Source organism: Melozone crissalis, unplaced genomic scaffold (genome assembly GCF_028551555.1).
Source record: "Melozone crissalis strain CALT ecotype California unplaced genomic scaffold, PUWL_Pcris_2 ptg000064l_1, whole genome shotgun sequence".
NCBI classification, from domain to species: domain Eukaryota; kingdom Metazoa; phylum Chordata; class Aves; order Passeriformes; family Passerellidae; genus Melozone; species Melozone crissalis.
The window spans coordinates 608,790-665,138 of NW_026535842.1; the positions used below are offsets into that span (position 1 = coordinate 608,790).

The 56,349-nt window shown below is 46.8% G+C and overlaps 4 protein-coding genes across 4 annotated transcripts; 2 read left to right on the forward strand and 2 right to left on the reverse strand.

The window, feature by feature from the left end:
- Positions 1-12,606: 12,606 nt before the first annotated feature.
- LOC128945406 (uncharacterized) lies at positions 12,607-24,835 on the reverse strand. Its single transcript, XM_054289156.1, has 25 exons — positions 24,713-24,835; positions 24,302-24,454; positions 23,980-24,090; positions 23,332-23,473; positions 23,062-23,153; positions 22,432-22,584; positions 22,101-22,211; positions 21,441-21,582; positions 21,165-21,267; positions 20,198-20,333; positions 19,877-19,987; positions 19,229-19,370; positions 18,959-19,050; positions 18,329-18,481; positions 17,998-18,108; positions 17,339-17,480; positions 17,063-17,165; positions 16,126-16,261; positions 15,804-15,914; positions 15,156-15,297; positions 14,886-14,977; positions 14,256-14,408; positions 13,925-14,035; positions 13,265-13,406; positions 12,607-13,082 (listed from the first exon to the last, which is right to left on the reverse strand). Exons 1-25 carry the CDS (start codon positions 24,833-24,835, stop codon positions 12,607-12,609), a joined length of 3,483 nt encoding a protein of 1,160 aa, XP_054145131.1.
- A 49-nt stretch (positions 24,836-24,884) lies between these two features.
- On the reverse strand, positions 24,885-32,080 carry LOC128945407 (protein PF3D7_1417600-like). Its single transcript, XM_054289157.1, has 10 exons — positions 32,018-32,080; positions 30,193-30,246; positions 29,654-29,818; positions 29,355-29,465; positions 28,783-28,924; positions 27,878-27,967; positions 27,112-27,248; positions 26,781-26,891; positions 25,523-25,664; positions 24,885-25,345 (listed from the first exon to the last, which is right to left on the reverse strand). Exons 1-10 carry the CDS (start codon positions 32,078-32,080, stop codon positions 24,885-24,887), a joined length of 1,476 nt encoding a protein of 491 aa, XP_054145132.1.
- Positions 32,081-32,226: 146 nt separating this feature from the next.
- GKN2 (gastrokine 2) lies at positions 32,227-41,485 on the forward strand. Its single transcript, XM_054289159.1, has 6 exons — positions 32,227-32,262; positions 38,880-38,933; positions 39,427-39,558; positions 40,079-40,189; positions 40,956-41,109; positions 41,394-41,485. Exons 1-6 carry the CDS (start codon positions 32,227-32,229, stop codon positions 41,483-41,485), a joined length of 579 nt encoding a protein of 192 aa, XP_054145134.1.
- A 9,957-nt stretch (positions 41,486-51,442) lies between these two features.
- Positions 51,443-56,008, forward strand: BMP10 (bone morphogenetic protein 10). Its single transcript, XM_054289137.1, has 2 exons — positions 51,443-51,776; positions 55,065-56,008. The coding sequence occupies exons 1-2, from the start codon at positions 51,443-51,445 to the stop codon at positions 56,006-56,008; spliced, it is 1,278 nt and encodes a 425-aa protein (XP_054145112.1).
- The last annotated feature ends 341 nt before the right edge of the window (positions 56,009-56,349 follow it).

A 56,349-nucleotide genomic window follows, 5' to 3' on the forward strand; every position in this document is an offset into this window, starting at 1 on the left:
TATTAGTCCTGCTGGTGGTGTGTCCAATTAGAATGTCTATTTTGTGTTAAAAAAAATCCCTCAGAAGCCAGGTTCTTTCAAAATCTCCAATTTGTCTTAAAATACATGAGGGAATTAAACCACATTTATTAGATTGTGTGGTGGCATTTTAATTATACTCAAGTCACTCTTGAGCATTTTTTGTTCACAGTTTTTCAGGTGTTAGCTTTATATTCTGTCTGCTGTAGGACGAGCAGAAAAACAGACTTAAGATTGGATAAAATCCTGACACTTTGTTACACTGAGTGGATTGCTTATGGGTTGTGCTCACAATTTAAATTCAAATGAAGCTCAGGCCTCACGCCTTGTTGAGAGAGATCTTTTCTGGCTCGAGTAAGCGACTCCAATCTTCTACACTCCTAATATTTCTAGACCTGTGTAGTTAAATAGACATTTTGGGAGTTGCAGTGTTGATGTCTCCTGAGCCTCACTGGAGTCTTTGCTGTCATGTCCATATTTAGAAATCTCTTTTTCACTCTTGTTCTTTTCTTGATCAGTCAAAACCTGAATCAGTTTAAATTCTCTACTTAATGGCATGACAATGCTTATTTCTAAAATAAACTATTGCAATTTGTTGGTATGTTGGTAAGATGTTAAAATAAAAACACCTTAGTTATGCTGATCTCTATAAAAACAGACTTTAGTTCACCTGATTTTAAATGGTTAATGTAGAAGATATAGCAAAGTAATAGGCAGGTAATTTATCTTAACTTTCAAGTGTGATTTATCTTGCTCTAAGAAGTTTGAGCCTGATAAGAACTTTGATCCTGAAAGAAAAAGAAAAGCTGATTAGACTGAGAAAATAAGAGAACGTTGTAGTGGAAATTTTTCCAACTTTGTGTTGGAAATTTACCAGGAAAAGTCACTTAAGAACAGAACTGCATCATTCTAAACGTATACAGCGAGCACTTGTTTATTTTGGAACTCCAGGGCTGTCAGTAGCAGACTCACCAGGAGCTGGGCTTGCATTTTCCATGAGCTCAAGCTTTGGAGTCTGTTCCTAGAGATAATGAAGTGATTCTCTCTGGCTGACAATTGGTAGGCCCAGGTCCCTGAGCATCAAAGAAACAAAGCCAGAAAACAGCATTTAGGAAAACCAGCACAGGAATTCAGAACATGTGCACACTTCTTTGTTATGGGGGAAGGGGTTATTCCTGGGAATGCAGCTTTTGAAGGAACTTTTAGAGCAACTCAGCCCTGCTGAGAAAGTTTCTTCAGTTCTTGGAGCCTTTTCTCCTGCTCCTGTGTGTAGGAACAAGTGTGTGTCACTGACCATCTTTTGCCCCACTTTCAACCATCCTACCTTGTCTCCTGGAGGTGGTGTAGGAAAGGGTTTGCCAAGCCAAAGCCTCTTGCTGGTTGTAGCAATGATGCAGGTGTTCTTTGAAAACACCTTGGTTGCAACGTAGCCCTGTTAAAGTTAAACAAAAACCCCTTTTTGTTGCAAACAATATATGGGGAAAGGGAAGTGCGTTGCTAGAGAGAGGCACTGGTTAGAAGAAAGGCTTCCTACAGTGCAAATAGTCATGGGGAAAGAAAAATATTGGTCCTTTCAATTATATTGTTTAGGCAAATGTGTCATGGAGGCCGACAAGAGACTTTGCTAAAAGTTAAATGCCACGTGTATGGTGTGTTCTGCTGCTGAGGGCAGGTGAAGGAATTTGCTGCTGAAAAGCTAATGCAGCACACAGTGTACCAGGAGGAGTTACAAGGCTGAAGGAGCATGTTTTAAAGCATCTCCTCTGAAATCTGTTGAAGTTTTACAGAATCAAAGAATCAACCAGGTTGGAAAAGACCTTTGAGGTCACCGAATCCAACCAATGACCTGACACCTCCTTGTCAACCAGACCGTGGCACTGAGTGCCACATCTGGTCTTTTCTTAAACCCTTCCAGGGACATTGACTCCACCACCTAGCTGGGCACCCATTCCTATGCCCATCATGCTTTCTGTGAGGAAATTCCTCCTAATGTCCAGCCTACGTTTCCCCTGGTGCTGAGGCCTCTCGTCCTATTGCAAGTTACCTGAGAGTAGAGATCAACCCCACCTGGCTGCATTCTCCTTTCAGGGAGTTGTAGGGGGTGGTAAGATCTCCCCTGAGCCTCCTCTTCTCCAGGCTAAACACCCCCAGGTCCCTCCACACAGGGCTTGTGTTCCAGACCCTCTGCCAGCCCTGTTGCCGTTCTCTGGACACACTCCAGCATCTCAACTTCCTTCCCTTTTATGGGAAATTATAGGTGTACTTACAGGGAACTTCATTTGGATGGCAGGCCCGGCCAGCTCTGCTGCTAATTGATGTGTACTCTTGCTTTTTATGCATAATATCCCAAAGTTAAATCTGAAAATGGGTTTGCCTTATTGGCAGGTGCCCTGTGTTCACAGAAGCATGACGAGTTTCCTGGGGAAGTGCTCTGATAAGAGGAGGCTTTGATACCTGCCTGATTGAATTCATGGCATACAGGGAGGTGAGAGAAAAGTGCTCATGGTAAGCTCAGTGTACTGAGCAGCCACCTGTAAAGGAACAACAATGATCATCAGAAGCAGAGCAGAGATTCCCAGTAAACTTGCAGTGATGCTTTGTGCCAGGGTGTCAAAGGACTCAGCCTGAAGTTGTGCCTCTGACCAAAAGCACCATTCAAAGCAAGGGGGTGGTAATCTTGCTGTGTTAAAAATGTTACGTGATTCCTTAGAGATCACAAGGTTGGTTCTAAATCATAGGAATTGCTGAGTTCTTTTGCTGCCCTTCCTTTCTGAGCTCATTCAGGATCTGATTTCTTTTTGTCAGACATGGCTTTAATCTTCACAGAGCCTCTTCAGGACAGTAGCACCTGATCATGGACTAAGGGCTGATTTGAGAAAGGGACCTGAAACTAGAGGTGGCAAATCATGTGTGAGGGAGGAGCAGTGACATGGGACATTTTATATCCCCTGTTATTGAGGAAGTAGATTTTAATTTTTTCTGAATTTGATATAGAGAGCCATGGCCCTGGAGCCTGTAGTAATTTGGATTTGCTTTTTTGCTGTGCCTTTTCCAGGTTCTGGAAGCAGCACTCCCAGCAGAGCTCACTTCCCAGCTCCCCAGTTGTTTATATTTGACAGCAGTTCTGCCAGTCCCCCTGTGCTGATTGTGCCCTTGGCTGCAGCTCAGGTGGGTTTGCACACTAAAGCTTCCTCTGCAGTGCCAGACTGGCCAGATGGGGACTCGGTGTCTCTCTGATCTGAGTCTCTGAACACTCTTCTCCTCTGCCATCCATTGCCAAGGATCATTATTGCAGCTGTTCCTGGAAAAGCCAGGGGATCTTGCTTAGTTTGGGAAGGGGAGGCCCAGCTGTCACTCGTGCTGCTCTGGGCCACGCTCTGTCCTTGTGCTCCTGCCCGGTGCCTTGCTGGAGCTCTGTGAGTGCCGAGGAGGTGCAGCAGTCTGCCAGCACTGTGAGCAGAGCACTCAGCTTTTCATGTTTCACATCCACCTCATACTTCACTCCAGGTGTCAAATACAGTGAATGAAAGTGATAAACTACCAAGGGGGAAGATTTATAGGTCTTCTAATCAGACTGATTTGTGGATGCCAAATGGAGACAGGTAATGTCCTTAGCTTCCAATATACCAAATACACATCAAAGTCTTATTTCCTATGTTATGTATGTTTTGTAAGAAAGTGCTCTTTTAGCCTCTGGAAATTCCATAAATTGAGCCCTCCTCAAGAAAGGCAAGACAAACCAAGCTGTACAATCCTCCTCCCTCCAGTGTCATTAGCCATGAGTTGGAAAGCAGTTTTGTCCCCAGCTTCCACCAATCCAAGCCAATTTGGCCGTTACAGAAATGCATCACCCTTGGAACCCTGACCCTCCACATCTTGCATCAGCTTCTGAGTGCTGGAGCAGTTTGTGTAGCAAATGCACAGCTCAGGCACTTGCCGTCAAGCACAGCTTATGTAACTAGTGACAGCAGTACCGGGGAAAAGGGCAGGTACTCTATGGGGCTTTGCATAAAAGCCCCTGTTTTCTTTCAGTACAGGTTCGTCTCTCTGTCCTTTTCAAAGCTCTGCTCAAGGCATTCTTTTTCTATGGTAAATTCTTGTCCCACTGTGCAGAAACCTCCCAAGGGTAAGAAAATTCCCCATTTCACCCTTTCCTCAAATTCTAGTTTCGTTCTGTGTCCACACATTTTCATATGTTTTTTCTGCTCCTTGCTGTCTAGCAAGAGTAAAACTGATGAAATTATTTCTGGTTTCGTCCTTGAAGCTGGAGGTTGAGGGTTTTCTTTTAACTATGGAATGTGATTAATTCTGTCCTTGAGCCACAGTTTTCTAGGCTATGTCACACTGCCTTTATCTAGAGCGTGGCCTGCCCACCTGAGTGCAAATGGGAGCGTGCAGAATTATGTTGGTTTTTAGAGGTGTTGCTTCACTCTTTACCTTTTCTCCCACTACCTGCTGATTCCCTGATAAAGTAAATATTTATGCAAAGTACCTGGAGAAAAGCCCCGTGTGTCACCCATGAGAGTTCATTGTGATCATATAACCTCAGCGTAACTTGATTGAATCGTCCTTTTACATGTTTAAATTTCTGTTTGTTAATCAGACTTGAACTGAAATGCTGCAATTTTACTTTTCACTTGATGCTCAGGGTTCTCCTGTTTACCTGGTTTTTAGTGGATGACTAGTGGTTTTTACTGTCAAATAATGGGTCAAGTTTTCTGGCATTTTTATAAGTTAAGAGGAATTCTGTAGCTTTATCATATAGAAGTAGATGGGGATTGACATTTTGTCAAGTGCTCATGTCAGCTCAGCAGAAACATGACTCTATTCCTAGTTTGATTTGTGTCCCCTTCATACTACTGAACACTGGGAGGATCTCATAGAGAGAATCTGGAATTTGCTATCAGGAAAGAGACATGTTTCTGGCAGCAAAAATGGAAGAAATTTTTCATTTTGAAGGTACCATTACTGCATTAAGGAAGAAATCTTTTTCTTTTTCTTTTTCTTTTTTTTTTTTTTTTTGCATGTCTATGTCTGAACTAAAGGCATTTGGGAGGAGATGAGCGGGAATCTTAACACTGTGCCAAGGGATCAACAGTTGTGTTTATACTGTGTATGAATCTTTGGAGCACATTTTCATCCACGTCAGTGTTCAAGGCAATGCCCTGGAGCCAGTTTTTGCTGTGCGCTGGAAAATGGAGGGCTCTATAAGAACAACATGGTAAGTTCCACAGAGACTCCCCTTCCCCTAAAAAAGGCAAATTCAATGTTTTGCCCTTCTTTTTTTCTGTCTTTTGTGCCACCTGAATCAAGATTCTTAATGGGAGGCATCTTTCTCTGAACAGGGAAGGAAGGTCCTAACTGTGAATGCCTTGTTTGTACCATCCACACCCTGGGGCTTGCCCAGCTCTTTGTGTCCTGTGTTAGGAGCTGGCAATGAAAAGAGCATTTGAAGGGCTCAAATGGGGCAGAAGGGAGACAATAAAAATATTTCCATGGAAGTTTCAAAGATGATTGAAGGGTAGAGTAATGAGAAACAAGCCAGAGGTCATCTATGCAAAAGGTTTTTAATTGAAAGCTCGAGTCAACAAATTATCTGTTTCAGCTTCTGAATCATGAAGAACAAAACTCTTGAAAGAAGAGATGTCAGGGAAGAACGGTATCAGGGTTGGCTTTGGGCAGCAGCTCTGAAGGCTGGATCTTGGTTCAAGAAATGTAAGATTTTCCGAGCTGTCCATTGCCATGGCAGTACTTCAGCTCCACAAGTCTCAAGACGTTGAGTGCAGTGCATGAGGGTTGATTGTATTGGGGTACTTTAAAAAAACAAAAAAAATATTACAGTTAGTTCAGGGGGAAGATATTCTTAGGTAATCAATAAGAGCTCATTTTTGTTGCTTGAAGGGAACTAGGTTGTCCGTAGCTGCTGTATAAGAAATCATTGAATAGACAAAGAATCTCTTTGAAGTCATGAAACAACACTGGGTCTATAATACAGAAATGAGAGAACAATGGTGCTTAGAGCTACCCTTTCTCTCAGTGTAGGCATTGCAGAGGATATCAGTGTGTAAAATCCTTCACAATAACTGAAGCCACCTTAAACTTCACAGAAAGAGGTAGTAGCGGTTTAGATCAGGTCATTCAAGGAGGCTGAGACTCTGCCCTTGTTTCAGTCCTGAGCTTTGGAAATGTCAAACCCTTTGTGCAAGTGCTGAAGCCCTTGGTTTCTGTGCAGCTCAAAGTGGAAGAGCAGCAATTGTGCATTATTCATTCCCCAGGGGAAAATAAGGCCAGGTCACTCAGGGACAGAATTCCTTTGTTTGCACTTACCATGAACTTCGTAAGTCATGTAGGTGGTGAGTCCACTGCACATAGCAAAGACATCTGCTCCGTAAGAACTGAGGTTACTGACCAATCCATTGGTGACAAAGGTGATCTCCTTGGTAGGTCTTCCAAAACCGCCAATCATGTTCTAAACATCAAACACCAGCATTCAGCAAGCTCTCAGGAGCTGGGTCCCTTCTAGGCCTAGCACTGCAGTGATGACTCAGGGCTGGGTGTTTGAGTCCAAACTGCCTTTAGGAACACCTTTTAATCCCCCTGGGGGCCTGTGGGACCACTGGCAAGCCTTGAAGGCAGCTGCAAAAGCAGAGCTTGTTCTAAGGGAGTCAAGCCTTGAGGCAAGCCATGATCTATAGCTAAAGCTGAATCTTTTTGCTTGCCTTTACTGATAACACTCTGCTGGTTTTCTTCTGCACCCTAGTTGTTCTTGTTCTTTAAAGCCTTGATTTTTTTAAGGACTCAGTTCTGAATCTTCAGTGGAAGCCAGTGCCTACCAAAGGTGAGTATGCTAAATGCTGATACCTTTTTTAAAATGTCTGTTAATTTAGTGGGTGGAGCTCATGCTAACATGGTAGTTATTTGCAAACATTTTGAGAAATTATTTAAATTTTCCAGCTTATTGGGATATTTGTTCTTAATCAACTACACGTAAACCAAAGAAATTAAGTTTTTTACCATGCAAGGAGTGGAAGATTATAAAGGGTATCTTACCACACATCTACATTCTTGGGTCATAAGAGAGTATTAAAAAGAGGTCTGTATAAAAACTCATTGCAAACTATGTGAAAATTACCCAGGATATCTACAACATTAATTAAAAATGAAAAATCTTCACCTAAAAGAGCTTATTCTTATTGTTGAACCTTTTAAAATAAAATGTAATTCAAAATAAATTGAACTACATAATTAAGTGTGATAGAAATCACTTCTAAACACCTAATGGTTTAAAAGGCTTCAAAAATAGTAGGCTTCCACATCTGTTAACTTTCAAATACTGAGCAACATTCCAAGTAACTCCTCCATTAAATTCTTACCCTCCTCTCTGCAGCCACTCTGACAAGTGCAGCAAAGGTAGGCATCTCACTCCTGTTCATGGTGGAAATGTAGCATGTTCTCTCTGGCATCACTTTTGTTACAATGATACCCTGTAAAATAAAATTGTTCAGCGCTCGCAATTCAGTTTTTTCCAACTGTTTAACATTTGAATTAAGTTTGTATTGAAACAATAGGAAATGCCGAGAGTTTCTACCCAATATCATGGACTCAGAAGTGTGACATAAAGGTGACAATCCCAGTCACTGGGCCAGCTGTATGAGCAGCCAGTCTCACTGTACACTTTTTGAACAAGCCCCCTCTGTGCCACTCACCGTGTTGTAGTTCCAGATGGTTTTCCAGGACAAATGGTTGCTCTTTTGCTCCATAATTGCCTTCTGTGTTTGGCTATTGATGCTTATGCTTTGTGAGACACCAGAGATGGAGATATGGGAGCCCCCACCAGAGATGGAGATGTGAGAACCTCCATCAGTGATGATTTGTTGGTTGTTATCTGACTGTTGAGATAAGAAAACCGCGTGAAATATTTTAAGACTGTGCAAGTAGCTAGGTCTCACAACATATATTTACAAAAAATCCCTGCAAGAAAAGAATTAGTGCTCTGGTATAGGGAGGGACGGCAGTAGAGATGTATTTAAAAATGAGGAAGAGATATTTAAAATAAAAAACAAAAAACAAGGCTGTGGCATTCGGCAGAGGCCAAAAGAATTCGTTTCATGGATTCAGTGGAGCATTGCTACATCTGACAGCTCTCATCTGCTGCCTTTAGAGTTTGATGCATGCTAGAGCACTGGCCAGAGGAAATTTACACTCAAGGGCTTGGATGGAAAGCTCTGCGCTCTCATTGATCTCTTTCAGCATCTGCGCCATCTCAAAAGAGGAGATGCCTGGCAAGAAGAGCATTAGGATTGACTTTGGGCAGTAGCTCAGGATCCACACATTTGGTTCAAGAAATCTAAGGGCTAAGGTTTTCTCACCGGGAAATTGCCGTTCCAATTGCCGTTCCAGCTGCCGTTGCCATTCCAAATGCCATTCCAGTTGCCGTTGCCATTCCAAATGCCATTCCAGCTGCCATTGCCGTTCCACTGGTTGTTCCACTGGTTGTTCCACTGGTTGTTCCAGTTGTTGTTGCCGATGCCATTCCAATTGTCGTTCCAGATGCCATTGCCATTCCAATTGTTGTTCCAGTTGTTGTTGCCGACGCCATTCCAATTGTCATTCCAGATGCCATTGCCATTCCAATTGTTGTTCCAGTTGTTGTTGCCGATGCCATTCCACTGGTTGTTCCAGTTGTTGTTCCAATTGCCATTCCACTGGTTGTTCCAGTTGCCATTCCACTGGTTGTTCCAGTTGTTGTTCCAGTTGCCATTCCACTGGTTGTTCCACTGGTTGTTCCAGTTGCCATTCCACTGGTTGTTCCAATGGTGGTTCCAGTTGCCATTCCACTGGTTGTTCCACTGGTTGTTCCACTGGTTGTTCCAGTTGCCATTGCTACTGCAGTACTGCAGTTCTACAACTCTCAGGACATCCAGGGTAATGCATGATCCCAGATTCACCTGGGGGCCTTGGAAAGCTGGAAAAGAGAAAACCCCATGAGCGGATGCCTAAAACCTTGACTGACGGTCTGCAAGGGGGTTTCTTTGGGTTTTGAGGTGGAAGAGCAGCATCTGTGCCTGAGTCACACCCCAAGGGAAAATAAGGCCAGGTCAGTAACACTCAGAATTGCCATGCTTGCACTCACTGTGAACTTCGGTAGCCATGTAGGTGGTGACTCCACTGCACATAGCCGCAATCTCAGTTCCGTAGGAGTAGAGGTTGTTGACCAGTCCATTGGTGACAAAGGTGATCTTCTTGGTGTGTTTTCCAAAAATGCCAATCAGGTTCTATACATAGAAAAACAGCAGTCAGCAAGCTCATTGCTGATGGCTGGTTCCTGCTAGGTGTATTCGTAGCTTGGGGAGGAGGACTCTGGGCTGGTGTTTGATTCCCAGCTGTTTGATTGCCAACTGGGACATCTTTTAATCCCCTGGGGGGGCTTGTGGGACCACTAGCAAGCCTTGAAGAGAGCTTCAAAGGCAGAGCTTGTTCTACAGGAGTCAAGGTCTAGGGCACTTGAGGGGAAGGGGCAGCACAACAAAAGCACTGAAGGGAGCTACAGAGAACAGGTATCCCCAGGAAACTGCACAGCTCATCATTCTCTCCAGGTAAGTGGGGGAGAGAATAATGTCAGCCCTTTCTTTTGGCAAAGCATTCCTACAATAAATTCCTAACCAGCATTACTGTCCAGTGAAAGGAAAGTCTGCCACTAGGGACTACTTGATCTTCTCCGGGAAGAAGAAACCCATGAAGAAATGGGTGAGTGATCTCTGGGGCCAGGAAGCTGCTCCTCCTCCTGAACCTTACCCTGCTCTCTTGTGCCAGGCGGGCCAGGTTATCAAAGCGGGGCATCTCGCTTCTGTTCATGATGGAAATGAAGCAGGCGTTCTGTTGCCTGACTTTGGTTGCAATGACACCCTGTAAAAGAAAAGGATTCAGCACCCACAGTTCTGTTTTTTCTGACTGTTAAGGATGGGATAAATTCATCATGGAAATCATAATGAATTCTGAGTGTTAGTGTCCCAAAATGTGGGCTCCTAACACTCAGAATGAAGGAACAATCGCCATCCCTGGGCCAGCTGTACCAGCAGCCAGGCTCCTTGGATGCTTTTGAAGGAGCCCCCTCCCTGCCACTCACCGTGTTGTAGTTCCAGATGGTTTTCCAGGACCCGCTGATGTTCCTTTGCTCAATGACGGCCACACGCCATTGCCTGTTGATGGTCACAATTTGGGAGTGGCCACCAATGATGACCTGAGTGTGATTGAAGATGCCGCTGGGAATCTGCTGAGTCTGAAAAGCCAAGGGAAAGCAGAGGGTTTGCCTTTGAAGGAAGACAGTGATGTCCCCACATTTGCTGAACAATCCCTGCTGCAATAGAAGAAGTGGTGCCTCCCTTGGGAGTGCCAGCCCTGCACTCAGTTTTATCCAAGGGACCCAGAATCAAGGCTGTGGCAGTGGGGAGAGACCAGAAGAATTCTTTTGATGGATTCAGTGAATCATTGCTGCACCTGAGAGCTGCCATCTGCTGCCTTTAGAGGTTGATGCATGCTAGAGCACTGGCCAGAGGAAATCCCCGCTCAAGGGCTTGCTTGGAAACTCCTGCTCACCCATTGCTCTTTAAAGGCATCTGAACCTTCAGGCAGGAAGCTCTCAATCAGGAGATGCCAGGCAAGAAGGGCATCAGGTCTGGCTTTGGGCAGCTGATCAGGTTTCCCCCATTTGGTTCAAGAAGGCTAAGGGCTAAGGTGTGCTCACCGGGAAATTGACACTGCCATTGCTATTGCAGTACTTCAGCTCGACAGCACTCAGGACATCCAGGGTAATGCATGATCCCAGAGTCACCTGGGGTCCTTGGAAAGCTGGAACAGAAAAGACAAAACCCCATGAGCTGATGCTTGGCTGAAAACCTTGCCTGACCTTCTACAGGAGGGATTCTTTGCGTTTTGAGGTGGACGAGCAGCATCTGTGCCTGAGTCTCGCTCCAAGGGAAAATAAGGCCAGGTCAGTAACACTCAGAATTGCCATGCTTGCACTCACTGGTAACTTCGTAAGCCATGTAGGTGGTGACTCCGCTGCACATAGCCGTGATGTCTATTCCATAGGAGTTGAGGTTGCTGACCAATCCATTGGTGACAAAGGTGATCCTCTTGTTCGGTCTTCCAAAACCACCAATCAGGTTCTAAACATCAGAAACCAGCATTCAGCAAGCTCAGGGCAGAGAGGTGGCTCCTGCTAGGCATGTTCCTCTGCAATGATGACTCAGGGCTGGGTCTTTGTCTCCCAACTGCATTTCAGGAGGCCTTTAAATACCCTGGGGGCCCTGTGGGACCACCAGCAAGCCTTGAAGGCAGCTCAACCGGTAGAGGTAATTCTAAGGGCATCAAGGTGAATGGAACTTGAGGGGAAATGGCAGTGCAAAGAATGCCTTTAAGGGCTCCACAAAGAACGGGTTTGCCCTGCAACCTGAATGCCTCAAAAACCTCTGGGAAAGTGGGGGAGGGAATAATGCAGCCCCTTTCATTTGGAAAAGCATTCCTACAACAAACTCCTAATCTGCATTACTTTTGAGAGATAGGAAACTCTGCCACAAGACACAACCTGATCCTGCCCACAAAGAAGCAGCACGTGAAGAAATGGCACAATGATTTCCCGGGCCAGGAACCTGCTGCTCCTTTGGAACCTTACCCTGCTCTCTTGTGCCAGGTGGGCCAGGTTATCAAAGCGAGGCATCTCATTTCTGTTCATGATGGAAATGTAGCAGGCGTTCTGTTGCCTGACTTTGGTTGCAATGACACCCTGTAAAAGAAAAGGATTCAGCACTCAAAATTCAGTTTCTTCCAAATATTCATGTTGGCATAATGTCGGGTTGGAAACCATAATGAACACTGAGTTCCACTGCCACACACTGTGGAGTCCAAACATTCAGAATAAAGGAAAAATCGCCATCTCTGGGCCTGCTGTACCAGCAGCCAGACTCCATGGATGCATTTTGCTCCGTGCCACTCACCGTGTTGTAGTTCCAGATGGTTTTCCAGGACCCACTGAAGCTCCTTTGCTCAATGACGGCCACACGCCATTGCCTGTTGATGGTCACAATTTGGGAGTGGCCACCAATGATGACTTGAGTGTTGTTGAAGATGCCGCTGGGAATCTGCTGAGACTAAAATGCCAAGAAACAAGAGATATTTTGTCTTTGAAAGAAGACAGTGTTGTCACCAAATCTTCCAAAAAAACCCTTGCTACAATGGAACAAGTGCTGGCCCTGAGGTCATTCCCATTGGTTCCCCCACTCTTTTCTAAAGGGCCCAGAATCAAAGGAGTGGCAGTGGGCAGAGGCCATAAGAATTCTTTTCATGGATTCAGTGAATCATTGCTGCATCTGAGAGCTGTCATCTGCTGCCTTTAGAGGTTGATTCCTACTAGAGCAGTGGCCTGAGGAAATGGATGCTCAAGGGCCTGGATGGAAAGCTCTGCTCTCTCACTGCTCTCTTTCAGCGTCTGCACCCTCTCAAAAGCGGAGGTGCCGGGCAAGAAGGGCATCATGTTTGGCTTTGGGCAGCAGCTCAGGATCCGCCCATTGGTTACAAAAAATCTAAGGGTTAAGGTGTTCTCACCGGGAAATTGTTGTTCCAATTGCCGTTCCAGTTGCCGTTCCAATTGCCATTCCAATTGTTGTTCCAGTTGTTGTTGCCAATGCCATTCCAATTGTTGTTCCACTGGTTGTTCCAGTTGCCATTCCACTGGTTGTTCCAGTTGTTGTTCCAGTTGCCATTCCACTGGTTGTTCCACTGGTTGTCCCACTGGTTGGTCCAGTTGCCATTCCACTGGTTGTTCCACTGGTTGTTCCAGTTGTTGTTCCAGTTGCCATTCCACTGGTTGTTCCAATGGTGATTCCAGTTGCCATTCCACTGGTTGTTCCACTGGTTGTTCCAATGGTGGTTCCAGTTGCCATTCCACTGGTTGTTCCACTGGTTGTTCCACTGGTTGTTCCAGTTGCCATTGCTACTGCAGTACTGCAGCTCGACAACTCTCAGGACATCCAGGGTTATGCATGATCCCAGATTCACCTGGGGGCCTTGGAAAGCTGGAAAAGAAGAGGCAAAACCCCATGAGCTGATGCCTAAGACCTTGACTGAAATTCTGCAGGAAGGTTTCTTTGGGTTTTGAGGTGGAAGAGCAGCATCTGTGCCTGAGTCACACCCCAAGGGAAAATAAGGCCGGGTCAGTAACACTCAGAATTGCCATGCTTGCACTCACTGTGAACTTCGGTAGCCATGTAGGTGGTGACTCCGCTGCACATAGCCGCAATCTCAGTTCCGTAGGAGTAGAGGTTGTTGACCAGTCCATTGGTGACAAAGGTGATCTTCTTGGTGTGTCTTCCAAAAATGCCAATCAGGTTCTATACATAGAAAAACAGCAGTCAGCAAGCTCATTGCTGATGGCTGGTTCCTGCTAGGCGTATTCGTAGCTTGGGGAGGAGGACTCTGGGCTGGTGTTTGATTCCCAGCTGTTTGATTGCCAACTGGGACATCTTTTAATCCCCTGGGGGGGCCTGAGGGATCACTAGCAAGCCTTGAAGAGAGCTTCAAAGGCAGAGCTTGTTCTACAGGAGTCAAGGTCTAGGGCACTTGAGGGGAAGGGGCAGCACAACAAAAGCACTGAAGGGAGCTACAGAGAACAGGTGTCCCCAGGAAATTGCACAGCTCATCATTCTCCAGGTAAGTGGGGGAGAGAATAATGCCAGCCCTTTCTTTTGGCAAAGCATTCCTACAATAAATTCCTAACCAGCATTACTGTCCAGTGAAAGGAAAGTCTGCCACTAGTGACTACTTGATCTTCTCCGTGAAGAAGAAACCCATGAAGAAATGGGTGAGTGATCTCTGGGGCCAGGAAGTTGCTCCTCCTCCTGAACCTTACCCTGCTCTCTTGTGCCAGGCGGGCCAGGTTATCAAAGCGGGGCATCTCGCTTCTGTTCATGATGGAAATGAAGCAGGCGTTCTGTTGCCTGACTTTGGTTGCAATGACACCCTGTAAAAGAAAAGGATTCAGCACCCACAGTTCTGTTTTTTCTGACTGTTAAGGATGGGATAAATTCATCATGGAAATCATAATGAATTCTGAGTGTTAGTGTCCCAAAATGTGGGCTCCTAACACTCAGAATGAAGGAACAATCGCCATCCCTGGGCCAGCTGTACCAGCAGCCAGGCTCCTTAGATGCTTTTGAAGGAGCCCCCTCCCTGCCACTCACCGTGTTGTAGTTCCAGATGGTTTTCCAGGACCCGCTGATGTTCCTTTGCTCAATGACGGCCACACGCCATTGCCTGTTGATGGTCACAATTTGGGAGTGGCCACCAATGATGACCTGAGTGTGATTGAAGATGCCGCTGGGAATCTGCTGAGTCTGAAAAGCCAAGGGAAAGCAGAGGGTTTGCCTTTGAAGGAAGACAGTGATGTCCCCACATTTTCTGAACAATCCCTGCTGCAATAGAAGAAGTGGTGCCTCCCTTGGGAGTGCCAGCCCTGCACTCAGTTTTATCCAAGGGACCCAGAATCAAGGCTGTGGCAGTGGGGAGAGACCAGAAGAATTCTTTTGATGGATTCAGTGAATCATTGCTGCACCTGAGAGCTGCCATCTGCTGCCTTTAGAGGTTGATGCATGCTAGAGCACTGGCCAGAGGAAATCCCCGCTCAAGGGCTTGCTTGGAAACTCCTGCTCACCCATTGCTCTTTAAAGGCATCTGAACCTTCAGGCAGGAAGCTCTCAATCAGGAGATGCCAGGCAAGAAGGGCATCAGGTCTGGCTTTGGGCAGCTGATCAGGTTTCCCCCATTTGGTTCAAGAAGGCTAAGGGCTAAGGTGTGCTCACCGGGAAATTGACACTGCCATTGCTATTGCAGTACTTCAGCTCGACAGCACTCAGGACATCCAGGGTAATGCATGATCCCAGAGTCACCTGGGGTCCTTGGAAAGCTGGAACAGAAAAGACAAAACCCCATGAGCTGATGCTTGGCTGAAAACCTTGCCTGACCTTCTACAGGAGGGATTCTTTGCGTTTTGAGGTGGACGAGCAGCATCTGTGCCTGAGTCACGCTCCAAGGGAAAATAAGGCCAGGTCAGTAACACTCAGAATTGCCATGCTTGCACTCACTGGTAACTTCGTAAGCCATGTAGGTGGTGACTCCGCTGCACATAGCCGTGATGTCTATTCCATAGGAGTTGAGGTTGCTGACCAGTCCATTGGTGACAAAGGTGATCCTCTTGTTCGGTCTTCCAAAACCACCAATCAGGTTCTAAACATCAGAAACCAGCATTCAGCAAGCTCAGGGCAGAGAGGTGGCTCCTGCTAGGCATGTTCCTCTGCAATGATGACTCAGGGCTGGGTCTTTGTCTCCCAACTGCATTTCAGGAGGCCTTTAAATACCCTGGGGGCCCTGTGGGACCACCAGCAAGCCTTGAAGGCAGCTCAACCGGTAGAGGTACTTCTAAGGCTGTCAAGGTGAATGGAACTTGAGGGGAAATGGCAGTGCAAAGAATGCCTTTAAGGGCTCCACAAAGAATGGGTTTGCCCTGCAACCTGCACAGCTCAACATCCTTTGGGAAAGTGGGGGAGGGAATAATGCAGCCCCTTTCATTTGGAAAAGCATTCCTACAACAAACTCCTAATCTGCATTACTTTTGAGAGATAGGAAACTCTGCCACAAGACACAACCTGATCCTGCCCACAAAGAAGCAGCACATGAAGAAATGGCACAATGATTTCCCGGGCCAGGAACCTGCTGCTCCTTTGGAACCTTACCCTGCTCTCTTGTGCCAGGTGGGCCAGGTTATCAAAGCGAGGCATCTCATTTCTGTTCATGATGGAAATGTAGCAGGCGTTCTGTTGCCTGACTTTGGTTGCAATGACACCCTGTAAAAGAAAAGGATTCAGCACTCAAAATTCAGTTTCTTCCAAATATTCATGTTGGCATAATGTCGGGTTGGAAACCATAATGAACACTGAGTTCCACTGCCACACACTGTGGAGTCCAAACATTCAGAATAAAGGAAAAATCGCCATCTCTGGGCCTGCTGTACCAGCAGCCAGACTCCATGGATGCATTTTGCTCCGTGCCACTCACCGTGTTGTAGTTCCAGATGGTTTTCCAGGACCCACTGAAGCTCCTTTGCTCAATGACGGCCACACGCCATTGCCTGTTGATGGTCACAATTTGGGAGTGGCCACCAATGATGACTTGAGTGTTGTTGAAGATGCCGCTGGGAATCTGCTGAGACTAAAATGCCAAGAAACAAGAGATATTTTGTCTTTGAAAGAAGACAGTGTTGTCACCAAATCTTCCAAAAAAACCTTGCTACAATGGAACAAGTGCTGGCCCTGAGGTCATTCCCATTGGTTCCCCCACTCTTTTCTAAAGGGCCCAGAATCAAAGGAGTGGCAGTGGGCAGAGGCCATAAGAATTCTTTTCATGGATTCAGTGAATCATTGCTGCATCTGAGAGCTGTCATCTGCTGCCTTTAGAGTTTGATTCCTACTAGAGCAGTGGCCTGAGGAAATGGATGCTCAAGGGCCTGGATGGAAAGCTCTGCTCTCTCACTGCTCTCTTTCAGCGTCTGCACCCTCTCAAAAGCGGAGGTGCCGGGCAAGAAGGGCATCATGTTTGGCTTTGGGCAGCAGCTCAGGATCCGCCCATTGGTTACAAAAAATCTAAGGGTTAAGGTGTTCTCACCGGGAAATTGTTGTTCCAATTGCCGTTCCAGTTGCCGTTCCAATTGCCATTCCAATTGTTGTTCCAGTTGTTGTTGCCAATGCCATTCCAATTGTTGTTCCACTGGTTGTTCCAGTTGCCATTCCACTGGTTGTTCCAGTTGTTGTTCCAGTTGCCATTCCACTGGTTGTTCCACTGGTTGTCCCACTGGTTGGTCCAGTTGCCATTCCACTGGTTGTTCCACTGGTTGTTCCACTGGTTGTTCCAGTTGCTATTCCACTGGTTGTTCCACTGGTTGTTCCAATGGTGATTCCAGTTGCCATTCCACTGGTTGTTCCACTGGTTGTTCCACTGGTTGTTCCAGTTGCCATTGCTACTGCAGTACTGCAGCTCGACAACTCTCAGGACATCCAGGGTAATGCATGATCCCAGATTCACCTGGGGGCCTTGGAAAGCTGGAAAAGAAGAGGCAAAACCCCATGAGCTTATGCCTAAGAACTTGGCTGACGTTCTGCAGGAAGGTTTCTTTGGGTTTTGAGGTGGAAGAGCAGCATCTGTGCCTGAGTCACACCCCAAGGGAAAATAAGGCCGGGTCAGTAACACTCAGAATTGCCATGCTTGCACTCACTGTGAACTTCGGTAGCCATGTAGGTGGTGACTCCGCTGCACATAGCCGCAATCTCAGTTCCGTAGGAGTAGAGGTTGTTGACCAGTCCATTGGTGACAAAGGTGATCTTCTTGGTGTGTCTTCCAAAAATGCCAATCAGGTTCTATACATAGAAAAACAGCAGTCAGCAAGCTCATTGCTGATGGCTGGTTCCTGCTAGGCGTATTCGTAGCTTGGGGAGGAGGACTCTGGGCTGGTGTTTGATTCCCAGCTGTTTGATTGCCAACTGGGACATCTTTTAATCCCCTGGGGAGGCCTGAGGGACCACTAGCAAGCCTTGAAGATAGCTTCAAAGGCAGAGCTTGTTCTACAGGAGTCAAGGTCTAGGGCACTTGAGGGGAAGGGGCAGCACAACAAAAGCACTGAAGGGAGCTACAGAGAACAGGTGTCCCCAGGAAATTGCACAGCTCATCATTCTCCAGGTAAGTGGGGGAGAGAATAATGCCAGCCCTTTCTTTTGAAAAAGCATTCCTACAATAATTCCTAACCAGCATTACTGTCCAGTGAAAGGAAAGTCTGCCACTAGGGACTACTTGATCTTCTCCAGAAAGAAGAAGCACATGAAGAAATGGGTGAGTGATCTCTGGGGCCAGGAAGCTGCTCCTCCTCCTGAACCTTACCCTGCTCTCTTGTGCCAGGCGGGCCAGGTTATCAAAGCGGGGCATCTCGCTTCTGTTCATGATGGAAATGAAGCAGGCGTTCTGTTGCCTGACTTTGGTTGCAATGACACCCTGTAAAAGAAAAGGATTCAGCACCCACAGTTCTGTTTTTTCTGACTGTTAAGGATGGGATAAATTCATCATGGAAATCATAATGAATTCTGAGTGTTAGTGTCCCAAAATGTGGGCTCCTAACACTCAGAATGAAGGAACAATCGCCATCCCTGGGCCAGCTGTACCAGCAGCCAGGCTCCTTAGATGCTTTTGAAGGAGCCCCCTCCCTGCCACTCACCGTGTTGTAGTTCCAGATGGTTTTCCAGGACCCGCTGATGTTCCTTTGCTCAATGACGGCCACACGCCATTGCCTGTTGATGGTCACAATTTGGGAGTGGCCACCAATGATGACCTGAGTGTGATTGAAGATGCCGCTGGGAATCTGCTGAGTCTGAAAAGCCAAGGGAAAGCAGAGGGTTTGCCTTTGAAGGAAGACAGTGATGTCCCCACATTTTCTGAACAATCCCTGCTGCAATAGAAGAAGTGGTGCCTCCCTTGGGAGTGCCAGCCCTGCACTCAGTTTTATCCAAGGGACCCAGAATCAAGGCTGTGGCAGTGGGGAGAGACCAGAAGAATTCTTTTGATGGATTCAGTGAATCATTGCTGCACCTGAGAGCTGCCATCTGCTGCCTTTAGAGGTTGATGCATGCTAGAGCACTGGCCAGAGGAAATCCCCGCTCAAGGGCTTGCTTGGAAACTCCTGCTCACCCATTGCTCTTTAAAGGCATCTGAACCTTCAGGCAGGAAGCTCTCAATCAGGAGATGCCAGGCAAGAAGGGCATCAGGTCTGGCTTTGGGCAGCTGATCAGGTTTCCCCCATTTGGTTCAAGAAGGCTAAGGGCTAAGGTGTGCTCACCGGGAAATTGACACTGCCATTGCTATTGCAGTACTTCAGCTCGACAGCACTCAGGACATCCAGGGTAATGCATGATCCCAGAGTCACCTGGGGTCCTTGGAAAGCTGGAACAGAAAAGACAAAACCCCATGAGCTGATGCTTGGCTGAAAACCTTGCCTGACCTTCTACAGGAGGGATTCTTTGCGTTTTGAGGTGGACGAGCAGCATCTGTGCCTGAGTCTCGCTCCAAGGGAAAATAAGGCCAGGTCAGTAACACTCAGAATTGCCATGCTTGCACTCACTGGTAACTTCGTAAGCCATGTAGGTGGTGACTCCGCTGCACATAGCCGTGATGTCTATTCCATAGGAGTTGAGGTTGCTGACCAATCCATTGGTGACAAAGGTGATCCTCTTGTTCGGTCTTCCAAAACCACCAATCAGGTTCTAAACATCAGAAACCAGCATTCAGCAAGCTCAGGGCAGAGAGGTGGCTCCTGCTAGGCATGTTCCTCTGCAATGATGACTCAGGGCTGGGTCTTTGTCTCCCAACTGCATTTCAGGAGGCCTTTAAATACCCTGGGGGCCCTGTGGGACCACCAGCAAGCCTTGAAGGCAGCTCAACCGGTAGAGGTACTTCTAAGGCTGTCAAGGTGAATGGAACTTGAGGGGAAATGGCAGTGCAAAGAATGCCTTTAAGGGCTCCACAAAGAATGGGTTTGCCCTGCAACCTGAATGCCTCAAAAACCTCTGGGAAAGTGGGGGAGGGAATAATGCAGCCCCTTTCATTTGGAAAAGCATTCCTACAACAAACTCCTAATCTGCATTACTTTTGAGAGATAGGAAACTCTGCCACAAGACACAACCTGATCCTGCCCACAAAGAAGCAGCACATGAAGAAATGGCACAATGATTTCCCGGGCCAGGAACCTGCTGCTCCTTTGGAACCTTACCCTGCTCTCTTGTGCCAGGTGGGCCAGGTTATCAAAGCGAGGCATCTCATTTCTGTTCATGATGGAAATGTAGCAGGCGTTCTGTTGCCTGACTTTGGTTGCAATGACACCCTGTAAAGGAAAGGATTTAGCACTCAGAATTCAGTTTCTTCCAAGTATTCATGTTGGCATAATGTCGGGGTGGAAACCATAATGAACACTGAGTTCCACTGCCACACACTGTGGAGTCCAAACATTCAGAATAAAGGAAAAATCGCCATCTCTGGGCCAGCAGTACCAGCAGCCAGACTCCATGGATGCATTTTGCTCCGTGCCACTCACCGTGTTGTAGTTCCAGATGGTTTTCCAGGACCCACTGAAGCTCCTTTGCTCAATGACGGCCACACGCCATTGCCTGTTGATGGTCACAATTTGGGAGTGGCCACCAATGATGACTTGAGTGTTGTTGAAGATGCCGCTGGGAATCTGCTGAGACTAAAATGCCAAGAAACAAGAGATATTTTGTCTTTGAAAGAAGACAGTGTTGTCACCAAATCTTCCAAAAATCCCTTGCTACAATGGAACAAGTGCTGGCCCTGAGGTCATTCCCATTGGTTCCCCCACTCTTTTCTAAAGGGCCCAGAATCAAAGGAGTGGCAGTGGGCAGAGGCCATAAGAATTCTTTTCATGGATTCAGTGAATCATTGCTGCATCTGAGAGCTGTCATCTGCTGCCTTTAGAGTTTGATTCCTACTAGAGCAGTGGCCTGAGGAAATGGATGCTCAAGGGCCTGGATGGAAAGCTCTGCTCTCTCACTGCTCTCTTTCAGCGTCTGCACCCTCTCAAAAGCGGAGGTGCCGGGCAAGAAGGGCATCATGTTTGGCTTTGGGCAGCAGCTCAGGATCCGCCCATTGGTTACAAAAAAACTAAGGGTTAGGGTTTTCTCACCGGGAAATTGTTGTTCCAATTGCCGTTCCAGTTGCCATTCCAATTGCCATTCCAATTGTTGTTCCACTGGCCATTGCCGTTCCACTGGTTGTTCCAGTTGTTGTTCCACTGGTTGTTCCAGTTGCCATTCCACTGGTTGTTCCAGTTGTTGTTCCAATGGTGATTCCAGTTGCCATTCCACTGGTTGTCCCACTGGTTGTTCCACTGGTTGTCCCACTGGTTGGTCCAGTTGCCATTCCACTGGTTGTTCCACTGGTTGTTCCACTGGTTGTTCCAGTTGCTATTCCACTGGTTGTTCCACTGGTTGTTCCAATGGTGATTCCAGTTGCCATTCCACTGGTTGTTCCACTGGTTGTTCCACTGGTTGTTCCAGTTGCCATTGCTACTGCAGTACTGCAGCTCGACAACTCTCAGGACATCCAGGGTAATGCATGATCCCAGATTCACCTGGGGGCCTTGGAAAGCTGGAAAAGAAGAGGCAAAACCCCATGAGCTGATGCCTAAGAACTTGGCTGACGTTCTGCAGGAAGGTTTCTTTGGGTTTTGAGGTGGAAGAGCAGCATCTGTGCCTGAGTCACACCCCAAGGGAAAATAAGGCCGGGTCAGTAACACTCAGAATTGCCATGCTTGCACTCACTGTGAACTTCGGTAGCCATGTAGGTGGTGACTCCGCTGCACATAGCCGCAATCTCAGTTCCGTAGGAGTAGAGGTTGTTGACCAGTCCATTGGTGACAAAGGTGATCTTCTTGGTGTGTCTTCCAAAAATGCCAATCAGGTTCTATACATAGAAAAACAGCAGTCAGCAAGCTCATTGCTGATGGCTGGTTCCTGCTAGGCGTATTCGTAGCTTGGGGAGGAGGACTCTGGGCTGGTGTTTGATTCCCAGCTGTTTGATTGCCAACTGGGACATCTTTTAATCCCCTGGGGAGGCCTGAGGGACCACTAGCAAGCCTTGAAGATAGCTTCAAAGGCAGAGCTTTTTCTACAGGAGTCAAGGTCTAGGGCACTTGAGGGGAAGGGGCAGCACAACAAAAGCACTGAAGGGCGCTACAGAGAACAGGTGTCCCCAGGAAATTGCACAGCTCATCATTCTCCAGGTAAGTGGGGGAGAGAATAATGCCAGCCCTTTCTTTTGAAAAAGCATTCCTACAATAAATTCCTAACCAGCATTACTGTCCAGTGAAAGGAAAGTCTGCCACTAGGGACTACTTGATCTTCTCCAGAAAGAAGAAGCACATGAAGAAATGGGTGAGTGATCTCTGGGGCCAGGAAGCTGCTCCTCCTCCTGAACCTTACCCTGCTCTCTTGTGCCAGGCGGGCCAGGTTATCAAAGCGGGGCATCTCGCTTCTGTTCATGATGGAAATGAAGCAGGCGTTCTGTTGCCTGACTTTGGTTGCAATGACACCCTGTAAAAGAAAAGGATTCAGCACCCACAGTTCTGTTTTTTCTGACTGTTAAGGATGGGATAAATTCATCATGGAAATCATAATGAATTCTGAGTGTTAGTGTCCCAAAATGTGGGCTCCTAACACTCAGAATGAAGGAACAATCGCCATCCCTGGGCCAGCTGTACCAGCAGCCAGGCTCCTTAGATGCTTTTGAAGGAGCCCCCTCCCTGCCACTCACCGTGTTGTAGTTCCAGATGGTTTTCCAGGACCCGCTGATGTTCCTTTGCTCAATGACGGCCACACGCCATTGCCTGTTGATGGTCACAATTTGGGAGTGGCCACCAATGATGACCTGAGTGTGATTGAAGATGCCGCTGGGAATCTGCTGAGTCTGAAAAGCCAAGGGAAAGCAGAGGGTTTGCCTTTGAAGGAAGACAGTGATGTCCCCACATTTTCTGAACAATCCCTGCTGCAATAGAAGAAGTGGTGCCTCCCTTGGGAGTGCCAGCCCTGCACTCAGTTTTATCCAAGGGACCCAGAATCAAGGCTGTGGCAGTGGGGAGAGACCAGAAGAATTCTTTTGATGGATTCAGTGAATCATTGCTGCACCTGAGAGCTGCCATCTGCTGCCTTTAGAGGTTGATGCATGCTAGAGCACTGGCCAGAGGAAATCCCCGCTCAAGGGCTTGCTTGGAAACTCCTGCTCACCCATTGCTCTTTAAAGGCATCTGAACCTTCAGGCAGGAAGCTCTCAATCAGGAGATGCCAGGCAAGAAGGGCATCAGGTCTGGCTTTGGGCAGCTGATCAGGTTTCCCCCATTTGGTTCAAGAAGGCTAAGGGCTAAGGTGTGCTCACCGGGAAATTGACACTGCCATTGCTATTGCAGTACTTCAGCTCGACAGCACTCAGGACATCCAGGGTAATGCATGATCCCAGAGTCACCTGGGGTCCTTGGAAAGCTGGAACAGAAAAGACAAAACCCCATGAGCTGATGCTTGGCTGAAAACCTTGCCTGACCTTCTACAGGAGGGATTCTTTGCGTTTTGAGGTGGACGAGCAGCATCTGTGCCTGAGTCTCGCTCCAAGGGAAAATAAGGCCAGGTCAGTAACACTCAGAATTGCCATGCTTGCACTCACTGGTAACTTCGTAAGCCATGTAGGTGGTGACTCCGCTGCACATAGCCGTGATGTCTATTCCATAGGAGTTGAGGTTGCTGACCAGTCCATTGGTGACAAAGGTGATCCTCTTGTTCGGTCTTCCAAAACCACCAATCAGGTTCTAAACATCAGAAACCAGCATTCAGCAAGCTCAGGGCAGAGAGGTGGCTCCTGCTAGGCATGTTCCTCTGCAATGATGACTCAGGGCTGGGTCTTTGTCTCCCAACTGCATTTCAGGAGGCCTTTAAATACCCTGGGGGCCCTGTGGGACCACCAGCAAGCCTTGAAGACAGCTCAACCGGTAGAGGTAATTCTAAGGGCATCAAGGTGAATGGAACTTGAGGGGAAATGGCAGTGCAAAGAATGCCTTTAAGGGCTCCACAAAGAATGGGTTTGCCCTGCAACCTGCACAGCTCAACATCCTTTGGGAAAGTGGGGGAGGGAATAATGCAGCCCCTTTCATTTGGAAAAGCATTCCTACAACAAACTCCTAATCTGCATTACTTTTGAGAGATAGGAAACTCTGCCACAAGACACAACCTGATCCTGCCCACAAAGAAGCAGCACATGAAGAAATGGCACAATGATTTCCCGGGCCAGGAACCTGCTGCTCCTTTGGAACCTTACCCTGCTCTCTTGTGCCAGGTGGGCCAGGTTATCAAAGCGAGGCATCTCATTTCTGTTCATGATGGAAATGTAGCAGGCGTTCTGTTGCCTGACTTTGGTTGCAATGACACCCTGTAAAAGAAAAGGATTCAGCACTCAAAATTCAGTTTCTTCCAAGTATTAATGTTGGCATCAAATCAAGGTGGAAACGATAATTAATGCTGAGTTCCTCTGCCACACATTGTGGACTCCAAACATTCAGAATAAAGGAACAATCACCATCCCTCAGCCAGCTGTACCAGCAGCCAGACGCCTTGGATGCATTTTGCTCCGTGCCACTCACCGTGTTGTAGTTCCAGATGGTTTTCCAGGACCCGCTGAAGCTCCTTTGCTCAATGACGGCCACACGCCATTGCCTGTTGATGGTCACAATTTGGGAGTGGCCACCAATGATGACTTGAGTGTGGTTGAAGATGCCGCTGGGAATCTGCTGAGTCTGAAAAGCCAAGGGAAAGCAGAGGTTTTGCCTTTGAAGGAAGACAGTGATGTCACCGAATTTTCCAAAAATCCCTTGCTACAATGGAAGGATTGCGGGCCCTCAGGTAATGCCAATCACTTTTCTCTGTGTTTTCCAAAATACCCAGAATCAAAGGAGTGGCAGTGGGCAGAGGCCATAAGAATTCTTTTCATGGATTCAGTGAATCATTGCTGCATCTGCGGCTGGCATCTGCTGCCTTTAGAGGTTGATTCCTACTAGAGCAGTGGCCTGAGGAAATTGATGCTCAAGGGCCTGGATGGAAAGCTCTGCTCTATCATCGATCTCTTTCAGCATCTGCGCCCTCTCAAAAGAGGAGATGCCTGGCAAGAAGGCCATCATGTTTGGCTTTGGGCAGCAGCTCAGGATCTGCCCATTTGGTTCAAGAAAGCTAAGGGTAATGGTTTCTCACCGGGAAATTGCCATTCCAGTTGCCATTCCAGTTGTTGTTCCACTGGTTGTTCCAGTTGTTGTTCCAGTTGCCATTCCACTGGTTGTTCCAGTTGCCATTCCAGCTGTTGTTCCACTGGTTGCCATTCCACTGGTTGTTCCAGTTGCCATTCCAGCTGTTGTTCCACTGGTTGCCATCCCACTGGTTGGTCCAGTTGTTCCAGTGGCCATTCCACTGGTTGTTCCAATGGTGGTTCCAGTTGCCATTCCACTGGTTGTTCCAGTTGCCATTCCAACTGTTGTTCCAGTTGCCATTCCACTGGTTGGTCCAGTTGTTGTTCCAGTTGCCATTCCACTGGTTGTTCCACTGGTTGTTCCAGTTGCCATTGCTGCTGCAGTACTGCAGCTCTACAACTCTCAGGACATCCAGGGTAATGCATGATCCCAGATTCACCTGGGGGCCTTGGAAAGCTGGAAAAGAGAAAACCCCATGAGCTGGTGTAGAAAACCTTGGCTGATGTTCTGCAGGAAGGTTTCTTTGGGTTTTGAGGTGGAAGAGCAGCCTCTGTGCCTGAGTCACACCCCAAGGGAAAATAAGACCAGGTGAGTAACACTCAGAATTGCCATGCTTGCACTCACTGTGAACTTCGGTAGCCATGTAGGTGGTGACTCCGCTGCACATAGCCATGATGTCTGCTCCATAGGAGTAGAGGTTGTTGACCAGTCCATTGGTGACAAAGGTGATCCTCTTGTTCGGTCTTCCAAAACCACCAATCAGGTTCTAAGGAACAATAACTATCTTTTAGCAAGCTCAATGCCAGGTGCTGGTTCTTGCTTGTGCTGTTCATAGCTGTGGAATGATGCCTCATGGCTGGGTGTTTGGGTCTAATTTTTTTTTTAGGGACATCTTTTAATTCCCTGGGGCGCCTGTGGGACCACTGGCAAGCCTTGACGGCAGCTCCAAAGGCAAATGCTTCCAAGGCAGTCAAAGTGCAGGTAGCCTGAGGGGAGTGGCAGCACAAGGAAATCACTGATGTGGAGAAGAGTTATGTGGCCGCTCTGTGGAGCCAGAGCTCCTTCCAAGGCATGTGCTCTGTTATTGCCCTTGCCCCTCTGGGGCACCCAGGCTGTCAAATGGAAGCCTGCCATGAGAAGTCTCATCCTGCAGCCCATTCTAACCTGGAACCACAGAGGGCAGCAGCAAGTTTGGGCAGATACATTTCCTGTCAGACTATTTTCAGATGGTGCTTAGGGCCCCTCAATGAGAACTCTGGGTGCTCGAGTAGGACACTTCTTTCTGAAAGCCCCCTGTGAGCTTCATTTCAAATCCTTTCTCCTTTCCTACTGGAGTACTTTGTTGCCTGGTCCAAGGCATTGCCTGCTTTCTGGCACTTTCCTCTGAGACCCTTGGTTCCCTCTGCCCTCTCAGCTAGGGCCAGAGGCCTCCTGTGTGGCTCATCCCATGAATGTGAGAGAAAAACTGAGGAATGGGGAGATGTTCTCTCGCGCCGCAGTTAAAAAGGGAGTCTGGCCATGAGCAGCTGCAAGGCTAAGTTCTGAGATGACCCATGGATATTGGTAGTGAAAAGTCCATGAAGGACTTTGAGATCCTGGCTTGCCAATAGGATTAACGCCCTTGAAGGGTTCCTCAGAGCAAGGGTTTTCCCAGCAAGCTGCACAGCTCAGTATCCTCAGAGAGAGTGGAGCTGGGTAAGGGAATAATACAGTCCCTTTCTTTTGGAAAAGCATTCCTAAAAATTCCTAATCAGCATTACTGTTGAGAGAAGGAAAACTCTACCCCTGGAGACAACCTGTTCATGTCCAGAAAGAAAGAGCTCATGAAGAAATGGACTGATGCTCTCTGGGGCCAGACCCTGCTACTCCTTTGGAACCTTACCCTGCTCTCTTCTGCCAGGCGGGCCAGATTATCAAAGCGAGGCATCTCATTTCTGTTCATGGTGGAAATGTAGCAGATGTTCTGTTGCGTGACTTTGGTTGCAATGACACCCTGTGAAATGAAAATAATTTAGTGCTCAAAATTCAGTATCTTCCTGCAGTTTACACTTGATAAAGTCAGGATGGAGAGCATAACAAATTCTGAGAGTTTCTACCCTGCATTGTGGACTCCAAACGTTGAGAATAAAGGAACAATTTCCATCCATGGGCAAGTTTAACAAGCAGGCAGTCTCCTTGGATGTATTTAAACAAGTCCCATCCCTGCCACTCACCGTGTTGTAGTTCCAGATGGTTTTCCAGGACCCACTGATGCTCGTTTGTTCAATGATTGCCACACGCCATTGCCTGTTGATGGTCACAATTTGGGAGTGGCCACCAATGATGACCTGAGTGTGATTGAAGATGCTGCCTTGAGTGTTGTTGAAGATGCCACCTGGAATCTGCTGAGACCAAAAAGCCAAGAGAAAGAAAGAAGACATTTCATTTTTGAAGGGAGACAGTGATGTCCCCAAAGCTTCTGAAAAATCCCTGCTACAGTGGAAGAAGTGCAACCCCTTGGGAAGTACCAGCCGTGGGCTCAGTCTTTTCTAATGGACCCAGAATCAAGGCTTTGGCAGTGGGCAGAGACCGTAAGAATTACTTTCATAGATTCAGTGAATCATTGCTGCATCTGAGAGCTGCCATCTGCTGCCTTTAGAGGTTGATGCATGCTAGAGCACTGGCCAGAGGAAATCCACACTCAAGGGCTTGCTTGGAAACCACTGCTCACCCATTGCTCTCTTTCAGCATCTGCACCCTCAAGCAGGAACCTCTCAAAAGAGGAAATTCCAGGCAAGAAGGGCATCAGGGTTGGCTTTGGGCTGCAGCTCAGGATCCCCCCCATTTTCTTAATGACAAATAAGGGCTAAGGTTTTCTCACCTGTCCATTGCCATTCCAATTGCCATTCCAATTGCCAGTGATATTCCAATTGCCATTCCAGTTGTCATTGCCATTCAAATTGCCATTCCAATTACCATTCCAATTGCCGTTGCCAATGCCATTCCAGTTGCCATTGCTATTGCAGTACCTCAGATCCACAGCTCTCAAGACATTGAGGGTAATGCAGGATCCCAGATTTGCTTGGAGTCCTTGGGATACAAGAAAGTATGAAAAACCCCATGAGCTCATTCTAATGACCTTGGCTGCCCTTCTACAGGAGGGTGGTGGTGTTGCTCAGAGCACACACAGGTATGAAGAATTTCTGCTCTGGGAATGTTTGATCTGTATGAGGGACAGATTCTCTTGGAGTCCCTAAATAGCACTGGCTCTGTGACTCAGCCAGGGATGCTCACCAAGACCTGCTCTTGAACACCCTTGGGATTTCCTATGCAGAAATTTGGGCTCTATTGCACTTTGTTCTGAGAGTCCCAATGGCTGGGCATTGCATGGTGAGGCTGCTGTTAGTTCATGGGCCCAGTCACATGGGCTGTGACATTCTGGAAGAATCCTACCTAGTGTAGGTTATTAAACTCTGGGGAATGGGATCGTTGCCCCAGAGGAAAACTTACAGGGGAGGAAACCACTTGGTTTAGTGTTGTGAAGCACAAGGGTTTGGCGGCTGCCTGGGTCAACTGATTAGCAAGCTCTGACCTGAAGGACAATGGTTACTAGAACAACCCTTCTTCCTGACTGCGTACTACAGGGAAGCTCAGGTGTGGGGCAAAACACTCATTAAGCTTCCCAGAAAGGCAATGTAAGGTTTTGGTTTGTGTCATTTATGGGGGCTGTGACCCTGCTCTCTTCCAGTCCCGATCTGCCAAGGTGCCAAACCCTTTGTACAACTGCTGAAACCCTTGGTCTCTGTCTGGCCCAAAGTGGAAGAGCAGCATCTGTGCCTGAGTCATGCCCCAGGAGACAAAAAGGCCGGGTCAGTAACACTCAGAATTGCCATGAATTCACTCACCATGAACTTCATAAGCCATGTAGGTGGTGACTCCGCTGCACATAGCCGCAATCTCTGTTCCATAGGAGTAGAGGTTGTTCACCAGTCCACTGGTGACAAAGGTGATCTCCTTGGTGTGTCTTCCAAGAACACCAATCAGGTTCTAAACATCAAAAACCAGCATTCAGCAAGCTCAGTGTCAGGAGCTGGTTCCTGCTTGAGATATTCCTAGCTCTGGGAGGATGACTTGGGGCTGGTTGATTCCCAACTGCTATTAGGGACAATTTTTAATCCCTTGTGGCTTGTGGGACCACTAGCAAGCCTTGAAGGCAGTAGCAAAAGCACATGGTTTGCCCAGCAAGCTGCAGAGCTCAACATCCTCAGAGAAAGTGGAGTTGGGTGAGGGAATAATGCAGCCCCTTTCTTCTTTTGGCAAAACATTCCTACAAGAAATTTCCAATCTACATTACTGTTGAGTGAAGGGAAATCCTGCCACTAGACATAACCTGATCCTCTGCAGGAAGAAGAAGCAGAAGGGGAAATGAGCTAATAAACTCCAGGGCCAGGAACGTGCTACTCCTTTGGATTCTTACCCTGCTCTCTGCCGCCAGTCGGGCCAGACTATTAAAACTGGGTATGTCAGTTCTGTTCATGATGGAAATGTAGCAGGTGTTCTGCTGTGTGATTTTGGTTGCAATGACACCCTGTAAAATAAAAGTATTTAACATTCAGAATTCAGTTTCCCCAGCTGTTGAGGTTGCAAAGTTGGGATGGAAGCAGTAACAAATACCAAGAGTTTCTATCCCACGTTGTTTACTTCAGATGATCAGAATACAGAAACAAGCCCCATCCCTGGGTCACCTTTTTGATAATCCCAGTCCCATCCACTCACCCTGTTGTAGTTCCAGATGGTTTTCCATGATAAAGTTTGGCTCTTTTGCTCGATGATTGCCACCCTTGTTTGACTATTGAGCTTCACGCCTTGTGAGATACCGGTGATAGTGATTTGAGAGTCTCCACCAAAGATGATTTGCTGGTTTCCATTTGTCTTCTGAGACTGGAAAACCAAATGGAGCACTTTTAGATGGCAACATTAGTCAGTGCTGTCTCCCTTGCTTTTAAAAAACCCTTGGTACAATAGGAAAAGTTCTGTGCCCCCCCTCTAAGAGCCAGAAGTGGCCTCAGTATTTTCAAATAGACCCAGAATCAAGGCATTGGCATTGAGCAGTAGCTGTAAGAATACTTTTCAAGGATTCTATGAATCATTGCTGCATCTGACACCTGTGATTTGGTTCCTTTAGAGTTTCATCTGTTTGAGAAGACTTCAATTCTTTTCCTTCAAAGTGTTGGAGAAAGAATCAAGGAGATTTCATGAAGCAGGAGATAGAGGCAAAGTAGCCATGCATGGGGAAATTGTTCATTTGTACTCACGTAATCAGCAAGGGCTGGATTCAGGACGAGTCCTAGAAGGACTGCAGTCCAAATCTGAAATGAAAAACAAATACAAAATGTAACTGCAGCTCTGGCTGACAAATCTGGTCATGGGAGTCCTCCTTGCCTTTTCCTAATCTGATGTTCAAGGGTCCTCCTTGGATCCTTTTTTTGCTTTCAACCTGGGATTGCATCAGTGCCCCAAAGGGAAGCACCCTTGCTTTACCCCAGGGGCTGAGCTGCTCCTTCTGGAGGAGCACGATGTCCCCAGAGAAAGCCTCGGTGCCCCAGAGAGGCAGGAGCCCTTCTGAGAGATAAAGGAATGGGTTTGAATCAAAGTTTCAGTTCATAAGGAAGAAAAGCATGCATACTTACAGAGAGATGCATCCTGACTGCAGAGCTGATGCTCCTGCAGGTAGAAAGAGCAGTGTGAACCCTCCACCTTTTATATGTTTTCAGAAATCATAGTAGAAATGCTGAGTGTGCAATAACATTATTTTGTCATTTGTTTCCCTGTCATTTGTCCCTGAAAATTATTTCCTGGTGTACTTGATAAACATGGGGATTGTACTTTTGAACCTTTTGACCTCCTGGAGTCTGATAGTTATCAATAGGAATCCATTTGCAGTGAAAAATTAAATATGTTTCTAGTATTTTTCTAACATGTACTATTTACTTTTGAAAATTCACATCAAACTTAAGACCGGAGATATCCTAGGGCTTAAACAAGAACATAAAAAGCTTTGCATTAGACAAAATATGTGAAAGCCTTTTTACCTTCCAAAATATACTGTATGTTATCGGGTCACCATAGCACCCACTAAAATGTGGCAGTGAGGGCTGAGGCATCTGTGCCTCTGTGGACTCGTCAAAGCAGCCCTGAGACATTTACACCTTTCCAGCTTTATTGATTTACAGTTGTTGGCAGATTTTTCCTCTTAAGTGCATGAAGTTAAAGCAGTTTTGTGAGCAGCTGCACCTTGCTGGCAGTGTTTTACTCTCCTGGGGACAGTATTGCAGCAGGCATTGTAGTAGGTATAGCACCATTTTCTTCCAGTATTGATGAATAATTACTCAAGGCAGCATGTGAACTCTCTCTGAGAAGTTGTACTGGAAGAGGTTCAAATGCCAAAATTGGGATTTTGCAAGAACATTAGTTTTGCAACTTGTCTTTGGAATTGCTTCTGCTTTTTCAAAGGATTTGTAAAAACACAGCACAGACCAGTGTAGGTTAATCATAAATTTTACTGAGACTCAACAGCTTCCATACAGAGCAGAAGAAATATAAATGATTGAAAATATGATCAAGAGAAGATTATCAAGGAGAAAAATCTTTCTAATGGGTACACAGTTCTATGAATTTTCTTCTGCAGACTTTGTCAGGAGTAACCACGGTAATAAACAGGCAGCTCATTAATGTTAAATTTCAATCATGAAATATCTCACTCCAAGAAGCTTCATCCTGATGAGAAGTTTGATCCCCTTAAAAAGTTTGATCCTGAAAGAAGAAGAAAAAACCAATTAGATTTGAACTGAGAAAATATGAAGGCAAAAATGTAGGTGAAATGCTTCCAACTAGTTGCCTAAAAATTCCAGATTGATGTCAAGAGCTAGAGCCCAGAACCTTCTTGAGAATGGCCGGGGTCCAGGTCACTCAGGAGAGTGACAGACCTGCATTTCCTGAGCTGTGTGTGCATGGATGTGTACAAAGCCACAGAAAACACAGGATCTCAGTCAGTGACATGCTCATATTTGCTTGAATCTTTTGTAATCCTGTCAACCTGTGCACATTTTGGAGCGCCAGGGCTGTCAGCAGCAGACTCACCAGGAGCTGGGTAAGCGAGGTAGGAGGGGATTCCTCTGCACAGGGCTTGGATGCGTTTCCCATACGGGCTCAAGCTCTGGAGTCTGTTCCTGGAGATAATGAAGCGATTCTCTCTGGGTGGCAGCTGGTAAGGCCCAAGTACCTGAGCATCAGAGAAACAGCCAGAAAACAGCATTTAGGAGAACCAAAACTGGAGTTCAGAACTGGTGATGAACATCGAGAGCAGCCCTGCTGAGAAGGACCTGGTGGGTGAGAGGCTGGGCATGACCCACCAAGGTGCACCAACAGCCCAGGAACCCCCAGTGCTGGGCTGACCCCAGCATGGGCAGCAGCTCCAGGGGATTCTGCCCCTCTGCTCAGGTGAGACCCATCTGCAGAGCCCTGGGGCCTAGGGAGGACCTGGAGCAGCTGGAGAGAGCCCAGAGGAGGCACCAGCATGATCAGAGGGATGGAGCAGCTCTCAGGTGAGCAAAGGGTGAGATGATTGGGATTGTTCATGCTAGAGGAGAGAAGTTTCAGGTGACCTCATCATGGCCTTCCAGTACCTGAAGGAGCCAACAGGAAAGACTGGACAAGACTATTTACAAGGGTCTGGAGTGAAAGGACAAGGAGAAATGGTTTCCCACTGCCAGAGGGCAGGGTTAGATGGGATACTGGGAAGAAATTCTTCCCCATGAGGGTGGGGAGGCCCTGGCACAAGTTGCCCAGAGAAGCTGTGGCTGCCTCCTCCCTGGAAGTGTTCAAGACCTGGCTGAACAGTAATTGGAGTCTGTTCCTGGGCAATGCAACTTTTGAAGGAACTTTTAGAGCGACTCTGCCCTGCTGAGAAAGTTTCTTCAGTTCTTGGAGCCTTTTCTCCTGCATGTGTAGGAACAAGTGTGTGTCACTGACCATCTTTTGCCACACTTTCAACCACCATCCTACCTTGTCTCCTGGAGGTGGTGTAGGAAAGGGTTTGCCAAGCCAAAACCTCTTGCTGGTTGTAGCAATGATGCAGGTGTTCTTTGAAAACACCTTGGTTGCAACGTAGCCCTGTTAAAGTTAAACAAAAACCCCTTTTTGTTGCAAACAATATATGGGGAAAGGGAAGTGCGTTGCTAGAGAGAGGCACTGGTTAGAAGAAAGGCTTCCTACAGTGCAAATAGTCATGGGGAAAGAAAAATATTGGTCCTTTCAATTATATTGTTTAGGCAAATGTGCCATGGAGGCCGACAAGAGACTTTGGTAAAAGGTAAATTGCCTCTTCCAGTAATGCCACGTGTATGGTGTGTTCTGCTGCTGAGGGCAGGTGAAGGAATTTGCTGCTGAAAAGCTAATGCAGCACACAGTGGCCAGCAGAAACAATCCCAAGGGCTGAAGGAGCACATTTTCAAGCATGCCCTCTAAAATACAATGAAATTTTGTTGAAGTTTTGGTGGTTTTTAGAAAGCGTTTGTCTCTTTTGCCATTTTTCTTGTGCCAGGGTGGCAGCTACTTACAGCCTCGAAGTCCCAGATGGTTTTCCAGGGCTCAGACCCATCCCTTGGGTTTGTGCTGACCCTGATCCCAGAGTAGATTGAGTTTTCACTGGGCTGCCCATTAAAGCTGTTCTCCATGCTCTGATTTTTGGAAAAGATTAAAGAGGTAAGGATTTAGCTTCCCGTATTCCCAGCAGTTTTTCTCTCTATAAAGCATTAGCTGCAGTAGCTGTGTTTAGGGAAATCACTGCTCTTGGAGATGAGATTAAAGGGGAGATGATTTCTTGGCTCAGAATGAAGATGGTAAGCCTTTACTTTCTAAGTAATCAAAAGAATTCCTTACTGTTCTTTTCCCCGCAGGATCTTGCTGGCACCAGATTACTTACAGTATTCTACTGTATTTTGTGGTCAGATCAATCATGTTAATATTTGTTTCTCTCCACATCATTTATTTCAGTGTTTATGCTTATCTGAGGACAGACTTCCCTGATTCCATGTATGGTAACTTTCTTTCCCCCCTTAATACACCAAGCATGGAAATAATATCTTAGTTATCATAGAAAAATTAAAACGCAGTTTTCTTCTAAATATCAGATTTTAAAAAGCAGCTTCCCTTCCAGAAACCCATTTCTCAGAGGTAAGAGCTAAAGCCAGTGGTTCTTGTGGCAGTGGTGAGCAGCTGTGTGTAGCTCTATACTTACAAGGTTGGCAAGAACAGGAGCCAGGAAAACTCCAAGGAGAGAAGCAATCACAACCTGAAATGAACATTTGGAATTCAAAACTTGTCAAGATCATCAAGACGTCAAATTATTTGCTGTCTTAAAATAATTTTGGCTTCCTGTTTACTGTGTGGACAGACTCAGCACGTTCTGCGGTGGGGTGTAATTGAAGAGGATTGAAATATGCAGGAGAATTATTTGTTGATGATTTCACAGAACACATGCATAGAAATGGCTCTTAGCCCCAGCACTGCACCTTGCCCAGGCAAGAAGGGAGTTCTTAAAACTTGCCCAGCCCCAATTCAATAACTTATTGGAAAAATGTGCTCTCAAATATTTTCTTTGCAACAGTGAGCTTTTCACCTCGAGCTTTTGATGTCAGACATGGAGCAGATCTGAGAAATGTCCATGTGCACCTGCTGTGAAGAACTGGAATATGGGTGCACATTCCAGCTCTGGACCTGGAACACAGCAGCAAAGGCACCTGAGCATCTTCACAGTGATCTCATCCTCCAAATACAGAACTAACAGTCTAAAGGGAGGCACAGGCACTTCTGTTCAGAAAATTGGGACATCAAACATTTGTTACCCCTTTATAAAGCCGCAGAGTTTCAACAACTCACAAGCTTGCTGCGCTCGGGTTTGCCTGAACCACTGCTGAAACCTTTTGGAGAGATTTCCTATTGCTACGATGAAAAATTATTTTCAGATAACTATTGTGAACAATTATTCTCTTGAAGACAATCCTGTGAGCATTGAATTGGTCCCAGATTTTATCTCCTTCAAAGGAGGATTTTGATGCAAAAGGTCCAAGTCGGACTCAGAGTATTTAAAAGTAATGCTTGGGAATTTTCCCTGCTCCAGTTTCAGGCTGCCGTAAACACCTCAGTGTCACCATCCTGCACTTGGAGTCTCTCGTGTCAGACTCTCAGCAAACAGCTGAGCCCTAACTTTATGTGACTTGCTGAGACTGTTGGTTTGCCTCTGAGTGGTGAAGGAGAGAATCTTGTCCTGTGGACGTGTCACGAGTGTGTGTCGCCCCTGGAACAGAGCACTTCTGTCTTTCATGTTTGAGCATGTGGAGTTCCATCCCTGCCAAATGGGAGATTTCTCCCCTGCAGTCCCCACCCCTTTGGCATTTTCCCTTTGAAAATGCCCTTTGGCATTTTCACTTTGTCAGAAATCACTAAGAGTTCACTCAGTGCCAAGAAAAGCTCAAAACCATTTAAAAGCTGCCCAGCCTTAAGAGTTTTATGAGAAAGTGATAGGTATACTTACAGGGAACTCCATTTGGATGGTAGGCCAGGCCAGCTCTGCTGCTAATTGATGTGTACTCTTACTTTTTATACATAATATCCCAAAGTTAAATCTGAAAATGGGTTTGCCTTATTGGCAGGTGCCCTGTGTTCACAGAAGCATGACGAGTTTCCTGGGGAAGTGCTCTGATAAGAGGAGGCTTTGATACCTGCCTGATTGAATTCATGGCATACAGGGAGGTGAGAGAAAAGTGCTCATGGTAAGCTCAGTGTATTGAGCAGCCACCTGTAAAGGAACAACAATGATCATCAGAAGCAGAGCAGAGATTCCCAGTAAACTTGCAGTGATGCTTTGTGCCAGGGTGTCAAAGGACTCAGCCTGAAGTTGTGCCTCTGACCAAAAGCACCACTCAGACCAGGGGGTGGTGATCTTGCTGTGTTAAAAATATTAAGTCTCTGTTTGTCAGATGTGGCCATGAGTCTTCACAGAGCCCCTTCAGGAGAGTAGCACCTGATTATGGACTAAGGGCTGATTTGAGAAAGGGACCATAAATTTGGGGTGGCAAGGTTCACCAAGGGATCCTGAGCCACAGCTTTGTAAGTTGAGCCTTACTCTGCCTGAGGACTGGCCAAGGTGAAATTAGAGGGGTTCAAACCCTTCTTAGGCAGCTCCTTCCTTCAGCTCCCTATTGGAGGGTGCCTCTAGGACTCTGGTGCTTGGGTTTAGACACATACCTGCTGATTTCAGGAGTGTTCCTGGAGATGTGTGATGAACTGTGGGCAAAAGGTCTCCAAAAAGCAAGGCTTGCCCATTGGAATTATATCAAAGGCTTTGCCTGAGACAACCAGCTCGGGCTGTGTCACAATCACACTAATTAGACAAATGCGTTTCAGAAATTAACCTTTAGTTTTTGTCCTTGTCTGATGGGATCAGCAGAGTTCAGCCAGTGCAATGCAAGGTGCAGATCATGGCTATTGTTGTAGTTTTCCTGCAGTAAAACAACAGCTGATCTCACCTGCTGCTCTGCCCTTACCTGTGCTTCAGCACTTGGATGCTGAGGGAAACAGGAGCTGCTGCTTCTCAAGTGTTCTTCAAACAAAATTACTACATGAAGGCATAAGCACTGAGGAAAAGGTAAATTAACCTTTTTTTTTTAAACTTGTGGTGCCTGAACCCTGTTAGAGTCCTGCTGTGAAATACTTGACTGTTGAAATCTATTCTGAGTATTTCTGACATACCTGAAATCTTAAAATAAAGAATCTTTTGAGAAGAAGGGACAGAACCAGCTTTCAAGAGAAGTGTAACATCAGCCTAACTAGTCTAACTGGGTTTAGCAGAATTTTATATCTGTTTATGTGTTTTCTGATATATTGCTTAGCAGCACAGCATTGTTACACTTGAGATAACATTTTCTCATGTGGACTTAGGTGGCATAAAGCAAATGTGTACAATTTCCTTTTTTTCTTTTTCCATTGAGGCCTGTTTGCTGAGAGATATTTCTGTACAATCTCCTTCTCCTTTTTTTTCTGATAAGAGAAATTACAGAAATGTGTTTGCCGTTAGTTTGAGTTCTTGTTTTATTGGGAGGGAACCAGCCTTGATTATGACCTTCCAGCAGCAAGCAGAGTGTGATTCATCCAGGTGCCAGCCCTGGCTGGTGCAGGACAGCAGATGAGGAGGAGTCCAGGCAAGGTCAGAGTCCCCTGGGAGCACCAGAGAACATTCTCAGGGCGACGTCCTGGCCGTTGGCATTCTCACAAAACACAGAAATCAGTGGGGATTCTGAGGGGGAATCCCCATCCTGCTCCTTCTGTTTGTGACCTTGTGCACAGCACGGAGCCTCTGGATTTTGGTGTCACTGCCTGGTGAGCTGGGCAGCCAGAGGTGCCCCAGGCTGTCCTGTGAAGCACAGCTCTTGTTCCCAGCTCTGTCAGTATTTCAGTCCATGTTCCTCTGGGTTTGGGTGTCCCTGCCTGGTGAGCTGGGCAGCCAGAGGTGCCCCAGGCTGTCCTGTGAAGCACAGCTCTTGTTCCCAGCTCTGTCAGTATTTCAGTCCATGTTCCTCTGGGTTTGGGTGTCCCTGCCTGGTGAGCTGGGCAGCCAGAGGTGCCCCAGGCTGTCCTGTGAAGCACAGCTCTTGTTCCCAGCTCTTGTTCCCAGCTCTGTCACTATTTCAGTCCATGTGCTCTGCCCATGGGGGAACTGCTCAGAAATGAGCAGCACCTCTTGCCAGGAGTCCCTGCACACAGAATGGAATGGAATCATGTGGTCCCACAAAGGTTTGGGTTGGAAGGGCAATAAAGATCCTCCAATTCCAGCCCCTGCCATGCTCGGGGATGCCACTCACTGTCAGGTGGCTCAGGGTCCCTTCCAGTATTTTCAGTGACAGAAATGGCTGAAGAATTGCTCTGTTTGTTGGCTGACAAGGAGGCCACCATGGCACAGGTGTTTCTTCCCAGCCCTTCTCTGCAGACTATCAATCAGGCTGTTAGGGACTGTGTTTCAGAAGACAAAATGCAGTTTGTGTGAATAAATAAATAGCAGTGTTATTCCCAATGACATTTAATTCTAGACAATATCCTGTTAAATATTTAAAAAAATAGAACCAGCAATACTAAAGTTTAAACCAGTGAATAATGGCCATTTGCAGAGTGATTGATTTACTGAGACTTTACTGAGTGCTTTAAATATATCTGGGTCAGGTTATCTGTGCCAACCCAAAATTCAGATAGGAGGCTTACGACATGTAGATATGGACTTGTTCGAGTCATGAAGGAAAGTTCTGTCAAGTGTTTCCCACACCTCCTGCAAGATATAAAAGTTGAAGGTCTCTGGGATTTCCTTGCGTTCTTACCTTCTGCGCCTCTTGCTCTCATCTGAAAGAAAAATGAAGAGATTTGTGAGTATCTCCATTTCTGTTGGACTTTTAATACTTAATAATGTAAGTTCCTCATTTTTAAAAACAGAAGGATAGAGAAGATGCTCAAGTAAGTGGTACAATACAGTGGTGCAATAATATGATCTTGGGTGGAAAGAGGAGAACTTGCGTTTCTTGGGTCAGCAAAGTCCGTGGAAGCCTCACTTGAGCAAAGAATGCAGAATTTGGTACAGCTCAGAAGGGAGGTTTGGTTATGATTTAATGATTGCAGTTATAGAGGCAAATCAAGAGGTAACGTGGCATCAAGGAGGGACTTGTGGAAACTGCAGAAATGCCATGGTTAAGTTATTCTGCTTTTTCAGCTACAGGCAAAGGAGAGCCTGATAGCAAACACTTGACAATGCAGAACTGCAGTCGTTTTCAGCTAATATACATGCTAAGTGGGGGATTTTTCAAACTGATGCTCAGCTTCTTCTCTCAGTTCATGGACTGGGTGTTTTTATGGCACTGCCTGGTGTTTCTGACAGTGAGAATTCTGCTTCTTTTTACAGGCTGCAGCCCTCATTTGCCTGGGAGTCTTTTGGGCTCAGACTTCTGCATTGAACGTGAGTAGAGGGATGAGCCTTGTCCTGCACATGGGTATTTAAAGTGTGTTGGATCCCTGGGCAGGGGGAATAGAACAGGAAGAAAACCACAGAAGAAACTAAAACCAACACGTTGCTTATTGTCAAGTGTAGAGAAAAAGAGCTTTTGCCAGAGGTTCTGTACAGGTGCAAAGTAACGAGTCAGGGGGACAGAGCCCCCTTAGCTCAGTCAAACATTTGGAGACTGGAGCAGTCTCCTGCCAGTCCCTGCTGCCCAGAATGACTGGGATGTCCCATGCAGGTTCTCCCCAGCCTGCAGAAGGGCCTGTTTATAACTCCCCTCCATCTCAAGAGCCTCCTCAGACTGCTCCAGGATGCAGTAAATACCAAATCCCAAAAACACAGGGTTCTTAAGGGATTTGGTATTTACATAAGCATAAAGCATTGGGAGTTGTTCTGCCTGCTAAAGATGGAAGCCAGGTGATGAACACTGATTTTGTGCTTTTTACCAAAGACCTTTGTGCTGCATGATCCCATCAGCAACTATGTCACTGGCACCATGACCATCCACAGCGAGGAGCAAATCGTCGATGTCCACGTGCGCTCCGGCGTCTACTCCTCTGACACCATCTTTGACTACACACATGTGAGTAAATCCAGGGATCCATTTTTGACTACACACATGCGAGTAAATCCAGGGATCCACCCCAAATTAACCCCTGAGGACGTTTTTAAAATCAGAAATTATTTCAGAGTATTCTCACCACATCTTGTCCCTGAACACTGTTTCTTTGAGGACTCCCAGCACCTTTCCTCCTCCTTTCTTCACCCGTACAATGGGGCAGTTTAGAAGACTTGTAATGAGTCTTGTGGTGGCAGTTCCTGAAAGTGAAGAAGGTCCCTGGGCTGGGGGTGGGGATGGGCTGCCAGCACTCATAGGCAGCAGAAATCTGTCAGAAATGATGCTTCCAGTCTCAGGGACAGGCACCAGGACAGGCTGGCTCCATTCCTCAAAGGAGAGAAAGGAACTGCATTCATTCCACAGCAGAACCTCTGCAGCCACTTGCTGTTCCTTCCGGGTTGCCCCAAAGAGTAGAGAGCACCAGCTAATGTCAGCATTATTTAAATCATTTCTGATGATTTAACCTCCACTCTTTCCATGCCAGGGGTACATTGCCACCAGGTTGTTCTCACGAAATGCCTGCTTTATCATGAAAATAAAGAAGGAAATCATCCCAGACCTGCAGGAGATTGGACGTCTGGCTTTTGAGAGAGAGGTGACTGTGGGGAACCCTCAGCTGGCAAGGGAGGGGTGGGAGCAGTGGGCTGTGAGGGGGACCCTCCACTCTGCCCCCAAGGCAGCTCAGGAATGATTTGTGCTGTCCTAGCAAGGATGGAGCTGTGCTGACAAGACACAGCTCGAAGGGAACATCATGCAGAACATTCTTTTAAGATAAGGAACCACCATGGCCCCCCTGCAGTTTTACAGAGGGATGTTGAGGTGTCTCAAGCTGTACAATCCCCTGTCCTTGGCACTGATGTCATTTGGCCATTTCCAGGTGACCACAATATAAGTTCAGGCAAACTTTCCCTTTATTCACTGTCCTGCTGATAATTTGACCTTGACATTGCTTGAAATTTATTTCTTTTCAGAACAGAAAGTAGACATCAATTTACTTTGATCAGATTTTGACTTCCTTATTCAGGCTGAGGTTTCAGGAGACTGGAAGTATTGCCTGGAGGTGAACTGGAGCTCTGGCCCAGTAGCACATTTACAGCAAAACCTGGTGCCAATAATGTAACTTATTATTATGGCAGCAACACAGCTCAGGCTTGCTGTGTTGCACAATTAATATATAGTGAATTTTGTTACTGAATAGATTGAAATTATTTTTTTAATTTAAAAGCATGAAGCTCCTTTATCTAAGGTTCTTTTGTGAGGCAAAGGAAGGTGATTTGGGGTTTGGGAGCCTTCTCAAAGGGCGTCCCAGCAGAGTAAAGCTAAAGCTACACTTCTGATGGTGTTTAACCTTTTCTTCTCAGACCATGAGGGATGTATACTCTCCCAATAATGTGTGGGCCCTGTTCCAAGCTGGCAGCTCCAGGCTGGGGCATCTTAAAGACTGGGTTCTCTACGGGAAGCACATTGAGAATCTCTGCACGGGGCTGCCTCTCTATGAGCTGGTGGCCACTGAACGTAAGTCACAGGCCAGGGCGTTGTGGCCCTTCCTCCCCCTTGAACCCAAATCCCCCTGCTACCCTGGAGCTGTGCAGGCATTTCTCCCCCTTGAGCTGCACCACAAACGTTCTGCACAGTTCTGAGACAAACAGAAGCCTTGAATGGGGCCATAATTGGGGGTTGGGATTTGTGTATTTGAGACTTTTCCTAGCTGGATACAGGGATCCCATCGGGTAAGGAGATACTGAGATATATACTGATATAAATACTGATACCATCTTCCTTTTCTTGGGATTTTTTAGCACTAACAAATGATGATGGCTGTGCCAGTGCCGGCATTCCAAGCATTTTGGGCCTTAAAATCTGTGAAGAACTTGTTGCAAATGAATATTGACATTTCTGTTGCAAGAAAATGCCTTTTTGCATATTTTAGTGATGGTAACCATGTTCTCCAGCTGGAACAGAACTCGGGTATGAGGCTCAACCTGCCTATGCAAAGCTTTGATGCATAACAAGCCTATGACATACAAATAAATAGAAAGCTTTAATAAATAAATAGAATGCTTTGTCTGTTTCTTCTATCCAAGATCAGAACACAATGGCAGTGGGCCTTGTGAGTTGCCCTGCAGAAAAGACAAATTTCCCCAAATTTCCCCCTTGGTCCATTCCTGTGCTGGGGCTGCAGCATGGCCCAGGCATTGCTTTGTGCTTCATAAAGAGAAGAAACAGAACCAGAATAGATTTTTCCAGTGGAGAACTTCACTTTGGCATCAGCATCCAGGTGTTGGCTCACCTTGTGTAGCATGGCTGGGGGAGGGAGCAAGGAGCTGAATGAAGATAAAAGGAGGGAGCAGATCCACACATTTACAAAGCAGCTTGAATGCTGCAGGGCCAGTGGGAATTTGCAGCACTTTGAGTGAGTGCAGAGATTTTCCAGCCTGGCCAGAGGACACTGCCCCAGCCCTAAGAGATTTGTGCTTGGAATAAAGTTTTCCTTTCGCACAATGGCACAGAGAGCTGGGACCACTTGGTGAGTGTCCCAGGTGTGCTTTGTGCCAGGAGCTGATGGAAATCCAGGATGGGGCCACCTGCCTGCTCTGGGGCAGATCCCAGGGGATGGCTGAGCCCTCTCAGCCTTCCCTCCAGGGCCTGGAAGGGCTGTGTGTGCTTGGGGGATGAACACTGAATATTTACTGTTTATGGGAGCCTTGAGTGGATGCCAGAGGGCAAGAACTTCCTTTGGAGGAAAATGGCCCCAGGTCTGCAGTTTGTAATTTTCAAATCAGGCTGCTGGTCAAACCATCTGCTATTTAATAAAAGAGCATTTCATCACATGGTGAAGCTGTTCTTTTAGATTAATTGTATTCATGACAGGCCGCAGGTTCTTGGTGGTCCAAAAAAATGTTTCTGGAGGGTCAAACTTTGTTAATTAAATCCAGGAATAGTTGTTCTGTGGACCCTGAAACCAGCCTCAATACCTCGTTATCTGCACCTCTTGGGGTGCAGCCCCCAACAAGAGAGAAGGAAGCACAGGAAGACCCATAAACCACACAACCCACGCTCTGATTCCCACAGTTTTCCAGAGAAAAACTCTGGAAAAGTTTTCCCTCTGGTCCCAAATTGCAGCTCTGAATTCACAGCCCTTGAGCCTCCCTGTTGGTATCACCCACAACCACAAAGATCATGCTAGAAAGGGCTGCAGAGCAAAATAAATTTATTCTCGATTTAAAATAACTAATCACAGGGCAAACAGGAATGTACAGCCAGCTCTGAACAAACCAGAGAAAAGGACTTAAGCAGGAGAAAGAAGTTTGATATTCTATTTATTGATACTGTATTTGCCCTTGCTATTTCCTGCCATTTCATTCTTTGTTGACTAGGCCACAGTTTACAATATGCTTTATGGACCTGTCTGGGATTATAATAAATCTGTTTTTCTTATCTTGCAGGTGGTTGATACTAAAACTGGACTACAGGGAAAGCCCAAAGAGGTAAAAATTGGAGCACAGCCCGACCCCCCAGCTGTCCCCTCCTGTCAGGAGCTGTGCAGAGCCACAGGGTCCCCCCTGATCCCCCTTTTCTCCCTCTGAGCCCCTTCCCAGCTCCCTCAGCCCCTCCTGGGGCTCCAGACCCTTCCCAGCTCCATTCCAGTCTCCAGACATGCTCCATGCTCTCAATGCCCTTCTTGCCATGAGGGGCCAAAAGCTTATTAATATAATTAATATATTAACATATTAAATCTTTAATTCTATCAATCAGTTAATCTAGAGATGCTGTGTCTGATGTGAAACCCCTGCTGGCCTGGAGCCCATCAGGTATCAGAATCTTTGGGGGTCCCTTGCTGGTAGAGGATCTTTGTGCACTGTGATCCAGGGATTCTTCTGGCACTCTGAGGTTTTCCAAGGGAATGGATGGAAAATTCCCAGTGGTTTCCATGGGAGGCACCCAGAGCCCAGCAGCCAATCCCAGGAACAATGGTGAGTTGTGTTCCCAGTGCTCAAAGCCCACGGCTCGTCCCGATAACCGCCCAAGGTCAAGGTGCAGCTGGACAAGGTGGAGCTCCTTGGCACTGAGCACAAACTGAGCACCTGGAGAGCAGCACAGCCCCGGGAATCTGCATAGGACAGGGACAGGGCACAAACTGAGCACCTGGAATCTGCACAGGAGGGGGACAGGGCACAAACTGAGCACCTGGAATCTGCACAGGACAGGGGCAGGGCACAAACTGAGCACCTGGAATCTGCACAGGAGGGGGACAGGGCACAAACTGAGCACCTGGAGAGCAGCACAGCCCCGGGAATCTGCACAGGACAGGGGCAGGGCACAAACTGAGCACCTGGAGAGCAGCACAGCCCCGGGAATCTGCACAGGAGGGGGACAGGGCACAAACTGAGCACCTGGAATCTGCACAGGAGGGGGACAGGGCACAAACTGAGCACCTGGAATCTGCACAGGAGGGGGACAGGGCACAAACTGAGCACCTGGAGAGCAGCACAGCCCCGGGAATCTGCACAGGACGGGGACAGAGCACAAACTGAGCACCTGGAATCTGCACAGGACAGGGACAGGGCACAAACTGAGCACCTGGAGAGCAGCACAGCCCCGGGAATCTGCATAGGACAGGGACAGGGCACAAACTGAGCACCTGGAATCTGCACAGGACAGGGGCAGGGCACAAACTGAGCACCTGGAATCTGCACAGGACAGGGGCAGGGCACAAACTGAGCACCTGGAATCTGCACAGGAGGGGGACAGGGCACAAACTGAGCACCTGGAGAGCAGCACAGCCCCGGGAATCTGCACAGGACAGGGGCAGGGCACAAACTGAGCACCTGGAATCTGCACAGGAGGGGGACAGGGCACAAACTGAGCACCTGGAGAGCAGCACAGCCCCGGGAATCTGCACAGGACAGGGACAGGGCACAAACTGAGCACCTGGAGAGCAGCACAGCCCCGGGAATCTGCACAGGACAGGGACAGGGCTGCCCTGCTGCCTCTGGCACCCAGAGCTGCCGCCAAAATGAAAAGGGAGCCAGTGCACGAGCTTAGAGCCTAAAAACACATTGGCTGGAAGAGGCTGGAGAGAGAGAAGGTGTCAGGATGAGATTCAGGATCTCCTGATGTTCCCAAGAGCTCCTCTCCACCAAACAGCACCTTCTGGTTATTATCTAACTTCATCTATCACATTATCACATTATCTAACTTCCTAGCCAGGCCTGTTCTGTAAAAAGCAGGGAATTGATTTGGTGTGGAATATTCTGTCTGGCTGTGCCTCAGTGAGAATCTGTGAATGTCTTGATTTCCAAGGAATACACCCCAACCCTGGTGCAATTATTCCTTTCCACTGCAGAGAGATTCCCATTGTCCACTAGATGGCAAATGGTGACAGCAACCTCAGCCCTCGGGACCGTGAGATGGGCTAAAACCAGCCACTGCAGGCTCAAAAATAAAACAGATTCAATCCTCTCACCCTGTTCCCCAGGAAGTAAAATCTGAGTGGGGATACAAAGCATTAGAATTCATTCTTTCAGGTTTCAAATCCAGTGGGATGTTTATTTTCACTTGTAATTACTCCCCAATTGGTTATTAAGTGATTTTTTTTATTTCTTTATGATTTTAATATTTCTCTCTTACATATTTAGATATATTTATGAAAATATAAAATTAAAATATAATCTTAAATATAAATATTATATTTATAATTAATATAATAGTATTTGGTATATTTTAAATAATTATTAATATTAATATTAATAATATTGATAATATTATAATCTATATTTTAGTATATAAATGTATTTCTATTTATATACTTTTCTGTATTCTATTATATAATGAGACACTGCCTTTGCATGGCCACATCCTCTGCTGGGTTTGTGTCCCTCTCACTCCTGCCATTCCTTTTCTCTGCCCTTTTTTGCAGCTGACCAAGAGGCAGTTCCCACTTCATTTAATTTTCTGAGGGTGTGTGCCAGGAGAGGATGGTGATTCAGACCTAGTCAAGGTTGCTCCAGCCGTTTTTTGTTGGGTAGAAAATCAAATGTAGCATAAAGTCAATCCTTTTGTAGCAGTGCTGAAAGAGGAGAAAACATCTTTTAAAAACCAGTTTGGAATTGCTGGGGTTGGAGCTGATGTGGGCACCAGGCTGCTGTGACAGCTCCTGACAAACTAAGCCATGGATCCACGAAATTCCCAATTTTGTAGAGACATTGAGGAGCTGCTGCCCCTGGACCCTCGTTTGCTTTGCCTCTTGTGAGCTGTTTTTTAACAGGTGCCAAGAAAAAAAAGCCATTTGGGTGTGCTGGTGAAACTCAGAGAGGAATCAGGGCTTCAGTTTGATTTTCCAGGTGAGGAGCCTTCAGCAGCTGCCCCGTGAGCGCTGTGCCCTGACCAAGGCACAGCTCCTCTGAGCACCCCAGAAAACAAAGCTGCAGAAGCCAGGGGGAACAGAACATACTTGTAACTTCTGCTGCAATTGAAGTCAAAATTAGTGAGGTGTTTGAGCCAGTTTCCCATAAAAAAGGATGGAAAAGACAAAATTCAATATTTAGCTGCATGGCAGTCAAAGCAGAGAGAGGCCTCTGACAACCTTAATTTACCCAGTATAATTCCAGTCACAGAGTTACAAAAAATAGAATATAATACACTTTCATCTTTGAATTTGTAAGTCTAAACTTAAAAAAGTATTTTTAATGAATCAATCTTCTCTACTGCTATGCACAATTTGCTTTCCCTTTCTGATTCCAGCCCTAACATTAAATAAACAGAGCAAATATTAGACATGCTTGTCTAATTTTTCCTCATGTTTTGCTGATGTGATTACAAGCTGTTGACTTAGTCATTAATATCTCATGCTGAGATATCAGCTAACACGGCCAGAAAATATTCCATCTCTGCTTAGCACTCAAGTTGTCAGTTTAATAATTCCATGTTATTAATCAAAATTGTCAGCAAAATAATTTCTGCTGACCCGAGTCTGGTTTTTTCCCCCATTGTTGAAGATTTGGACTTCTCAGTTCTCAAACCCAAGGACAAAATTTAGAGATTATTCCCAATAATTCCGTTCATTTAGAGCTTTTAAATGGAGCTCTGACTAAGAAAAGAATGGAATCCCTCAAAAAACCTGCTTGGACACGGGGCTGACAAGGAGAGGGGACGGGTCTGGGAGGCTTCTGAAAGGTTTTGCTCTGCAATCTTGTTTGTGTCAGTGTCACTGAGCTGCTCAGAGTTTCCTGGAGTCTGACACCCACATGAATACCAAAGCACCACAAAACAACTGTGTGATGAGAGGAAGAATTTCAAAAATGTAAAATTAAAACTTTCTCTTGACCTTTTTCTGTCAAACTCTTCTGTGGAGGGAGTGTGATAAGAAGCCTGCAGAGTCCAAACCCCTGGGATTAAACAGCAGCTCCTCTGTTCATTAGCACTGCTCTCACTCTGTGTGAAGATATCAAATAGGAATTGATTTATTTTTGACCATGACTCACCAGGTTTGGATTAACCAGGGACTAAATTAATAAATTGTGTGATCATAACAGGTATTACATTTTCAATATTATGAGAGACTGGATCCATATTTACCAAGGCATGCACTTAGCTCATGGGAGGGGAGACAAATCAAGAGATTTTGAGACATTTCTGATCCCATAAATGACATAATGATAAATTATACCATTTAAATGGACTGGGCAGTGAACTTGGTGAGTGCTACAAATTCCCCAGTCCAAAGCCCAATCATGGAAGTGGCAGCTCCTCCAAATATCTGCAGGAGGAGCAAGGACAGCAGGAGCTGGGAGCTCCAGGGCCTTTCACTGCGCGTGACTGGCAGGACACTGACAGCAGGGCCATGAACAGCTCCTTTTCCCAGCTTTTTCTTTCTGTTTCAGTTCCTCAGGCTTTGCACTGGCGTGGATCTCACAGCTTCTCCTCATGTCCCTGTGCTGCTGACCCTCTGGAGCAACTGCAGGAGGATGGAGCCCCTGCCTGGAGCTCCTGCACCTCAGCAGGATGGAAGGAGGGGAAAAGGGAATTTCCAGAGGCACTGCAGGTAGTTTGTGTGCCCTGCAGGTTTGTGGGGTCCCCACACAAAGCCAGTGGTGCTCCAGGTCAGGAGGAGCCGGTGGCACACAGGGAAAGGAATTCCCTGGGCCAGGAGGAGCTGCTGTCCCTCAGATTAAGGAATTCCCTGGGTCAGGAGCTGCTCTCACACAGGTTAAGGAATTCCCTGGGTCAGGAGGAGCTGCTGTCCCTCTGTTTAAGGAATTCCTGTCCTTTCCTTCTCCCTTTCCCTCTTCTCCCTGATTTTCTCCTTGATCGCACAGGCTGTAAGGCACTGCCATGTTTCTCCCCCCACACCCTTTCAGTAAATACCATCCTTTCATTTTCCAGTGCCATCTGAAATGGGATAGAGCCCCTGGGAAGGGCCCATGTATGGACAGGGAATCCAGGGCAGCAGCCATGAACCAAGGCATACAGGAATAAGGACTTGGGCAGATGCAGGAAGGGAAACTAATTTTAGTTATTCCATTGCAAGCTCATCACACTGTCAGTGTCACACTCCTCTTTATCTCCCATCTCACACCCAGCAGTTACCTCATGCCACAGCTATCTCCTGACAGGAACCGTTGTGGGGCATTTTTGCAATAATTCCATCCCTGTATTTTGGAAAACCTCAAATCACATGCTGTGGTTGCTACAGCACGTTTGCATCCCTCTCCTGCTTCCCTGCAATGGTGTGACTGAGATCCCTGATTAGGGAGCAGCCTTGAGCCAAAATTCCTGAAAAAATAATATAAAAATAAAAGACCAGAGAAACATTTTTACACATTTTAAAAGAAGCCTACTATTGCGTAACAATTTAATGAAATTTTGAAGGTACAGACTGCTGAACCAAAACCCACATGTGGGGAAATCGGATGTGACAGTGTGAAACTGGCAGATTTTTATCCCCTGGGGAATTATTCATGCCCAGAAAGCCCAGGGGGAACTGAAGCAAACATTGATCACCTTCTCCTGAAGAGGTTCCCCCTCTGAGGCTGCTCTGAGCCCCTGGATGAGGGCAGGTGTTCCTCCCTCCCAAAAACCAGCAAAGGAAGGGTGAGGATGCTTCAAAACCCCTTCACATTCTTCTGAGGAGCATCTCAGCCTCTGGAGCTTAAGGGACCCTTCTGTGACCTCTCTGCAACCCAGGCTGCCCAATGAGCACCTACTGCTGATGAAATGGGATAATTAGATTAATTTTTAATTAATTAATGGTTCGGCTGTGATGCTTATTAATGTTCCCTCAGCTACCTCAGGTGATCTAGTTAGCATTGATTTTTTGGAAAGCAACTTCTTTCTAGGATATTGTAAATTGCAGTGCATATGGAGGGGGGAAAAGGAGAAACCATCTCAGTGACATGAAATAAATCCCTTCTGTTACACAATTCAACTCAGAAAAAAATAATTGTCAGTGTGTTAAAATCATCAGCCTGCAGCTTAAGGAAACAGGAAGCTGCTTTCGTATCAAGCTGCTTTTCTATCAGATGTGCTCTCTGGGTATCCCTCATCTGGCAGATCCCCAGCAGGGTCTACATGGAATAAGTCAGGAAACCCAGCACAAGCTGCTTTGTGTTCAACCCCTGCACTCTGCCATTGTTCAAGGACTTTTTATCAAAGCCAGAGCGGAAATGCGAAAACACTTGGAATGTCTGAGCAGGAATTGTGCTCCTAATGAGCCACTGAGGCAAGAAGGCTCTGGTGGGTGAGCAGCTCTTACAATGATCTCTTTAATTGAACAATATCTGCATATATACATATACATATATATATATATACACACATATACATACATATACATATATATATATATATATATATATATATATATATATATATAAAATCAGTGCATTTTTGAAATTAATATTGAAGCATTGAAGAAGGAAACGCTCTGGAGGCATTTTCACCCTCATGACGAATGTCCTGTGTCACTGGCTGTGATAAGCAGCCCCAAAAACTTTCCTTTACAGGACTCACTGCTGCGCTGCATTGAAGAGTTGAGGCTAAGCCAGCTCTCAGGGGTTTTAATGTTAACCTCACTTCCTGTGGAAGTAAAGATCTTAATTTGGTGATGAATCATCACCAAAAAGAAGACTGCACTTTTCTCTTAATTAAAAGAAGCCAAAGACCAAACTGCTCCAAAATTTCCCCAAGATTTCTGTGCTCAGCTCTGGAAAGCCAAAATATGCAAAGATCAGATTTGATAAAGCTATGGAGGATTTCTAGATAGCCATGAACTCCACAGTGAGGTCTAAATTAATCTTGCTAAGCTCAAATATCTAATGTGGTGTAGCAGTAACCTCAGTAACACCCTTTTCCTCTAGCATCAGGTTTCCCACATTCAGAAGAAGAAAAGTTGAATAAAATGAAGTTAAAATGCTATGTCAGTGTCTGCCTCCACAGCAACCACACTGCACATGATTTTCACAAAAATATTGATATTTAAATAAAAACCTAGAAGATGAATTTAAGACAGGCATGCCTTGAGCATGGTTCTCATTGTTGTGGCTGTTTGTGAAAGATTTGGGCAAATGACAAAGGAAGAAAATTGCAGAGATGGGGCAGCAAATCACTGGATGTGCTCAGACAAAAAGCAGAGTCCAGAGAACCCAGCAGGGCAGTGGTTTAGTCCTTGGGTGCAGTTCTCAGTGCCTGCAAGGCAAAGCTGTGCAGCACGAGCAGAAATGCCTCTTTATCTTGAGTGCTGAACCCCTCGGGGACAGGCAGCGAGCTCTGGCCACGCTGCCAAAACAAGAGCGCTTTGGAAAGTCTGTGGAGAACAGGGAGGTTTAAGTGGAAATTGTTATCTCTGAACCAGACCAATTTTTGCTCACTTTTTGTTGAAATTTGCACACTAACACAAAAAGCGCCATTAATTTTAGCACATGTTTTTGCAGAGTCATTTCTGTGTCCTCCACACTGTGTCCCTGAGCTGTTTGGATTGATAAGAACTGAAATCAGAGTCACCTGTTGGCCTGTGTGTGTTTTCAATAACTTTTTATTTAGCAGTGCTGTGACTAAATCAAGTTAAAACCATGATTTGCCAAGTCACATGTAAAAGATTAATGAAATAAAGATTTTCTGAATCGTTTGCAAATACTCCAGTCACGGGATCACGGAGCACCTCAAGTTGGAAGCGACCCAGATCCCTGCTCCTTGAGGGATGTGATTCTCCTTGCTCACCCTGAGCTCTTCTCCTCCACATCCAGGGCCTGGTGGTACCACCAAAGCTCTTCTCCCAGGCTCTGCAGAAGAACAGAATTTTTTCCCAAAGAAATTCCTTCTTAACGCAAAGACCTGACTCTAAAACAGTGTTGAGCAGGGCAGAGGGAGCTGTGGTCTGCCCTTGGTGTGAGGTGGGTGCGTTTGGAGTGGGGCTCTGTGGGATCCTCGCGCGCGCTGCAATCCGCGCGGATGGAAACGGTTCACGGACAGCAGCAAAGTCAGCTACCGGAGGGAGAGAGGAAGGGCAGCCCCTCTCTGAGGAGAAACTTGTCCTATCTCTGCGAGTCCCGCTCAGAATGTTTACAAAACGCTCATTAAGGGAGAGGGGATGGCGAGATAGCAACAAATCTGGTGAGCAGCTTCCACTGGCCGAGATAAGGGAGGCAAGGCGGCCATAGAGGAGAGCGAGATCCAATTACCGAGACCTGGTTTTGGGGAGGGGGAAGGGGCAGACAGACAGGACGGATCACAAGCTTCAAGACAAGAGCTTCCAAACTTGTCATCCCTCTGTGACACAGCCCAGCGGATAAAACCGCCACCGAGCCCGCACCAGAGGCAGAGCTCGTTGAGCGCGGTTGGAGGCGAAGCCATGGATTCTGTCGTCCTCCAGCTCTGGGCTGTCCTCTCCCTCCTGGTCCACCTTGCAGCCTGCAGTCCCATCCTGAGCCTGGAGCACTCTTCCCTGGAGGAAGATGTGCCTCTTTTTGATGAGATCCTCTCCGAGCAAGACGGGGTTGATTTCAACACGCTGCTCCAGAACATGAAAAATGAGTTTTTGAAGACGTTGAACCTCTCCGACATCCCCCTGCACGAGTCGGCCAAGGTGGACCCTCCAGAGTACATGCTAGAGCTGTACAACAGGTTTGCCACAGACAGGACATCGATGCCTTCTGCAAACATCATCAGGAGCTTCAAAAATGAAGGTAAGAGCTGCTCATCTCCGGGGGAATGGATAGAAAAGAGAGTCCTTAGAGTCAGAGGGAAATGTCCTGACCAGGTACGGAGCATGAAAAGGGAAAAGGCCTTTGGTAAGGATGGCCTTGGAAATCAGCAGCTGTGGCAGGGCTGCCCAGACCCCAGCTCTGGTGAGAGACTCCTTGTCCTTGGCTCTGGAGACTGGAGGGTTTTGGGGGAAGGTGTGTCTTTAATATGGGGGCAGAACCAAGTGTAATTTCAGTTCATCAATTTCTTTATCCTCAAAATGATTACAAACATCATTTGTAATCAGCTGATCAAATTTTTAAATGGATACCTTAAGTAATATTTGAATTTAAGGCAAGACTCATTTTTACACACTGTTCAAAGTGTATCTTCAAGTGAAATATTTTTAAATTATGAGCTTAACCAGGTACAGCTTTCTGTTAATGCCTTGTCACTGTTGATCCCGTGGCATTTGTAAAGTTTTCTTCCTTTGGATCAGCACACAAAAGTAAGTGAAGAGGAATTTTGGATAACCAATAGGTTTTACTTTGGAGTACCAGACTATATCCTAATAAAAACAAACAAACAAAATCTGAAGAAACCCAGTTATCACAGAATATTGTGAGTGGAAAAGGACCCAAAAAGATCATCAAATCCAACTCTCAAGTGAATGGCCCACACAGGGATCACAGATATAACCTTGGCATTATTAACACCCTGTGCCATTTCCCTCTCTTTTTTCCTGTTTTTGCTTCCACGTTCCCCTCAGTTCAATGACAATGAGATAAGGCTTCAGCACTAATATTCAATAATTTGCCAATACCTTTTTACACCAACACATTAAACTAAATAAGCATTTTTATACAAAAAACGTTTTTCAACTGAACAATTCCAAGTATCCATCAATCCACATGGCAAATGCAAGTGCTTTGATTCATGTTCAGTTACCATGGGGCACACGTGGCTGTTTGAGCTGCCACAGGGCCTCTCTCACCCTCTGTTCATTAATTAATGAAGTTAAAGACATTATTGCTTTTTCCCCAACATTTGCAGTTCCAAAGTGATGAGCTGTGAGGAGAGGCAGAGTGGAAATCGCTTGAGTTCTGCAGGGCAGTGAGACGCCAGGGGAGAATCCCAAAGCTCAGTTCTGCTCCCGGCTCCTGCCAGGCCCAGGCACCCTTCAGAGCAGTGAATTTCTGCTGTGAAGAGAATCTGCACCATGATTTAAAGTTCCTTTCCATCTCCTTTTTTCCACTGTGGAGAAGTTTATTGGAGGGTTGGTGGCAAACCAGTGCGGGCAGTGGTGGCCAGTGGCTCCCCTTGCCTTGCTGTGTCTGCTCAGCAGCAGTGAAGGCACACACGTGGGAGGCGTTGTTCTCATTTTGTGCTATTTGAAAAAGAAACAAACAAGCACAAAGATTGCCAAGTACAGCGCGGTAAAGAAGGAAACACCCTGTGGTTTAGTGATGCAAATCTGAAATCATTCCACCTGCAGAAATTCAGGTTTGCAGCACAGAAATGGCACAGACTGACCTTTGCCAGGTGGTGTTGGCAGCTCCCTGCTGTCCTGCTGTGCCTCTTGCAGAAGTTCTGCAGAAAATGGGGAAAATTCGCCTTAAATTTCTGCCCTTTCAGGTTTTCTGTCACCTCTTCCAATCCAAACCAGCAAGATGCAAAGTGACACCTCTGATGGGAGCACAGCTTCACAAATATATGCAGTTTAAGGACTGCACAATTCATGTTTTTTATGTGTCCTCAGAGTCTGGATAATTAAGAACCATTCCTTTCATGCTAAAGAGCTCTTTTGATAGAGAAATTAATTGCTTGCAATGAGAAAGACAAGGAGAAACAGAGCTTGGAATTGTTTTGTTCACCTGCCTGCTGAAAACTGGCAGAAATCCCAATTTCATAACTATCCATTAAACCCTTTATTATAGAAATATAACAGGTGGCATGGCTGGAATTAGCTCTTTGTTTTAACCCATGGACCATAACAATTTCATTGTAAATGGGGCTGTAATCAGTGTTTAATACTTGAAATAAAGTTTTAAGGGAAATTCTTCTTTTCCTACGGACTCCAGATCTCCCTTCCCAACCCTCCCAGGGGTGCACTGGAAAGAGCAGCAGGTCTGGACCCTGTGGACTTCCCAGAGAGAGCAGAGCCACATCCTGGCTGTGTGAGAGCTGCTCAGGGTCTGCTCCTACCCTGGCTCTGGAAGCAGAATCCCCCCTCTTTTTATTTTATCTGTGAAGACATGAAAGTGCAGAGTGGAAAAAAAAAAGAATAAAATAAAAAAGGCAGGTGCCTCAAAGCCTCCAAACTGGAGTCAAACAGCACAAGTCACGTGCTGAAGTTCATGGCTTGCCTAAGTGCACTGGTGGAGCATGGCCAGGCCTTGTGGCTTTATCAGAGTCATTTTTCTACAAACACAGAAATACTGGGGAAGGCAGAGATGAAGGGAGCGACAGGTCACAAACAGTTTGCCTTTGCATTAATTATAGTTCCAGCCTGTGTGTCCCAATCTGCCTCCTGGGCTGGGAGGAGGCAGCAAATGCACCCTGGTGAGCAGATCCTGCTCTGGGGGAAGAAATGAATGCTGCTGTGCAGCAGGACAGGCAGCCCAGGTGGCACCAGGCATTGTCCCTCTCACCTGGGCTGTTGCTAAAGGTGCCCAGGGGCCTGGCTGAGTGCAGCTGGTTGCTCACCAAAGCCCACGGGGCCTGTGGCTGCCAGGTCACCCTGGTGCCACCACCTGCTCTGCCTGATGTGAAACATCTTCCAAAGCACCAAGTGCTTGGGCCTCTCCATGTCTGAGGGGTGTTTGAGCAGCAGGGAATTCCTGCTAGCACAGGAACACTGCAGCACGCACATTCCTTGTGTTTGCAGATTGCATGTTGTCCATTTCATGTTGGCTCCAGTGCCTGCCCCAATGAATGTTTTCCCTTTGTTTATTAAGTAGTTGCTGTGCAGCACCCTAGAAGTGATTTCTATGTCACTATTAGGCAGCACACTTTTAATATGTAAACCTTCCAGTTGGCAAGGAAGTCCCTGGAAAGCCTGGGGCCAGAAGGAGGATCACCAAATCCAGGTCTGTAGCAGGTCTGGCACCTTGCAGTCCTTACACATCTAAAATAACCTCGGCCCTTTTTCCAAGCACAGCTGTGGGAAGTGCTGAAAGAACATTTTCCTGGAGCTGCCCAGGTGAAACGCAGCATGCTGAATGACCCTCAGTGCGTGTGTTTGTGGATGCGTTGACTCTCCTAAAGCATTTGATTTTTGTCCCTTGCAGACTTGGATTCCCACCCCGTAGGCGTGACAGGAACCCGGAGGTACCCGCTGCTCTTCAACGTCTCCATCCCTCACCACGAGGAGATCACCATGGCCGAGCTGCGGCTCTACACGCTGGTGGAGCGGGACCAGAGGCTCTACGAGGGGCTGGACAGGAAGGTCACCATCTTCGAGGTGCTGGACAACATCCCCCTGGGGGCCGGGGAGGACAGGAAGATGGTGGCCCTGGCCTCCAGGCACATCTACGGCACGAGCAGCGAGTGGGAGAGCTTCGAGGTGACCGAGGCCATCCGGCGCTGGCGCAGGGCAGGGCTGACCACGCACCGGCTCGAGGTTCACATCGAGAGCAGGGAAGGGGAGGAGCACAACGGCGAAGGGAAACTCGACATCGACATCAACTCCGAGGCCAAGCACCTGCCCCTGCTGGTGGTGTACTCCGACGACCAAAGCAACGACAGAAAGGAGGAGAAGGAAGAGCTGAACGAGATGATCGACCACGAGCAGCTCCTGGGCCTGGAGAACCTGGAGGTCGGCAACTTCCACGACCAGCCCGGCGAGGAGGCGCTGCTCCAGATGCGCTCCAACATCATCTACGACTCCACCGCCCGCATCCGCAGGAACGCCAAGGGCAACTACTGCAAAAAGACTCCTCTCTACATCGACTTCAAGGAGATTGGCTGGGACTCCTGGATCATCGCCCCAGCGGGCTACGAAGCGTACGAGTGCCACGGCGTGTGCGCCTACCCCCTGACGGAGCACGTCACGCCCACCAAGCACGCCATAGTCAAGACTTTGGTTCACCTGAAGAACCCCCAGAAAGCCTCCAAGGCCTGCTGCGTGCCCACCAAACTCGACCCCATCTCCATCCTCTACTTGGATGCAGGGGTGGTCACCTACAAGTTCAAGTACGAGGGCATGGTGGTGTCAGAGTGCGGCTGCAGATAGTAGGAGGGAAGGCACGCGCGGGGAGGGCACGGGGGAGTATTTAATGATTCAGTCTGTAAATTTGTACATTTGGGATTTGCTATTTAATGAGGTTATTTAATGAGGCCTGTACAGATAATTGTATGTTTCCTGCCACGGGGAATGGGCATGTCGTGTAGGGATTGTATATTTTGTTCCTTGGCTTCCTTCTCGTTGCTCTTCGCTGTCCAGATCGCGACCGAGCCTCTCCTCCTGCCAGGGCATGGAGCTGATCACTGGATTGTTTGGGAGGGCTCCTGGTGCCAAAAAGGCACATCCAAATTCACAGAAATAAAGGCATATTTTTGTACTTTATCAATGTT

Excerpts from the sequence above, each read along its gene's own strand:
- LOC128945406 (XM_054289156.1), bottom strand. The coding sequence starts at position 24,835 with ATGATGGCCTTCTTGCCAGGCATCTCCTCTTTTGAGAGGGCGCAGATG. Across the intron at positions 24,455-24,712 it reads TTCCTCAGGCCACTGCTCTA|ACTCAGCAGATTCCCAGCGG; the intron begins GTAGGAATCAAC and ends TTGGCTTTTCAG. Across the intron at positions 22,212-22,431 it reads CCATCTGGAACTACAACACG|GGTGTCATTGCAACCAAAGT; the intron begins GTGAGTGGCAGG and ends TTTCTTTTACAG.
- LOC128945407 (XM_054289157.1), bottom strand. The coding sequence starts at position 32,080 with ATGGGAAACGCATCCAAGCCCTGTGCAGAGGAATCCCCTCCTACCTCG. Across the intron at positions 26,892-27,111 it reads CCATCTGGAACTACAACACG|GGTGTCATTGCAACCAAAGT; the intron begins GTGAGTGGCAGG and ends TTCATTTCACAG. Across the intron at positions 25,346-25,522 it reads CATGGCTACCGAAGTTCACA|GCCCCCAGGTGAATCTGGGA; the intron begins GTGAGTGCAAGC and ends CAGCTTTCCAAG.
- GKN2 (XM_054289159.1), top strand. The coding sequence starts at position 32,227 with ATGAACATCGAGAGCAGCCCTGCTGAGAAGGACCTG. Across the intron at positions 39,559-40,078 it reads CCATCTTTGACTACACACAT|GGGTACATTGCCACCAGGTT; the intron begins GTGAGTAAATCC and ends TTTCCATGCCAG. Across the intron at positions 40,190-40,955 it reads GTCTGGCTTTTGAGAGAGAG|ACCATGAGGGATGTATACTC; the intron begins GTGACTGTGGGG and ends TTTTCTTCTCAG.
- BMP10 (XM_054289137.1), top strand. The coding sequence starts at position 51,443 with ATGGATTCTGTCGTCCTCCAGCTCTGGGCTGTCCTCTCCCTCCTGGTC. Across the intron at positions 51,777-55,064 it reads CAGGAGCTTCAAAAATGAAG|ACTTGGATTCCCACCCCGTA; the intron begins GTAAGAGCTGCT and ends TGTCCCTTGCAG.